The sequence below is a fragment of the Bos taurus genome, chromosome 7 (genome assembly GCF_002263795.3).
Source record: "Bos taurus isolate L1 Dominette 01449 registration number 42190680 breed Hereford chromosome 7, ARS-UCD2.0, whole genome shotgun sequence".
NCBI lineage: Eukaryota > Metazoa > Chordata > Mammalia > Artiodactyla > Bovidae > Bos > Bos taurus.
The window spans coordinates 77,163,531-77,235,619 of NC_037334.1; positions in this window are offsets into that span (position 1 = coordinate 77,163,531).

Below are 72,089 nucleotides of genomic sequence, written 5' to 3' on the forward strand. Positions count from 1 at the left end.
ATGGATACTTGATATCACCATTAACTCAATCATCAGCTAAAGTACCCTTTCCAAATAATGATATTGGTGGATTGAATCTTTGTGCAACTTTATTTTCCAGAACTAAGCAAGTGCATGGTGAATTTATTTGATATGTTTGCTGCTTACTGCATGAGATGAGATGTATTCTAGTAATGCCAAAGGGAGGGATTGAATCATTTATTAAGTACAGTCTTGGACAGGTGTCTCAAATGTCAGTTCTAGGATTTAATCTAAACTAATCTTCAGAAAAGTTAGATTTAATGGAAATAAAAACCCAGAGGAATTCAAAGTGCAGGGAGCTGGATGCTTAAATCGCAGACACCTCTGTTTATAGCAATCTTTTAAATAAACCCTTTTATTTTGCTGTTATCCTTCTGTGTTCTGAGGTAGAAAGGGTTTGGAAAACTATATGGCTCATGGGTAGGCAGGATTTATACAAATCAAGTTGTTTACTCTTTATTTCTAACCCTGGCATACAGTCCGTTATTTGCAAATAAAGCCACAAAGTTAAATCTGAGTTCAGCCCACAGAGCTTTTGGCTTCTATAGGTGTCCCTGCAGAGTTATTACATATAGAGTGTACTTAAAATCTGCTACCCTAGGTCATATTTCCTGATCACAAAATATGATGACAGAAGATGGCTTGAAATTGATAAGGAAAACCCCCCGCCACATATCATATCTAAATATTGACAGGTCAAAAGGAATGTGGGTTATCCATCACAGAATGCAATTTGTAAAGTATATTGGCAAGGCTAAATCTGAAACTAAGCCCTTGCATCTGTCCCCACTTCAAGGCACTGTATCTTCTTTGCATGTGAGCTAAGTCACTTCAGTTGTGTCTGACTGCTTGCAATCCTATGTATTGTAGCCTGCCAGGCTCCTGTGTCCATGGGATTCTCCAGCAAGAATCCTGGGGTGAGTTTCTGTGCCTTCTTGTAGGGGGTCTTCCTAACCCAGGGATTGGACCTGTGTCTCTCTGTCTCCTGCATTGGCAGGCAGGTTCTTTACCACTAGCACCATCCTACCAAATAACAAAATATTTTTAATTGCAATTATACACACACACACACACACACACACACATACATATATATATATATATACACACACACACTTTACATAGCATGCAAAAAAAGAAAGTGTTAGTTGCTCAGTTTCTGACTCTATGTAACCCCACAGACTCCTCTGTCCATGGGATTTCCCAGGCAAGTCTGAGCCACTGGGGAAGTCCCATAAAGTTTAAAATCTTGGCTTTCAACAGCACAGAATTAAATTGAAAATTGTACAAACAGATGCTAGAAAAGTAGAAATAATTCATGATATATTTTGTGAATATATTAATCTAAATTAATTTCCCAGTGATGGTGGTATTTGGGAGCTCTTGCTGGCAGTTTTATAACACAGGAAATATCTTATGGAATATTTGCTTTTTAATATTAAAGAGAAAAGGGCTGGCACAAAAACAATTGCTAATGACCTGTTCAGTGATATAAAATCTAAAGACCACTTAAAGCAGTTAATAACTGCCAAGAAATTTAAGTAGAAGAAAGCATTGCTGAAGTTGTAAAGTAAATAAAGAACGCAGTTCAAATAAGGGAAATGAGTTAAGGAGAAAGACATGAAGTAAATCAGTGAAGTCTATGAAGTTACCAGGGAGTTTCCTAGGCTCTGCAGACATTAACAAAGACTTTTCTTTCTTTCCTTGCTCTCTTCTTTTTTCCTCTTCCTCCCTCTCTCCTTCTTCGTCCTTCCTTCCCTACTTTTCTTTTTTTCTTTCATTTCACTCTTTTTTTCTCATATAGACACTCTGATAAAATATTGTGTCTTGTGGAATTGAAGTTAATGAACTTTTTCTACAAATAGCCAGATAGTAAATATTTTCAACTTTGCAAAGATGATAATCTTGGCTGTGACTCTTCATCTCTGCTTTTGTATTCTGAAAGCAGCCATATATGATTGATAGTAAACAAATGGGTTTGGCTATGTTTCAATAAAACTTTATTTGCAAAACCAGCAGCAGGTGAGATTTGACCAGAGGGGTTTTTTTTTGCCAATCCTTGTTTTAAAAAGTGATCTTTTATAGACAGTCTCCAATACTACGTTTTCCATGAAAAACAGAAGAATGGGTAATATTTTCTGGTATAATACTCAAAGAATGGACCTATTTATTATTGCTTATCATGACTGTTTAAATATGAAATGGAATTAATTATTAATGAATATTTAGTATCTTCTAAATATTTGCAGTTTTCTTGCATGTGATATCATCTAATACTGAGGACAGTAAAATGATCCTCGTTTTTGAGAAATGCAGCAATGTTAAGAAATTTGGATGACTGTCTGTCAGTTCTAAGTGTCACTTTTGGAATTTAAGCTTCCCTGATAGCTCCGTTGGTAAAGAATCCACCTGCAATGCAGGGAACCCTGCTTTGATTCCTGAGTCAGGAAGATACCCTAGAGAAGGGATAGCCTATCACACCAGTATTCTTGAGCTTCCCTTGTGGTTCAGTGGGCAAAGAACCTGCCTGCAATGCAGGAGACCTGGGTTTGATTTTGGGGTTGGGAAGATCCCCTGGAGAAGGGAAAGGCTATCCACTCCAGTACTCTGGCTTGGAGAATTCCTGGGTCCTAGACAGTTGAACAAGACTGACTGACTTTCACTTTGGAATTTAAAGACTTTTCCAAAACTTATATCAATACATGCTTATGTGTAAAAAATGTCTACACATTTTTTGTGATAAAAAATTGAGTATATCTCAAAGACCTCATAACAGTAAGAATATAAATAACCTGCCGTAAAATATACTGTGAGAATTGTTAAATCTTGATCTCAAGCATTCTGTGATATTCCACTTCAAGAAGGATTTGTTAGTTTCTAAGTAGGTCCTTCTTCCTTCAAAACACCCTAGAATTCGAGTATGAAAATATCTAGCTCCAGGAATATTTGGCAAAGTGCTAGTGTTGGGGTTTTAGAAATGATCAGAGAAGTAATGACACTGAAACATGGTGGGTGACAGTCAAGGATGCTGAATTTCCGGCATTATGAATGACGGTCCCCTGCAGTGAAGAATCGTCATACCCATAGCGCCAGCAGTTTACCACGCACATGCGCATTACAACACAAAAAAGCAAAAACAGAAGTATTGGCCTGGGGCTGATCTTATTGACTACCTAACCAGTAGCCACTTCTTGCGTCTTCCTTGCTAATGTAACCTTTATTTTTATTTAGGTAGCATTTAGAAGCCAGTGAGCCTCTGGGAATGCTGACCCCTCCCCAGCTACAAAGGATGAACCGTGTTTTAAATCCAGTCACAGTAACATTCATTCCACTCTGCCAGTGATGGATTTAGTCAGGGGCATCCAACTCCGTTGGAGAAGGCAATGGCACCCCACTCCAGTACTCTTGCCTGGAAAATCCCATGGACGGAGGAGCCTGGTAGGCTGCAGTCCATGGGGTCGCTAAAAGTCGGACACTACTGACGACTTCACTTTCACTTTTCACTTTCATGCATTGGAGAAGGAAATGGCAACCCACTCCAGTGTTCTTGCCTGGAGAATCCCAGGGACGGGGGAGCCTGGTGGGCTGCCGTCTGTGGGGTCGCACAGAGTCGGACATGACTGAAGCAACTTAGCAGCATCCGACTCCGTCCTTGCCTAATAGCTGTAAGAGAAAGCCTACTGAACAGCTCCTTGGAAAGTTTTCCCTCCATGATAAAAAGAGAAAGTTGAACAGAGAAACATCTTCTGTCACCCCTTTCCTTTAGATTCTGATGTTATCATGTGAGAATTTCATGCTTGAACGTGTTGCTTATATTTCTCAACTCTGACCAAAAAACCAAGAGAATCCCAGAGAAATCAAACCAGTGTCTGACATTACTGAGGCCCTCAATTAATCTGAAGGCTGCCAATCTTAGAGATTCTGTTATACGAGACTATCCTTAGAATGTAGCTCATTTTTAGTTAAGCATTCTTTCAGTTTCATCCAAAATCATCCCAATTGCTGCATGGAAAATATGATTTTCCTTTGCCCAGGAGGTCTATACACAGAGCAGAGCCCAGATATAGACTTTTCACCATTGGCTAAAATAAATTTGAGTAGGACTTGAAAGACATTCTAATCCCCCACATCCAAGCTCAAATACAAAGCAAAATTTATATCTGTCACTGCAAATTTTGGAAATAAATTATTTATTTTCTTGATAAAGTGATTCAATATCTTTATGACTAGGAAAACATAATGTACAAAATAGATGACATGACTTATTTTAGAAAGCAAAGTCTCAGTTTAGAAAGTAATGTTCTAATGTAAAGAATATTGCATCCTTTCCAGGCAAGTTAGTAAAAAGTTAGTAAAATGAAACGCAACTCTGAAGGAATAGAGTATAAAATGATAAATTTTCTTCCTAAAACTTTTTAAACTTTTACTAAAATAGTTAAAATTAACAAAAATATAATTTTATAGTTAACAATTATCTGGAAATAAAATAATAAGTAATTGGAAAGCTTCTAAATTTTAGTGCATGGAACCATGTTGGGGGAAGCAGATAGGATAGAGAAAGGCAATACCATTTTCCATAAAAGAGATTGAAGAGGAGCTTTGATTAGAACTACAAATTACTCTCTTCCATGCATTTCCATCAAGATGAATAGTCTCTTTACATAGGATGGCATATTAATTTTTGACCTTTTTAACCCAGTGATCTCCTCTATAGATTATATTTATAGAAGAAACCTAAAAACACCTATATTAAATCTATCAACCCAATAAAAGGAAGTTACAGAAGAGTTTGAGGGGAAAAATGAATACAATTAGGTTGATTTTGGAGATTATCAAGGCCTCATCTTATTACGAAACCAAGTTTGTACCTAAATTGGAATAGTCTTCTTTTGTCCTTTTTGAGTGTCAGTCCTTTCCACGGTTATATGGCATCACATGTTTTCTTTTTGCTATTAGAGCTTTTTCAGACATGTGGATGTGGGAGGGACAATGAGCATTGGCAGCAGAACCTACATCTTGGTGACTTTTCCAGGGCCATCTGGATTCCTGCATTTTCTCTACACGTCTATTCAGAAGGAGAATTCGATAAAAAAAACAGATAAAAGGATGTAAACATGCCAGGGAAAAGGAAGCACTCTGTGTTCAACTCCCCCAGTTGAGCTGCTTCCTGATTAAAATACTAACACACAGCAACTGGCCTGTAAAGTCCATGCTGAGGCCTGAGAGAGTTTGGCACGATCAAATAAGTGCATCATTTCTGCCTCTTTCTGTCAGCAGTAACTGAGCAATCCAGCCTGGTGATTGGAAGAGCACATTTTCTTTGTCCTGCACATGCTGTATTTATCCTTCACAAATATCCACAAAACTCAGCAGGGATTTGGCTGAGAGTGTAGGATCACTCCTTGCAGAAAACCTGGTAATAAATCTGGGAGGCTTTGTACAAGATCTGAAAGCTGCCTTCAGAATTTGCCGGAGGAGGTGTGTATAGCCAGGAGTAAGGAGATTATGTAAACTACAGAGGAGAGCTGGGGAGCTTGGTGAGGAGAGGCCCAAGTCAGAATGCCCTCTGAATATTCTCTCAGCAAGAGGGAGTTAGAGGTTCAGACTATGGTCTGGGAATATAAACTTTTCCTTCCACTCCTGGGAATTAAATAGGACACTTGCATGCTCTGTTTTCCTTTTAATATGTAGACATTTAAAAGAAAGTTTCCATCTGTATCTTGGACAACATACTTTAAAGATCCATTTCAATTTTGTTCTGTCACCTTAAGAATTGTTCCATGGTACTTATTTCCAGTGTTCTCTAAATTAGTCTTTTTTTCCCCCTCAACAATTTGGAAAATGTGCTTTGGAAATGGGTTCTGGAAATGAGATTTCAGTGTGCTCAGAGGAATGCTTTCCTTTGCGTTCACCTGGAAGCTTATTTTAAAATGTTAGAATCTGGCCACCACCCACTCCCTGCCATGAACAGAGAATTTGAATCCTCTGGTGTGGGGTCCTGAAACCTGCTCTTTTAACAGATTCGCCAATGACTCTGATACACACTAACGCTAGGACACCACTGTTTTAGAAAGCTATAAGAGGATAGTTTGAGAAAAAGAAAACAAGGCGACAAGCCGCGAAAATATACAAACCAGGTGAATACTTTTTTCCACCCATTGTTTTGGCATAACGTGAACATCACTATATACATACCATGTTTGCCTTAGAATGACACTTTACCCATAATATATATTCATGAGGATTTTTCTTAACAAACATCAATTTCATAACTAGGAATGAAAACTTTCTAAATCTAATTTGACAAAGTCTGGAAAATAGAACATGAAATCTCATAGGGAACAACTTTCTGTGTAACCTTACAAAGAGAATCATTGTTTTCTATTTACTTTTCTTTTTATGGAACGCCTCTTCTAATATTGCATTCTTGTAAAGCATAGATCAAGAAACTGCACTGTGCCCTTAGGGAGAGAAGGAAGCTAGGCCTAGATGTTCTCAAATAAAATATATTAATATAATGATTATAAAGGTGCTTTGATGAGGAGAAATACATCAGGGAATATTTGGCTGGTAGGCCTCAATAACTTCTATTAAGTTATTTGAAGGAATATTTACCAGTAACTATAATGTTTACTTTTAAACTAGTATTTCTCTCCATGGATTTTCCACAAACTGTATCAATTTCATCAGACTTTTTAATCTCTTCTCATGAAACATACGTTTTCAGCTATAATAACCATAGAAGTGAATACAAGAGTCACAGCAAGATTGAGATTTTGGCAAATTTGAAAACATTTTTCCACTTCAATGCTAGCATAAAAATAAATAGATTCCCACTATGGGTATGGGCCTCAGTCTACCAGAAATGAGGCTTCTGCTAACGTTCCATTATTCATTGGCTGATTGAATTGAAAACCAAGATCTCTCTTTTGGAGAGTCTCAATTGTAGCAATGTTTCAGTATAAAATGCTATGGGAAATGTATTATTAGATTAATTAGATAATTAGAAAAATTCACAGCTGCACCCTTTGACAGTACATTTAGTGTCTCTGTGTTAATGAGGCAGACCATAAACTCTCCAAAAATTAAATTTACAGAAACATTTGTTTATCTGATATTTATTGTGAAAGCTGATTTTAAAAAGGCTTTGTATTCTAAGAAACTAGACTCTTGTGGATGGTAATCAAGGGCCTGTTTTTATAGTCTTGATTTTGTATTTTTTATTCATAATCATACACAAAAATGTATTGTATATTTGTACTTTTATATGCATATCTTTAGTTCAGTTGTAAGATATTTATTACTGGTTTTCATAATTGAACCACTAATGAGGTAGTAGAATTGTAGCCTTGTGTCTCCATCAGGCAAAACACAAATCAAAAATCTTGTTACTCTCAAAGGCAGTTGTTATTTCATTTTTTTTTATTTTTTTCATTATTAGGGCATACAAGATTATTTTCTAAGAGATTAGATATTATTTTCAGCCATTTGAATATTCTTTCAAATATCTTCCTAATAAGGAAGGGAATATTTTCTCCTGTTGTGAAAAAGCACAGCTGTGAGATTTTCTAATTGCTCAATTAATCTAATGATACACTTTTCCTATCATTATCAAACTAATATGTTTCAGCACCCAAGCTGTATTCTTTACTGGAGCTGTCTTGTTTGTTTTTGATAGTATTGACTTCTGAAATTATGTACATGCTTATTACAATTTAGTAATATAAGCTCCATACTTTATAGTATAAATGGATTGGTTTTTGAATCTGGAAAAATGTTACTTTATGCAAAATATCTCAACTAACAATAACTTCAGCATTTTCACCTTTGTTTGAATTTCAGCTACAACTTTCTTGGAATTACCTATTATCTAAATTAAATATATATATATATAAAAGAAATGTTACCACCATAATAGTGAGCAATAAGCAAAAGAATAAATGGGCATAGGAAACCTTTCTTCTAATTTAAAGAATTATTATAAAGTATATTTATTTTCTAGTGTAAAATAATTTACATCAGAAAACAAATTGCTCTATGTTGTTATAATTGATTTTCATACATTTTCTTTTTATGATATTTTAGAGGAAATAGCACATGAGCTTCCCTATCAGGTTAATAAAACTTCAGAAATGGAACTGTTTCATGAATACCTTTTAATATTATTATGTGTTTTTCCTGTTTCAAGTGCTAGGTTTGGTGAGATGCTTGCTTCTTTGCTCTTGCTCAGAGAGTGTTTGTCCACATGATCCTTACAGTCTCTATTCTTCTTACTGATTTCCATTTTCACCTTAAACACCTTAATTAAGCTCCTGCTGTAGTTCAGGGACACTGTAGGGCCTTTTGCAGGCGTTGTCTCCTTGAACTCTCTGGTTGACCCTTTAGCATTGTTGTCTTTCACAGGGAAGAGAACTAAGACTTGGAATAAGGAACTTGAAAGGAGAAAGAATTAGTAAATTATGAGACCAAGATGCCAACCTAATCTTGTTTCAGAGCCCATGTAGTTTATCTCTATGTTATAATGCCAAGTGCAATATTGAATTTATTACCTACAGTGTTGAATTTCTCACTGATTCAACCTGCTCTAAAATGAACCACACATCTCTGGCTCTCAGTCTTAGAGAACTCTAAGCCTTATTAAAGTGACATTTTTGATCAGCTTGTTGATTTCTCTTTGAAATTTGTTCAGAGTTCCTCTCTTGTCCCATCATGTCATTACAAGTTGGTAAGTTTGATCTTTGTTCTAGTTATAAAGATGAATCTGTGAACAGTTCTCCTCATAAGAACCCATGCATTTCCTCTATCCCCTACATTAATAAGTAGTAAATAAGCTTCTATATACCATGCTTGACTTCTGAAACTGGAGGCTTGGGCATACAAGAAAAGTACTTAGACTTGGCATGCCATTTTAGTGGCACACTGGTCAATATTAAATATACAAAACAAAACAACTAATTTAAAAATAAATATACTACACATTTTGTCCATTATTAAAAAAAATTGAAGATAAAAAAAAACTTTTAAAGTCCCTTTCTGAAAAATAATATATAAAATGCCTTTCTACTAGTTTCCTTTACTATTAGAATTAGTAATTAACCAATTGAGCTTTTGCCATTATTTTCTGCTTTTCTTTAATATTGAAAGTAATATCTATAAGATGAAAAGTTTACTGGAAATATTAATTCTTTAAACCATTTTACAATTTATACATTTATATGCTTCTCATTATTTTCATTATTTCTATTTTGATCCCCATAATATACTTAGAAGTGTAAGCAACAGTGTTCACATTAAAACAAAAAAATTCATAGCTTGAATCCCTGCTTCATGTGCAAGTATCAGGAACAGAAAGAGTATCCTATTGAACAATGTATCAGCTGTAGTTTTAGAAGTCATAATCAGACTGCAGTGCATTTCATGGCCATTTTTAATATTGTTCTTGATAGGATAATACAGCTTCAGTCTCTGATCCCAAATGTCAAATAAAAAACCTATTTTTCTGTATTAGAATCATTGTTTGAAAAGAGAAATCAAAGCTAACTCAGCCAAGAAAATGTAAAACTAAGTGCTTTTGCATGACACACAGGAGCATTTTTTTTTTAAGTAAATTTTATTCCTTCAACCACTTTGGGTGACATGATAGTTAAAAGCCCATCAACCTGAACTTGAAGTTCTGTCTTGACCACTGTCAGTAGTTTGAGGAGGATATTATTCACATGCAATTCAAGACCTAAGCATGTTTTTATTACCACTGCCAACAAAGTCATAAATAACAAATGTCATGTGTCAAATTCCTGGTTTATATTCAGAAGAATACCAATAGGCCAAAAAAAAAAAAAAAGAATAAAAATGCAATCTAACTTAGTTGATTTCAAAGTCTTAGACTTGTCCTGACTATTAGTAACCCATCAACCTGGAGAAACCTGGAGTAGCCAATCTCTCTGGAGAAACAAAATTTTGCTTTGTCTCAATTTCCCAACTGAAACATGAAGGCTTTTGGCCAAATAATATTTCAAGATTCTCAGGCTTTAAAATCCTATTATTTCCTACTTGAAGCTTTAGCCATTGTATGTGAAAACTACTTTAAAAATTACCTATGTGCTCCAAAATGATAATTTTTTTTTCTAAACACAGACAGTAGACATGGCCCATGAAAAGTTGTCTTTCTTCACATTTTTTTACTAAAAGAAATATTATCTTGAAAAGTACTCCTCTGCATTCTGTATATTTGCTTTGTAGCTGATGTTCTTGCTCTTATTCAGCTAAGTAAACAAACATTCCAATGGGGTTAAGGATTAATGGTAAGGAATTGCATGACTGTACAGCGTGCAACCTTGAGGGAAGAGATCAAGGGAAATGTCAGTCAAACACCTGCCCTTAGTGCAGTTGCTAATTAATTCGTGAACATTGACTCAGGTTGCAGATTTGCTAGTGTACAAGGGAATCAAGTCCCATCCTATAAATACTGCCTTGATTTAATGAGGCTTTAATAGGATTAAATGGTTTTAACTTTATGACTCCATGTTTTTGATTATATGGTTGTGTAGTGCTTTTTGATATGGAGAGATGTGGATTTCACTGAGTTTCAACAGTAGACTCTAAATAAAAGGTGAGGGGAGAATGTGTTATTAACTCAAAAACTTAATTTTCTGGAATCTTAAAATAATATGAAAGATTAAATTGGTCTCAGGCTACCTAGAAGTAAACATGATACATTACTCAGATTCCTCATCTAAAGTAATTTTCATTTAGTTAAATAGACTGCTTTTTATTACTCTGAATTAGAGCTATTTTGCCATATTGAAGTCTCAAATATATGCAGAGCTTGACTTTAAATCATTTTTTAAATTATATTTCACTATCTTTCATATTTGAAGATGATATACTGATGGTAACTTGTTATTCTATAAATCTTTCAGTATAAAATAAGAATATCTTTGTGAATTTGTAATTGGTTGCTGTGGGTTTCTATTATTAAAATTTCATTTTGATTCTTAGAAAAACTGAAAAATGATTTTGTCATGCTGCCATTTTGGGTGTTAGAATGATATTGCCAAATAATCAAACCAGTGAAGTTTCAAGACTCAGCTCAGCCTATTATAATTATTAATACTATTACTATTATCATAATTATTATTTGTCATATTATTCTCCAGTGTAAATCAAGTTAAACCTGTTGTGTTTAAGATAAAGACTAAAAGTATTCATTGTGACTTATGTTATCGATCCAGCCCATCTTTACAGACCACGCCATTTTAGACACTATCGTGCATGTGTGTTTAGTCACTCAGTCATGTCTGACTCTGTGACTCCATGGACTGTAGTCTGCTGGCCTCCTCTGTTCATTGAATTCTCCAGGCAAGAATACTAGAGTAGGTAGCCATTGTATTCTCCAGGGGATCTTCCCGACCTAGGGATAGAACCTGGGCGTCCTGAATTGCTGGAGGCAGATTCTTTACCATCTGAGCCACCAGGGAAGTCCTTTGCTGCTGCTGCTGCTGCTGCTGCTGCTGGTAAGTCACTTCAGTCGTGCCCGACTCTGTGCGACCCCAGACTTGGCAGCCCACCAGGCTCCACCGTCCCTGGGATTCTCCAGGCAAGAACACTGGAATGGGTTGCCATTTCCTTCTCCAGTGTATGAAAGTGAAAAGTGAAAGTGAAGTCGCTCAGTCGTGTCCGACCCTCAGGGACCCCATGGACTGCAGCCTACCAGGCTCCTCTGTCCATGGGATTTTCTAGGCAAGAGTACTGGAGTGGCTTGTCATTGCCTTCTCCAGAAGTCCTTTAGACGCTACTATTACCTCAGTAAAGAAAGTGGTCCACATCCTTGATCTTAATGATAAAGCTTATAGTGTAATAAGGAAGACAGACAATAAATTAGTAAACCAAGATAGATATAGACAGGCATAGGTATCATGAAGGAACTATTAACGCAGCTATTTCAGAAAGAGTGAGGAAAGCAGAGGGCGATCCATGTAGAGCTGGTGGCCAGAAAATGCCATTTTGACCAGAGAACTGACAGCAGTAAGAAGACACAGCCTTGTAGGTTCTAGAAGTAGAATAATCCCAGCCATGGAGAACAGCTAGTACAGTAGGCTCCAAGGAAGGAACAGGCTTGACAAATTTTAGGGATGGATTGGAACAGGGTCAGGTAGGAGGAGAGAAGCACCATAAGAAATCATGGGTACATTCTGTTAGGTTTCCAGTGAATTGAGATGGAATTGCCTCCGACTATCCAGTTTCCTGGCCCTGTTTTCAGTTCCTGAAGTCCATCTTGTAACCCTCAGCCCCAAAAGCATAAAGCTTGTTTATTTTCACTATGATCATTGTATCCCCGGCTTCTAGCAGAATGGCCACAGTAAGTGTTTAATAAATACTTTTTACATGAACAAAAGAAATGTTTAACTAATTTGTATTGTTTAATGAGAATAGAGGAGTGTTCTCAATCATGCTTCTACCCTCTAACTCCTTGGGATAGGAGGTTTTAATTAGTTCCCAAATATTACACCCAATCTCTTGCCCGCTTTTCACTAAAGGGCTTGAAAAAGCAGTGTATTTACCTTGCCAGCTTTTCCTGCAGCTGAGGATGATCACGGGAGCCAGTTCTGAACAACAAAGACCAGAAACCAAGAAAGTGATACATTCCTTCTCTCTGAAAGGGGAGATAAATATTTTACTGCCTTACCTACCCTTGCTTTCTGTCTTTGGACATGACTGTGAGAATAGCGCACCTGCATTTTCAAATGACTGATCATTGAGATCTTTTTTTCAAACTTACTGCCCAATAATGTTTCATCACCTCATCCTTCTGTACATATGTCTTCAAGGACATTTCCTATTCTCAGAGAGAAATCAGTTCTGACATCAACCTGGAACAATAAAAGAGGTTCCTCTTATAAATATTGTCATTTGGTTCAATATCAAACACTGTATCTACAGATGGTGAGCTTATTACACAGTATCTTTCCTGATGCTGGCCGTGTATGCTTTCAATCATTTCACTTCTTGACTTCTTTTCCCAACTTTCTTACTCCGTATAGCTTTTTCATGAACAACAAAGGGGTTTAAATCTGTTGCAGATCTTTTCTTGCTGCATATTAGATAATTAATTAGATAACTAATTTATTGTATATTCTGTGCAAAACAACTTCCTCTTGAATAAGGAAAGGCCTTCATATTTTTAGCTTTTCCCAAATAAGAGAAGATATATGTAATTTTTATAATTTTCTCTAGCATTTTTATAGTAGCTTTTTAAACGGAATTTGGCTATTTGTATTTGAATATATACTGTAATAGCCTAGAATGTCAGTGTGATGTGGAAAAAAAAAAATTGGCTTGAGTTGCCTGTTTACAGAGCTTTAAAAAACTTTTCCATGCCCATCAGAGTCACTGATTTTTTGTTTATCTGAAACATAACTCAGAGGATTAATATTTTTTCTACTTGACTATATCTTCTCCAATTCCCTGCCAATTCAAAGCCTTGTCCTATTGTCATTAATTACCATTTATAATAGTTATGTTTATCAATAGTATAGTTAAAGAATCACTTTATATTATTTGTTGAAGTATAATTGACTTAGTATATTAGCTTTAGGTGTATAACATAGTAATTCAATGTTTATATAGAATATATTCCATACAAAGTTATCATAAAGTATTGACTATATTCCCTGTTCTGTACATTATATCCTTGTAACTTATTTATTTTATACCTAGAAATTTTCCCCTCTTAATTCCCTCTACCTATCTTGTTTCTCTGTTCACCCCTGTCCCCACTTGTAACAACTAGATTATTTTCTATCCATAAATCTGCTTGTTTTGTTATATCTGCTCATTTATTTCTTAGAGTGTATGTGTAAGTGAAATCATATACTGCCTTATTTCTCTAAGCATAATACCCTCCATGTTCATTCATGTTGTTTCAAATAGCAAAATTTCATTCTTTTCTATGACTGACTAATATTCCACTGTAGATATATATACCACATCTTTGAAACTTATGATCTTTGGCTTTTGAGTTATGTCCCCTAAATTTTATCCACTTGTAGGATGGTGTTAGTCATTTCTATGTTTCTTCCGTGAATCATAGAAATTGTGTGTGTGTGTGTGTGTGTGTTCTTATTGACGTGCTTACTACACTGTCTTGTTCTTAATTATTTCCATTTGTCTCCTTCACAAGAGCATGAACTCCTTGAGGGTAAAGATTTCATTCTATGCATCACAGTGTCTTTAATTCATAGAATCGAGTGCTGAGCAAGAAAATAAAAAATATTTTATAAATCGTGATTTGATAAAGGAGTGGGTGAATGAATTAATATTTAAGTATTACTCCCTACATCTCATACATAGAGTGACTGTATTTCTGCATAGCTGGAGGTTCAAGTCTCTGAAAAATCACTGACAAACTATGTCCTCTGGCATAGTTTATGACAATTTTTAATGTGATTTAGCAGCTTTGTAACTCAGTTTCCACATGAAAAATAACAGATATCCTTTCTTATTAAAATCAAATTGAATTTCTGTGATACAATATTCTTATGCAAACCAGAATGTAAATGAGGAGTTCCAGCCTTATGTGGCCACAAATGGTGTTGATGGATATGAGACAAATTCCAGGGTTTTTTTTTTTTTTTTTTAAGAAGGATCTCTATCATACCAGATTTTCCTTGGCAAATTCACAAAATAAAGATTTTGACTAAACTTTAGAAATCATAATTACAGTACATTTTTTCCCTTTTCTATCCATTTCTCTCTTCTCAGTTGTGTTGGGTAGAAAATACAGATGATTTATTAGAATTAAAACCTAGAGAGACTATTTCCTAGCAAACCATTTCTTGGTAAGTGTTTTAAAAGAAAAACCTAATAGGAAAGTTACCAAGTAGAGAAGCTGAAAACAGAAGAGATCAGGGAGAGTTCTCAGGCACTATCAGATCCTCCACTTTAAGGCACATCCTTTCCCCTCCCTTTGAATTGAGCAAAGAAGATATAGACTAAAGCCTATCTTTTACTCTTTTTCAATTACATATTATCAGATAGAGTAGCCTGTATTTATAGAGGGACATGAATTCACAGGCTAAAATAACCAGATACCTAGGAAGTGCAAAGAGTATTAAAAAAAAAAAAAAGATATCAGAGTGAACAATATCAGAGTAATCATTAAAACAGGTGACTGAGAATTTAATATCATATAATGAAAACAAAGATTATAAGGTTAGATAATAGTGATATGAATTGAGAACAATAAGTCATGAAGGAATCAGTAATAAGTGAACACAATTGATGAGCTATATAGCTAGAAGGATAAAGCTGAAAAATGAATTATTGTGTTGAAAGATCAAATTGAGGAACATTTCTGGAAGGCAACAGTTAAGAATAAAGAGATTATTTTGAAATCAGCAGAAATATTGTCCATATAAATAAGATAATTCTTCAATTTGCGACCCCATGGACTGTAGCTTGCCAGGCTCTTCTGTCCATGGGATTTTTCAGGCAAGATTACTGGAGTGAATTGCCATGCCCTGCTGCAGGGGATCTTCCTGAATCCAGGGATCAACCCCACGTCTCCTGTGTCTTCTGCATTGCAGGTGGATTCTATTCTGCTGAGCAACAGGGAAGCCCTGAGTATTAAAGAGGATGAAATTATAAAACAAAAATAGATCTAACAACATATTATCTACAAAGACATATTTAAAACAAAAAGGCCAAGAAAGAGAAACATATACTTACTATATGCATGTGGAAAACAGTAATAAACAACTAACATGATGAAATATAATCTGAGAAAAATAACTCAAAATATCAGAGAAGGGTATAATATTGTTAAAAAGACTAAAAGTATAAAATGCTATAATCATTGTAAACTTGTATGCACCCATCAAAATCACCTCAAAATATAAAAAGCTTTAACTGTCATAACTGAAGAGAGGGATAGATAAACCTACAATTCTAGCTCAAGATTTTAACACATTATTCACAGAAAGTAACGCTCAAACAGACAGAAATAAGTAGGTATTGAAGGCCTTAACAGTAGAATTCAAATAGTTATTTTAAAGATCTTAAATGAACTATGAGTGTGTGCATGTATATGTGTTTGTGTATGAGACAGACAGACATCTATATCAAAATGCAAATAAAATTATTTTTGAACAAACATGCAACATTTACAAAGTAGACCATATGTTTGACTCAAAATATTACCTAATAAAGAGGATTTAATGCAATATTAGAGCCATTTTGGAGTCTATATCATTTTAAGGCTGCATGGCATATTCTTTTTTTATACAGCAAAGTTATCTTACTATACAGTGATAGGGGAGATTAAGCTGCCTAAAAAGGAAGTGAAGTTAATGAAAAAGTGTTTACCATCCTACAATCCTACATACAAATGTGTAGCTGCTTTGTATAGTTCTTCAATCTTATTTGATAATGGTATTGCTTTACTAATAGTTTTAATTTATGAATCATTTGTTACATGGCAGAGAAAGAAATGACAACCCACTCCAATATTCTTGCCTAAAGAATCCCGTGGATGGGGGAGCCTGGTGGGCTGCTGTCCATGGGGTCGTACAGAGTCAGACATGACTGAAGTGACTTAGCATGCATGCATGCATTGGAGAAGGAAATGGCAACCCACTCCAGTATTCTTGCCTGGAGAATCCCAGGGACGGGGGAGCCTGGTGGGCTGCCGTCTATGGGGTCGCACAGAGTCGAACACGACTGAAGAGACTTAGCAGCAGCAGATATAGTGTTAACAGTTATATTTTCAATACCTCAACAAAAGCTTCATGAAATAGGTGATAGTATGCAAATTTAATGAATGAAGAAACTGGGGCCTAAATGAATTAAGTAACTTTCAGCAACTGAACAGTGAGAATGTGTACTAGAACAATTTGGTTTCAGATGCTGAGACTTCCCCAGAGAAAAGTATTACTTGATAACAGGGCTAGCTAGGTCCATAAGAATCATCCAGTAAATGCATGTTAGATTGAATTAAATTCTCTTCACTGTAATGAAATTCTGACCACAAAAATAGAGGCGGATATTAATACCACTTTGGGTACCTAGTTGATACAAAATAACTTAAAATAGAGCAAAATAAATCTCATGCCAGCCAGCATGCAACTGTGTGCAGAACCACAGTCACAGCAATGAGCCCCACGCATCCTTGCAATGCACTGTTTCATGAGTCCATGTGATAATTACAACCATAAGGTCTGAGTAAATCAATTTCTTAACATAGTAATGGCATTGCAAGTACAGTAATGGTAACATTAATAATGATAATCATAATCCCGTGAAAGTTTGGAAACATGAAGTCTCCTGAAGACTATGCAGCTATTTGCTAAATAACTTTTTTAAAGGGGAAGTAATTTACTTTTACTGGACTTGACCCAACAAAATATTAATATCTTTACATCATTTTTATCTTGCTAATAATGGAGTTCAGAATTTTTAGCATATTCTTGCTAGGCAATGCTCCAAATCTTGCCCTCTAGTTGGTATTACAGTATCAGTAATTGGTGTCTCATGTTAACATTTATTTAAATCTGCTGATTTAACATTTAAAAATTCTGAGGTTAATGGATCTGTGAATACAGATCCATTAACCTCAATAAAAACAAATGGAACCTCTTGTGAACTAAAATCAGTTCAGATCATGGATTTGCTTTCTCTAATACTCACAACATTTAGATGGTCCTGATAAAAATGTCAGGTCATAAAGAGGTCTACTAATGTAGTAATATTCAAGGTGATTTTCAGTCTTTTTCCATTGTTATTGTCCTATGCAACAGAAGCACATCTTTCCCATAAAATATAGTTTGTATATACAATATTTTCCGCATATACATTTGTTGAAGCTTATGGATTCTCTTCAGTTGCCTTCTCTCAAATTTCCGTGACTTAGTAGAGTCCATCGTGTTTCCTAGGTACTTGTCATAGATCCGTAAGTCTTAGGGACTTCAAAACTGCTTCTCTCTTTCGATAAAATATAATAAAGTAATAAGACAAAAATTTGCATGTTATAGAAACTACTGGACTCTAACAAATATTAAGGGTGGGAGGAAATACAGTAAAACAATATTTCCTGTTGTTGTTCAGTCAAAGTCGCGTTTGAATCTTTGTAACTTTATGGACTGTGCCGCACGCCAGGCTTCCCTGTCCTGCACTATCTCCTGAAGTTTGCTCAAATTCATGTCCACTGAGTCAGTGATGCTATTTAGCCATCTCATCCCCTTCTGCCCTCTCTTGCTTTTGCCTTCAATCTTTTCTTTCCTAGCAATGTGAGTATGGGCAAGTCACTGGAACTCAGTAAGTTTAAATTGCTTCATAGTAATATTCAAGCATAGGAAAGCTTTTATGTGTTTTCTTTCTTTCTTTTTTATTTGTCTTTTGAGTGTTTAAAATAGCTTTTCTTTCTAAATCAGGTGTAATATACTGAATAATTCACATACAATAAATGTACAATTCAAATGAAAATTGGAACATTTTAAACTAACCTAATCATTTTCCCAGTGAATATTCCACACTATAATGGAAACTATTATTTTGACTTCTACAATGACTGAATGCAATCATTCAGAATGCAGTGTTTTGTATATAGCTTCCTTTAATCATTGCCATGTCTGTGAGATTTATGATACTAAGTGTGCCAACATTTGGTTATTTTTATTGCTATGCAATAGTATGTTGTATGAATATACCAAATTTTCAGTTCAGTTCAGTTCAGTTGCTCAGAAGTGTCCAACTATTTGCGACCCCAAAACTGGAGCACGCCAGGCCTCCCTGTCCATCATCAACTCCCAGAGTTCACCCAAACCCATGTCCATCGAGTTTGTGATACCATCCAGCAATCTCATCCTCTGTCGTCCCCTTCTCCTCCCGCCTTCAATCTTTCCCAGCATCAGGGTCTTTTCCAAAGAGTCAGTTCTTCGCATGAGGTGGCCAAAGTATTGGAGTTTCAGCTTCAACATCAGTCCTTCCAATGAACACCCAGGACTGATCTTCTTTAGGATGGACTGGTTGGCTCTCCTTGTAGCCCAAGGGACTCTCAAGAGTCTTGTCCAACACCACAGTTCAAAAGCATCAATTCTTTGGTGCTTAGCTTTCTTTATAGTCCAACTCTCACAACCATACATGACTACTGGAAAAACCATAGCGTTGACTAGACGGACCTTTGTTGGCAAAGTAATGTCTCTGCCTTTTTTTTTTTTTTTTAAACTTTAAAATATTGTATTAGTTTTGCCAAATATTGAAATGAATCCGCCACTGGTATACATGTATTCCCCATCCTGAACCCTTCTCCCTCCTCCCTCCCCATACCATCCCTCTGGGTCTTCCCAGTGCACCACCCCCAAGCATCCAGTATCGTGCATTGAACCTGGACTGGCGACTCGTTTCATACATGATATTATACATGTTTCAGTGCCATTCTCCCAAATCTTCCCACCCTCTCCCTCTCCCACAGAGTCCATAAGACTGTTCTATACATCAGTGTCTCTTTTGCTGTCTCAAACACAGGGTTATTGTTACCATCTTTCTAAATTCCATATATATGTGTTAGTATACTGTATTGGTGTTTTTCTTTCTGGCTTACTTCACTCTGTATAATAGGCTCCAGTTTCATCCACCTCATTAGAACTGATTCAAATGAATTCTTTTTAATGGCTGAGTAATACTCCATTGTGTATATGTACCACAGCTTTCTTATCCATTCATCTGCTGATGGACATCTAGGTTGCTTCCATGTCCTGGCTATTATAAACAGTGCTGCGATTTTTTCTCTGCTTTTGAATATGCTGTTTAGGCTGGTCATAACTTTCCTTCCAAGGAGTAAGCGTCTTTTAATTTCATGGCTGCAATCACCATCTGCAGTGATTTTGGAGCCCAGAAAAATAAAGTCTGACACTGTTTCCACTGTTTCCCCATCTATTTCTCATGAAGTGATGGGACCGGATGCCATGATCTTAGTTTTCTGAATGTTGAGCTTTAAGCCAACTTTTTCACTCTCCTCTTTCACTTTCACCAAGAGGCTTTTTAGTTCCCCTTCACTTTCTACCATAAGGATGGTGTCATCTGCGTATCTGAGGTTATTGATATTTCTCCCTCCAATCTTGATTCCAGCTTGTGCTTCCTCCAGCCCAGTGTTTCTCATGATGTACTCTGCATATAAGTTAAATAAGCAGAGTGACAATATACAGCCTTGATGTAGTCTGTTTCCTATTTGGAGCCAGTCTGTTGTTCCATGTCCAGTTCTAACTGTTGCTTCCTGACCTACATACAGATTTCTCAAGAGGCAAGTCAGGTGATCTGGTATTCCCATCTCTTTCAGAATTTTCCACAGTTTATTGTGATCCACATAGGCAAAAGCTTTGGCATAGTCAATAAAGCAGAAATAGACGTTTTTCTGAAATCTCTTGCTTTTTTGATGATCCAGCGGATGTTGGCAATTTGATCTCTGGTTCCTCTGCATTTTCTAAAACCAGCTTGACCATCTGAAAGTCACAGTTCATGTATTGCTGAAGCCTGGCTTGGAGAATTTTAAGCATTACTAGTGTGTGAGATGAGTGCAATTGTGAGGTAGTTTGAGCATTCTTTGGCATTGCCTTTCTTTGGGATTGGAATTAAAACTGACCTTTTCCGGTCCACTGCTGAGTTTTCCAAATGTGCTGGCATATTGAGTGCAGCACTTTCACAGCATCATCTTTCAGGATTTCAAATAGCTCAACTGATATTCCATCACCTCCACTAGCTTTGTTCATAGTGATGCTTTCTAAGGCCCACTTGACTTCACACTTCAGGATGTTTGGCTCTAGGTGAGTGACCACACCATCATGATTATTTGGGTCGTGAAGATCTTTTTTGTACAGTTCTTCTGTGTATTCTTGCCACCTCTTAATATATTTTGCTTCTGTTAAGTCCCTACAATTTCTGTCCTTTACTATGCTCATCTTTGCATGAAATGTTCCCTTGGTATCTCTAATTTTCTTAAAGAGATCTCTAGTTTTTCCCATTCTATTCCTTTTCTCTATTTCTTTGAACACTGAGAAAGGCTTTCTTATTTCTCCTTGCTATTCTTTGGAGCTCTGCATTCAAATGGGTATATCTTTCCTTTTCTCCTTTGCTTTTTGCTTCCCTTCTTTTTACAGCTATTTGTAAGGCCTCCTCAGATAGCCATTTTGCTTTTTTGCATTTCTTTTTCTTGGGGATGGTCTTGATTCCTGTCTCCTGTACAATGTCACGGACCTCCATCCATAGTTCATCAGGCATTCTGTCTATCAGATCTAGTCCCTTAAATCTATTTATCACTTCCACTGTAGTCATAAGGGATTTGATTTAGGTTATGCCTGTATGGTCTAGTGGTTTTCTCCACTCTCGTCAATTTCAGTCTGAATTTGGCAATAAGGAGTTCACGAACCAAGCCACAGTCAGCTCCTGGTCTTGTTTTTGCTGACTGTATAGAGCCTCTCCATCTTTGGCTGCAAAGAATATAATCAATCTGATTTCTGTGTCGACCATATGGTGATGTCCATGTGTAGAGTCTTCTCTTGTGTTGTTGGAAGAGGGTGTTTGCTATGACAGCGTGTTCTCTTGGCAGAACTCTACTAGCCTTTTCCCTGTTTTATTCTGTACTCCAAGGCCAAATTTGCCTGTTATAGTTATCCGTATTCTCCTGTTTTATGTGGGCTATTTCTAACTTTTGACTATTATGAAGAGTGTCTTTTTCAACTAAAAACTTCCCGTGATTGTGGTTTTAAAGAGAAACAGAAGACTTTGCTGAATAATCATCATACTTTAAAAGGTATTTTAGTTATCTATAGCTATTTAGCAACCACTTCAGAACAATTATAGCTTGAAACATCATTTTTTTTTAATTTATAAGAGCTATTTGGGTCAGCATTGCATCGTGACTAGAATGGCAGTTCTTTTGTTCCACAGGGTGATGACTGAGGTTACTCATAAAGCTGATTTTACCTAATAGTCGAACTGGGTTGAAAGAGCCAAGAAGGTTGCCTAAAGTGAAGTCACTCAGTTGTGTCCAACTCTGTGACCCCATGGACTGTAGCCTACCAGGCTCCCCTGTCCATGGAATTTTCCAGGCAAGAGTACTGGAGTGGGTTGCCATTTCCTTCTTCAAGATATCTTCCGGACCCAGGGATCGAACCTGGGTCTCCCGCATTGCAGGCAGACACTCGATCATTAGAACCACCAGAAAAACCCAACACCTCATTTGCCTAACACATCAAGTCTAACACCTCATTTGTCCTGTAGGTGGCTTTTTCACAAAGTTAGCTTGTAATTTCTCACAGAATTGTGGACTCAGGGTTATTGCTTCTAAAGAGTGAAAATGGAAGGTCAAGGTATTTGGTCTATGTTAGTTCGATTCCCCATGAAGCCACGTTTGCTACATCTGGTTGATTAAGGGGAGTCCTGGAATCAGCATAGATTCAAGAAAGGGGAGATGGGGTCTACTTTCAGATGAAAGTGTGTACACACATTCAGAGATGGAAGAGGATGATGGTTGCCATCCTTGGGGACTACATATTACAAAGAAAATTTGCATTTTTATAATTACAGCTCTGCAATGTATATAATATTTGCTGGCTCCGCTAGATTATATTCAAATTCTAAGTATATAAGGTGCTATCATTAGCCCTTTATCATTGCAGTTTCCCTACTTTGGATGGTTTCTTCTTCTTTTCCTTCTTCTCATCTTTAACAAGAATACCTCCTAGTAATGCTGTAGGACTTACTCCAGGAAATGCCTCTTTTCTCATAAGACTATTTAGGTGCCCTTATTTATGCTCTAATACCAAAGCATGCTTAGTTTTATCATAACATTTATTGTGATTTCATTAAACTCTAAGCTCCCTGGGACCAGAATTGTCTTGTTCCTTGTTGTAACTGCAAGGCTTTATACTGTGCTGATCACAGAGTCCATTCACAGTGAATATTTGTTGAATAAATCCTCTGCCATCAAATATATTTGAATAATTGGACATACAAGTGAGAAGAATGTATCCATTTTATATAAAGTAATGATGGCAGCACCTAATACTGAGTATATACTAACTCTCCACTAGGTCATATTGTATGCTAATTTTATATACATGATGTGAATTCATCCACATAAAGCCATCATTATCCTCATTTTAGATATGATAAAACTAAAGTTTACAGAGGTGAAATCCTTGCCCAGTGTGCCTCACGTTTTAAGTGATAAAGTCTAAATATAAACTTGATCCTTCTTGACATTGAGGCTCTGCATTAATAGATTACTCTGCCTACAGAGAAACAGTTGTTCACATTTTTATTTCTAGCTTATTTTAAAATAATTCTGTAAGTCTCAGAAGGCTCTATTACCAGATTTGGACTATGGATAAATAATATTTATATCATAATCACTTTATGTAGAGGATTTAATACATAGCTACCATATGTCTGAAGCCTGAGCACCAATTATTCATTCATTTAGACTGTTGAAGAATACATTTTGTCCTGGTACATTTATGTAGATTGCTACAAAGTCATAGGAGGCAATATTTATCCTAAATGAGATCATGTCACTTTATCATTCAAAATCCTCTAAAGGAATTACTTAGAATTATACCTAAACTCCAAATCCTGGCACAGAAATACCACAACACTCTGCAAAACGTGTCAGATTCATTTCTACCACAGAGGTTTTGTCCTTGGTGTTACTGCTGCCTGAACTCTGTTCTCCTGTACCTTATAATCACTTATCCCATCCTTGTGATGTATACTTACATGCCAGTTTCTCAGAGTAGACTTTCCTGGTTTCTCCATTTAAAACAGTCTGCTTGTCAGGCTTCCTCCTCTTTGCCAAGATCAAAGAATATCTGATACTGATTCCTTATTCAAAACTACAATATATGTTTCTTTGCCTAATATGTCATCTCTCTCTTCTTCACTATAGCATCATCATCATGAGGACAAGTAAATGTTTTTGGTTTTTATCATGTATCTAGAAATAGATCAAGTCCTAACACTCAGGAGATGGTTATTCAATTGTAGTTGAATGCATGAATGAGTAGATGGTCATACTTTCTGAGAAAATCCCCACCCTGTGACCCACTGCTCAAGCCCCCTCTTTTGTTTAGTTGCTGCACCACATTATACTTCCCCAGTACCTTGAGTTTATTTTTATTGTTGCCCTTGCCAAAGGGCTTCCCTGGTGGTTCAGATGGTAAAGGGTCTGCCTGCAGTGTGGGAGACTTGGGTTTGATCCCTGGATCAGGAAGATCCCCTGAATAGTATCAGTGTCGCTTTACTAGTCTATCTCTTCTAGAAGACTGAGACAGTTTGTGTCTTACTCAGTCTATCCCAGTATTTCACACATTGCGTGATATATTGTAGGTACTCAACAAATGTTTGTTGCATGAGCATAGAATAACCTCTCCCTCCATTGAAGAAGAAGTTATACCGTTTAGTTTAATCTACTGTTGACACAATACAATAGCTTAACATCAAATTGGCATTTTAATTATAAAATACACTATAATTACCGAGAAGATTGTATGTTAGGAAGATTGGCTGAAAATGACACTGTATCTTGAATCTGTGTAATTTAATGAGCAAGATATGTTACTCTAATTAAATTTCTAAAGAGTTTCTACTATTTTAGTGCCTTGTTTATAATTCAGAGGAAATATAGCCTTCGCATTGGAAATCCATTTGCTAGGCAAGTCCCCACACAAGCACTCAAAGTAATTCTCAGCTCAACTGACATTTCTTGGTTGACCTTAGAAGGTCAGTTAAACATTTTCAGTTTAAATGACCCAATCTGTAAAATGGAGGTGATGTGTGTGATGAGTCAATGGGATGAATAATGGTGGTTTTTTGAGAGTAAAATGTCCTGAGTAGTATTGTAGTATCTACACACTTAAGGGACTTTGGCTGTCCTTTTCATCATTACTTCACATGTGACAAATGGATGAAAGAAATCAGACGTTCATATGCCCCTTCCAGCCTCCAGGCAAAATAAATCAGCTCTTGAGGAAAAGGCAGAAATATTTAAATGTTGAAATCTATCTACCTTTCCTTTGACCCAGTTTTGTCTCCTTCAATGAAAAGATGAACATAAAGACTGATACACAGCCCCATTCTGCCCCATTAGCAGATTTTACAGTGCTCCTCTTTGTGTAGATTTTTTAAATTTTCCTTTCTAATTTTCCCCCTCAAAGGAACTAATTTGTCAGTGTCAGAATCCTATGGATTCAGTTTTCTTTTCTACCTCCCATAAAATCACTGGTCAATTTATTAGTATCTTTTTTCTGTATTTAGTTTTTTAAACTGGAAAATAAGAATTTAATATGGAAACAAAAGTTAATAAGAATAGTCTGAGACTTTGTACAAAATTTTATATATATATATATATATATATGTAAGAGATTAAAAAAATAGTAAACCTGAATATTTTATACATAACACTAAATCAAACTGCTAAAGATTCATGATGGCATTTGATGATTGAAATTATACATGATAGTACATTCCCAGAAAAGGTTTCCTGTACCAGTAAGGCAGTTGCTCATGGTAAACACTAAATTGGTTTCCAGAAGCTTGAAATATTTGACTATAATCAGGCTTTCAGACCTGTTCCAGAAAATCAGATGAACATCAGAAGCTGACTCATAAACACCTTTAATTACTATGAAAATAGTTGAAGACTTCCCAATCAAAGACTATTTATTATCTTACATTGTAAGTACTATAAGGCCTATTATTATAATGTATAGTTTGGGAAATAAGGCATAGCCAAGCTTAGAAAGTAGTGAAAAAATATTTAAAGTATTTCTCTATTTAGCAAAATAGACATTGTCAGTTTTCTGGTGCTGTGAGTTTGTTTCAACTCTACTAAGCATCAGCTAGATTGGATTCTCATGTTGGAGACTAGAATGCATCACTGTGTGAATTGAAATGCATTACTCTGTGAATTGGAATGAATTAGGCACACTCTATTGCACTTCTCTCCTGTCATATTTCTGCTGTTCTAAAAATGATTTCTATAGGAGTTCACTATCAGATCCAGGACAACACTTTATAAACAAAATTTAATGGAAGCTTTCATCTGTTAAATTTTATTACAACTCACATTAGCTCTTTTTTACACTATAAACACGTTTATTCTGTAAGTTACACTTGTATCGTCCACAACTGTTGAGGCAATGCAATAGCTTAAGCATTAATACCTCCAGTAGGAAGGAATTGAAAACTTGTCTTTTTTTTTTTTTTTTAATATTAGCTACTAGTCACCTCAAAGTCTTTAAAAATTAAAATCAAGCTAAAGCATATTTTTTAAAAGTGATATTTGATTACATTTTAGAGAAGTTTCAGTTTTATCAGGATAATAATAGAAAGCACCATAGGACCAATAGTGAAGCTTATTATTTTTAATTAGAATTTAAATATTTGGGTTTGGGGACCGAGAGATGGTTAAATGAAGTGATTAAATGATTTTTAAAAACTAATATATTTCCATAATTAGGCATAATTTCTTATACCAGAATGGCTCTATTAGATCTATATACGCCCTTAATAATTCACCCTTAACTTTGATGAGTTGACTGAAATGCTACCTCACTTGGTAGCATTTAAAATTTTGTGTGGGGGATATGTCAAGGGAAGTCAGAGTATCAGAATCATGATTCCCTTTGTTCTCATTCTGTGAAGGTGGAATTTACATGCAGACACAACATGAGTCTGATTCCAGACCTTTATGTTTTATGTGTTCATGTGAAATTTTGCTTTAAACTTCATGATCTAAGAGAACGGCATCCTGTGTGAATGTGTGTGAATCTCTGGATATAGGTGTGCATTAAAAACAAAGGTATTTCATTTGACGGCACATCCTAGCACATACTAATATTAGCTTTGGTTTTCTTGGTGATTTTTCCCAGAGCTCCATACTGTTTTTACACCCATGGATTTTTCATTTTGCTCAAATAAGTCATTGATCCCTAAGTTCAATTCTTTTCCCAATTACTACATCATGCCGGATGTCACGTCTTAACAGAGGGAGGCCTCTGTGCTGCTGCTTAAAATCATTGCTTGACAACAACTCATTTAACACATAATTCAAAAAATACACAAAGTACCCAGAAAAGTTGACAGTATACCTGTTTGAAGATAAGAATAATGCATCATTAATATGCTAGCCTTTTGTTCGAACACGTAATCCCATTTTAAAGATGAGAAAGCTATAGCTAATTTGAATATTTTTGCTCTCTATATGAAAATCACATTAGCAATATATTACAATCTTATTTGTAGAAATGAGTAGATATAGAAATATTTATATTAATGAAGCATTCAGTAAGGCTGAATTGAGAAATACACTATTTCATATCTTGCTTCTTAATGTGTATGTGCTTATTAACAGAATTCTTGCCTGCACTCTATTTTTAATGTTAAGTTGGTGAAGTCACATGTATATTATAATTCAAGCTATATTTAGGAGACCATATATTTATCTTGTTTTGTGGATAAAATGCTATTCTTGATCCCTAATCTAAGTTTGTCTACCATAAAAACTCTAAATTAATGAGATCTGCCTTTTGATGTTTTTCTGAAAATGGCTGCCCCTAGTAAAAATAATGAAATCATTTACGTCTACGTTTCTAAGTTTTAGTCTAGCTCTGACACTTATCTGCTCTATTACCTCCAATAAATTATTTAAATTTTCTGGACTCTTGTTTTCTTAATTTAAATACTGAGATGGTAATAATCATATATATTTTTGTGGCTACTGCATAAGTTAATATAATATAAAATAGTGATCATACTGTCAGGAACTCAGCAGGTACTGATCACATCTCTATTCATTTCCTCCTTTCAGTCCTTTTTATGCTATTTCTGGGATTCATTTGTCTCATTATCCTCTCTAACCACTTAGGCTAGTTTGTAGTAGTACCTCTGGGCTGCACTAATGATACAGTGATGTGTTCATAGTGATTATTGCTTGACCCTGCCCACTATTTTATCCCATTTGCTCCTTATGACTGCTCAGTGGAAAATATCTTTCAGGTACAAGAAAACCTCTAGCTTTCTAAGCAACTACTTTATTCTCATTGGATGGACTGTATTCAATTTTATAACAGAAGATCATAAATTCACTCCTGTTCTGCCAACACTTAAACTCACACTACTTTTGTGACATATTTTGATATATAAAGTATATGTTAATTTAACCTCAGCTTCATCAGATACACATCCTTCTTTAACCTTCTTAATCCTCAGCTGTATTATTTTTTTGTGTGCATCTATACAGAACATCTTCAAAATGTTTATATTAAGTAACAAAACTACATGTAAATGCACATGTATGCACACAGTTAAGATTTAAGTCATGACATATCATTTTGCTTTTTTATTGAAAGCGTGTTCAAGATACTATGGGAACAGGATTGGAAAAAGAAGAGGTGTGTTTAGAGAAGCTGGAAGACTGCAAAGAGAGGATAATTTGCTTTATCTTGCACAAATAACAGAGTGGAAAGATGAGAAAAATAATATCCACCCTTAAAAAATGTAAAAACAAAACAAAAACAGCAAAGAGTGTAAAAGAACACACATAATTGAAGAAAGGAGCCAAATGTGTGTGGCTGTCACAGTGGTGGTTATATCATTGGTGGTTATTCACGAAAACCATGAGTTTTAGTAACTTCTGCGTATTTGCAAGAGAGCAATTTGAAAATCACCATGTCTTTAACATATCAAATACATTAAAATCTTAATCTTCGCAGATAAATAAATGTGAATACTTAGAGCACAAATGGCAATCCATTAAATTTATTTTACTTGATTTACTCTAATACGGCCTACTTACTGATTTGAAGATTATGTACAAATTACTGCAATTATGTCCAAACTATGTTCAAATAAAAAACTAAAGGATAATGGTTGTTTATTTCTCACCATCAATATTCGTCTCTTTCAGAGTTTGCTATCATAATAGGAAAGTAAAGGTTTATCTTACTCTGCATTTGCAAAATATTTTTTACATTTGCCAATTGCATACTAATAATAACAAATACCAAGATTTCAATATTATAATGTACTGTTCAATAGGCCTGGTACATATTGTACAGGGAATCTGATCCTCCCTTACTTAAGCCATAATAAACAAAATGGAACTTTTATTAGTTAGAAGAGAAAGCATATTTTAGGTATCCCAAAAGAGAAGACCTCTCTTTTACTCTAGTAGGAAAGAAAGGACAGATGGTCACAAATTTTTGAATGCTTCAGTGTAAAATTTCAGACAGCTTTACAGTATTTTCCATTGTAAGCATTCAGGAGTCTCTCTTTCTTCTTCCTTGCTTCCTTCTCTCTCTCCATCTTTGTCTGTCTGACTCCCACTTTCTCTCATTAATTTTATAAAGAATCAGTTATAATAACATTTGATGAGATGTCATATAGTTGGATGGATCAGTCAATGCTTTATTAGGAAAGTGTAAGTCCCCCTCCCCACAAATGACAGGACTGTCTGACAACACAGGGGATTCATGAAAGGGTCTTTCACTTAATCAATTTTGGTACAATTGCAATATCCACATCTCAGAAAGCCAGTGGACATTTTGTGGTCATCACAGGTCAGGTATCCTATAAGATATAGTGTCCTTTTTGCATAGGTATAGAGAATCTCACGGAGAAGGCAACAGCACCCCACTCCAGTGCTCTTGCCTGGAAGGTCCCATGGACGGGGAAGCCTGGTAGGCTGCAGTCCATGGGGACGCTAAGAGTTGGGCACAACTGAGCGACTTCACTTTCACTTTTCACCTTCATGCATTGGAGAAGGAAATGGCAACTCACTCCAGTGTTCTTGCCTGAAGAATCCCAGGGATGGAGGAGCCTGGTGGGCTGCCATCTATGGGGTCGCATAGAGTCAGACACGACTGAAGAGACTTAGCAGCAGCAGCAGAAAATCTCAGGTCCCACTTTTACCTGAGAGATCTCCAGCTTATTAACCATAACACTTCTGAAAACAGTGGGCATAAGCAGTTGCACCTTACATGTGGATATGAATCCACACCACATGTAAGTCAACAAACAAAAAACTCTTATTTAATTATAAAAGAAAATAAAACAAATTTGAAAATACAAAAAAGCAAGTATGCATTAAACTTCATGTTTAACTTCAAGTATATTTTCTTATATACTTGAGACCATGGGACTTCTCAAGTGCCTCAGTGGTAAAGAATCTGTTTGCCAATGCAGGTGACACAGGAGATTCAGGTTTGATTGCTGAGTTGGGAAGATCCCCTGGAGACACAAGTGAAAACCCATTCCAGTATTCTTGCCTGGGAAATGCCATGACAGAGGAACCTGGTGGGCTACAGTCCATGGGGTCATGAGAGTTGGACACGATTGAGCAAGTGAGCATACATGCACACATCCTTGAGATCATACTGCTTATATAACTTTGTATCCTACTGTAGTGAAATCACTAAACCAAACCTTGTTGTTGAAGTTATGTTCTGCTTATGAGAAGGTTTCAAAACAGTTCCTCATGTAGCTGACATGCTTCATGAACCCCAGATCCAACTTCATTCTTAACAATACATGAGAAGACGAATATCAGGTCATGTTTGTGTTTGGTCGTATGTAACGGTAAAACCGCTTTGTTCAATTTAGGAGACCCATTTGCCTTAGGTCTGATATTTCTACTACCCTTGCAGGAGGCTCAAGCAGTCTACAAAATCAGGCCATTAGAGTTTGATGGTTACAGGATTTTTCATTAGTGTAGGATGATCTAGCATTAAAAAAAAAAAAATACCAAGCCTTTTTCTAGAGCAAGGATTGACATGATTCTCTGAAAAGACACAGCTAGTACATATCTGTGGATTTATGGGCCAAAAGGCAACATTAAGGCTAGCAGGTAGCCTTTTCACAAATTTGTATTGATGGTGTTCCAAAATGTGACAACTGAATATAACATCATGTAATACAAGTCTACTAAAGAGAAGACTAACACTGGGCATAATTGTAGTTCAGAGTTAGTGTTACTCATCATCATAGTAGAAATGTGGCCTCATTCTCCCACGAAGTTCCTCTTGCTTCTCTGAAACACAGTAATCTTCCTGGATCTCAGCAAAGTGTCTTATGTACATTACTCTTTGGGTGCTTTTATATTAACCTCATGGTGCTGAAAAACTTTGCATGAGGAACCGGGTTAAATCGACAGGCTCTGGAGTGAGACTGTGGGCTGGGATTCCGGCTGAACTACTCACTAGCTGTGTAGTCTGATTTCTTACTCACCCTATCTAGAAGGTTTTGTTCCTTGTCTATAAAATGGATATCAATAGCTGTCAAAATTGTATTAAAATGAAATAAGTGTACTAGGGAAATAATTAGAATTGTACATGAGATCTTATATAAAATATTGGATCTAAGTGTTTCGCTTTTGATTTTCTTCAACCATTTAAAAAAATTTAAGCTATTCTTAGATTGTGGGCCATATCCTCCCCATCCCCCAAAACAGCCTATAGGTCATCACTTTTATTCTTCCTCTACCTGTAGGAACTGCTGGCTGCTTCTAAGCCACAGGCTAGGAACAGAGAATTGTTCTCTGAAGGGAGCTGTCTTAGCAAGGTCACACTCTGTCCCCAAGGCAGCCTGTGTCCAGTGACTAATCAAGGTAGGGTTACGATGGCTCTGTTGTAAGAACAGAGGACAGCTGCAGGACAGCTCTGACAGGCCATCTCAGCTTCTGAGCTCCTCATGGGATCCTCTGAGATCTGTCTTGTAACCTTAATGCCATGTAACTTTCCCTCTGCCGAGTCCTGCTTCCCCACCTTTCATAGGTGTTCGTGAGATGACTCAAAACATTTCAGTTCCCCAACCTCAAAATCAAAAGATTTCAGTTCCCCAACTTCAAACTCTGTTTTAAATCATTTCTATTGTCTGCCCCCAGTGTAGATTGATTTTATACAGCTTACTTAATGTCCATCCCCTTAAGCTGCTCATTATTTTTTAACAGACATACCTGATTTTTAGTAGCTTCATAAAATGGTCCTTACACAGTATTCCGAGATAGAATGTATTGCGGGGGCATGGAGTATTCCCATATCATTCTCATGTTCCAGTGTGATTCTGTGATTTTCCTAGAAATGAAGTTGAGTGAAACATAAGATGCAAAAATATCTAAGGACCAAGTTTTACTGATCGATATTCTGTGTGACACAGGCCTTCAAACTGCAACAAACTGCTTTCTCTTTATCGTGGTTGTTTTATTCTAATCCCCACCTACCAACTTCCAATCTTGCCTCTGACTTCAAAGTCTGAGAAAAGGCTCAATTGAAGGAGATATTTGCATCTAATTATATAAATACAAATAAAAATTGCAAAGTTATACCTTCTTCAGTTTAATGCAATAACAATGCTACTGAGCTAATGAGTAAAGTGGAGTGTAAACAGTGCTGTGATAGATTACAATTGTAAAAGATTTAAACTAGTCAGGTTGGCAACCTTATATGATTATAATGAAATGCTGGCATATAGCAGAACTTTCAGACTTCCATCAGTCCCCTTAGCTAATGGAAGACAAATAGAAAATAATTTCTCTGAAAATGTAATTTTTAGGGTTAAGTGAGACTTCCTCTTTCAACATGGATCAGATAGCTTTAGAACACATTTCCAAAAAAATGCTACTTTACCGAATGAAATGTGAATGGATAAAAAATTTTTATTTCCAGAATTAGATAGAGGCTTGTACAATAACTAGATTCAAACAGGGGTCAAAGAAATGCATGATTAATGGATCCACATCAGTCTGCATATTAAGCTTTACATCTTTATTTTTTTGCCCCATATCATAAAGTTAACATCAAAGGAGTACTTTCTCCTTCAGAGATGATGGTTAAAGAGAACTACCTGAGCCATTGCTTGGATATAGTGTGAAGAATCAGTCTTCTGGAATGAAGAATGGAGTTTAATTTTATGTCACCAAGAGGGTCATTTTTTTCCTACAGAAGGTAATTGCCCAAGTTTCCAGGGGTTTCTTTATCTTAGATAACCTGTAGGTTGAGGTTCACATCCTAATATAGAGCAAGACTTTAGTAATGATTGCATCAGTCGCAACCTTGTTTAAGGTACATGATTTCATTCACTCAGTAGCACCTGGGAACTTGTTAGAAATGCAGATTCTCAGGGCCTACCCTCCATGTACTGAATCCAAAACTAGGGGCAGAACCTAGTTCTCTGGATTTTAACAAGTCCTCCATAAGTATGACAATGAAAATGAGTACCAGTAATGAGAGGAAAAGTGAAATGAAAGGAAACAAAATAAAATGGATTCAAATTGCATGATAGAAAATATGTTGCTAAATATAGCTATAAAGGAATGATCACAGACCTTAAAAGTTGTGGTATCAGACTTTTTTTTTTTTAAGATTAGGCTTATCAGGAAGCCATTCTCTCCATTAAAAAGATAGGCTTCTATGAAAACTCTGCCCATCTTGTCAACAAGAGGCACACTGTAGAAATGCAACATAGTGGAAGCTACCCCTAAGCAGAAGTGAGAGTGAAAAAAATGCAACGCTTAAATTGATAAGGAGGAAATACTTTTGGTTTCAGGAAATTTAGTTCTTGAGATGTTTAGAGCCCAAGCATATTAGATAATTAAAGATTGAACAATGAGTTGAAGTCACAGTCTTTGAAAAGAAAGATAGAAAAAAAAAAAACAGTAAAAGTTTTAACTTAAAAATAAAAAGTACCCCTTTTATAGATTTCAGGGCACAAAGGGGAAAATCTGGGGCAGAGGCACATTAATACATATACACATGTTGTTGTTCTGTTGTGACCCCTGGGATTGCAGCACGCCCAGCGTCACTGTCCTTCACTATCTCCTGGGGTTTTTTATATTCATGTCCGTTGAGTCAGGGATGCCATTGTCTCTTGCTATAAGTATAATTAAGTTTGTTAGCCGAGTAAACACAATGTCAGTGGTATTCCAGAATGACAATTAGGTATTACCAACTAATACTTTTGTGACATTTTTAATATGCCTGATTTGAGTAATTTATTCTGATATTGTTCAGATCAGATCAGTCGCTCAGTCGTGTCCGACTTTTTGCGACCCCATGAATCGCAGCACGCCGGGCCTCCCTGTCCATCACCAACTCCCGGAGTTCACTCAGACTCATGTCCATCGAGTCAGTGATGCCATCCAGCCATCTCATCCTCTGTTGTCCCCTTCTCCTCCTGCCCCCAATCCCTCCCAGCATCAGAGTCTTTTCCAATGAGTCAACTCTTCGCATGAGGTGACCAAAGTACTGGAGTTTCAGCTTTAGCATCTTTCCTTCCAAAGAAATCCCAGGGCTGATCTCCTTCAGAATGGACTGGTTGGATCTCCTTGCAGTCCAAGGGACTCTCAAGAGTCTTCTCCAACACCACAGTTCAAAAGCATCAATTCTTCGGTGCTCAGCCTTCTTCACAGTCCAACTCTCACATCCATACATGACCACAGGTAAAACCATAGCCTTGACTAGACGAACCTTTGTTGGCAAAGTAATGTCTCTGCTTTTGAACATGCTATCTAGGTTGGTCATAACTTTCCTTCCAAGGAGTAAGTGTCTTTTAATTTCATGGCTGCAGTCACCATCTGCAGTGATTTTGGAGCCCAGAAAAATAAAGTCTGACACTGTTTCCATTGTTTCCCCATCTATTTCCCATGAAGTGATGGGACCGGATGCCATGATCTTAGTTTTCTGAATGTTGAGCTTTAAGCCAACTCTTTCACTCTCCACTTTCACCTTCATCAAGAGGCTCTTCAGTTCCTCTTCACTTTCTGCCATAAGGGTGGTGTCATCTGCATATCTGAGGTTATTGATATTTTTCCCGGCAATCTTGATTCCAGCTTGTGTTTCTTCCAGCCTAGCGTTTCTCATGATGTACTCTGCATATAAGTTAAATAAACAGGGTGACAATATACAGCCTTGATGTACTCCTTTTCCTATTTGGAACCAGTCTGTTGTTCCATGTCCAGTTTAACTGTTGCTTCCTGACCTGCATACAAATTTATCAAGAGGCAGATCAGGTGGTCTGGTTTTCCCATCTCTTTCAGAATTTTCCACAGTTTATTGTGATCCACACAGTCAAAGGCTTTGGCATAGTCAATAAAGCAGAAATAGATGTTTTTCTGGAACTCTCTTGCTTTTTCAATGATCCAGCAGATGTTGGCAATTTGATCTCTGGTTCCTTTGCCTTTTCTAAAACCAGCTTGAACATCAGGAAGTTCACAGTTCACATATTGCTGAAGCCTGGCTTGGAGAATTTTAAGCATTACTTTACTAGCGTGTGAGATGAGTGCAATTGTGCGGGGCATTGCCTTTCTTTGGGATTGGAATGAAAACTGACCTTTTCCAGTCCTGTGGCCACTGCTGAGTTTTCCAAATTTGCTGGCATATTGAGTGCAGCACTTTCACAGCATCATCTTTCAGGATTTGGAATAGCTCAACTGGAATTCCATCACCTCCACTAGCATTGTTCGTAGTGATGCTTTCTAAGGCCCACTTGACTTCACATTCCAGGATGTCTGGCTCTAGGTCAGTGATCACACCATCGTGATTATCTGGGTCATGAAGATCTTTTTTGTACAGTTCTTCTGTGTATTCTTTCCATCTCTTCTTAATATCTTCTGCTTCTGTTAGGTCCATACCATTTCTGTCCTTTATCGAGCCCATCTTTGCATGAAATGTTCCTTGGTATCTCTGATTTTTTGAAGAGATCTCTAGTCTTTCCCATTCTGTTGTTTTCCTCTATTTCTTTGCATTGATCGCTGAAGAAAGCTTTCTTATCTCTTCTTGCTATTCTTTGGAACTCTGCATTCAGATGTTTATATCTTTCCTTTTCTCCTTTGCTTTTTGTTTCTCTTCTTTTCACAGCTATTTGTAAGGCCTCCCCAGACAGCCATTTTGCTTTTTTGCATTCTTTTCCATGGGGATGGGCTTGATCCCTATCTCCTGTACAATGTCATGAACCTCATTCCATAGCTCATCAGGCACTCTATCTATCAGATCTAGGCCCTTAAATCTATTTCTTACTTCCACTGTATAATCATAAGGGATTTGATTTAGGTCATACCTGAATGGTCTAGTGGTTTTCCCTACTTTCTTCAATTTAAGTCTGAATTTGGCAATAAGGAGTTCATGGTCTGAGCCACAGTTAGCTCCTGGTCTTGTTTTTGCTGACTGTATAGACCTTCTTCATCTTTGGCTGCATAAAATATAATCAATCTGATTTCGGTGTTGACCATCTGGTGATGTCCATGTATAGACTCTTCTCTTGTGTTGTTGGAAGAGCGTGTTTGTTATTACTGAGAACCATTTGTACCAGATGAATCTCAACTAAACACTTGAAGTAAATAGCCATTGGTTCAAAATTGGAATTTAGTGGGTATCCTTAATGTAAAACTGAAAAACGAGAAATTAGCTAATTAATCACATTTTTTCTCAATATGGCATTCAATAGTGTTGGATTTTTCCCACCAAATCAACATTCATTTTGGAAATTGGTAGCTGAATACTAAGTGTGGAAATATTAACAACTCTTCATTCATATCAAGACATTTATATATAGATGATAATTGTTAGTGCTCACTCAGTATTGGATTTTTCTCATGAATATTATTGGGTTTTTTTGTTTAGTCACTAAGTTATGTCTTACTCTTTGCGACCCCATGGATTGCAGCTCACCAGGCCTCCCTATATTCCTGCATACACTTATCCTGTTTTATTTTCTCAACATTTGTAGAAACCAGTATTTTTTCTTTCAAGTATTCATTCAATTGATACTGAGTGTCACTTATACACCAGACGCTCATTTAGGTGAGGGGGAAAATAAAAGAAACCTAAATCCTTGCCCTCATGGATATATTTGGGTTACCTTTCAGTGGGAACTAGACTCAGAGAACTTAAATAATATGCCCATGATCACATATATTGCTAGTGTCCTAAAGAAATGCTTCAAATATGTATGACATCAAAACTTGTGATTTTAACCGTAATATTATATCCAGGACTCAGAAAGGCAATACAACTCTGATCTATCCTATCTCCCTGCTCAGATAATACAAATTTCTATTGCTAATCAAAATTAGAGCTATGTACCTATTTCTTCCCTCTCTCACAAATATATATATATGTATGTATTTGACGTGGGGCTAACTGAATAGAGCTGAGCATAATATAATAGCATTGAGAAGCAGAAATGACATAAACACCAATTCATAAATACATAAGAAGTAAGTAGCTTTAAAGACTATATGCTAGGATGCCCTAAGATTTAAAAAATAAAAGGAAAGTAATATACTAGACAAATCAAAATATATGCTTTGTAGCAATACAATAAGATATTCGTTCTTTGGAAAATTTTTGACATTATATAAATAGTTTATAGTATCTAGTTATTTTCAGATATTCATGAATGAATTAACAGTAAGGAAAGAGCTTATGAAGCTACATAAAATGTATCTTCTCTTCTTCAGACCCACCTATTATCTTAAATGCCTTTTAGGATGAGGAATCAGCAAAATATGATATTGTGCTTATTCTTATGTCTAATTTCAAAGCAAACATTACATATAACAAGCATTCTGGTGATAAATTTTTAGTTGAAAGAGCATTCTTTTGGCATTGGGCAAGTTGTTTATAATTTTCAATTCAATGAACATGCTGGGTTGCAGTATTTCATGTAAAGAGAATAATAGATTATAAGCCTAACTATTACCATTTCATATTTTATGGTCTCCCCAGCATACGCAGAGGCTCATTTTTCAGCATGACCTCCAGTGAGCACACATAAGTAAACAGAATCTTACATTTGCTTAGGAAAAAAGAGCAAAAATGTTTTGAATTAAACCTTATTCAGCCAAATTGGTTGGAAATGGAAATGTGACAAGCTCTCAAGTGAACATGAAGAAACACCATGGAATTACTGTTACCCTTGACCCATGTCAATGAGCTCATACTATATAATTGTGTTTGGATATATTTAGTTGCTTACAGGTGACAGTAACTCACCATTGATCAGAGATTGAGAAGGAGAAAAAAGAAAAAACACACTTACTCTTATTTAACTCAGCTTACAAAAGGAACAGTATTAATTCAAAATAGTAGCATGGCGACTAGTATGTTTTCTTTGTTTTTAGTAGAAGTTTATAAATATTCTAAATATCAAATGTGCTTTGTCAAGGCCAACACAGTGTCATACATTCAAGTGAAAAGTCGCAAATAGAAATCTGATTAGCTATACAATTGTTATGTAGACAAAGTAGAAAAATACTAGATTGGAGTTTGTCACTATCTTGCAGAAAGTTTGGTAGAGTGTATACTATAACATTTGGAGAATCAAAGGATGGCTACTTTTATTTAAAAGCAACTATAGATATTAACTTCCACTTCTAGCTTTGGCAAAATAATTTATTCAAAAATCAGCCTTATTGCCTTTAAAAAATAAAAGTATAAAACTGACCAAAATTACTTTTTTAGACAATAGACTTTTAACAGCACATGAATCTGATACTTGAGAGAAGATCTTCCTGACCCAGGGATCGAACCCAGGTCTCCTGCATTGCAGGCAGATTCTTTACCTTTTGAGCCACCAGGGAAGCCCAAAGAATAGAGGTGAACCCCATAACTGCCTGGGACTTCTGCCAGACATCACTTTTTCAGACTATGAAAGGAAGAGGAGAGGGCAATTAAAATTAAGTCCAGTGGTCTCCCTAAGCTGAAGATAAAGGATCACCTAGAATTTGTAGAACAAGATGTCAGAGAGAAGCGATCTATCCAGGAAGAACCTTCTGAATTCTACATACGGATCCCTTTGAGTCTTTGGCTGAATACAAAGATGTGCATGTTTAACAGGTCACTCTGTGTGGCTGGTAGAAGAGCATCAGTGAAAGGATTATTATGCAGGAAGGGAACAATCACCAGAAATCTGGGAGCTTGAACAAGGCTGGGAGATATTTATCTTCTAAATAGCTAAATGGAGGAAGTTCACTGAACACCATAGATATTCAGTAGAGACCCCCAAGAAATATGCCTTGGGAGTAGCTCTAATTTAACATTAGAGTAAAAAGATACTCTAGACCCTTTCTAATGAATCTGAAAATGAGTCTTGAAAGTATTAAGCTTATACTTAAGTAAATTAATAGCCTACTAGAAAAAGAATTCCTCCATTATGGAATACAATAAAAGTCTAGCAATCAACAAGATAACTTTCAGGCAAAAATCACAAGAAAAATGAAGCGTATAACCAAGATAAAAATCAGTCAATAGAACCAGGCCAGAAATAATATAAATGATAGAATTAGCAGATGAGAAATTTAAAGCAGCTACTACCTTGAATATGTTCAACGATTTAAGAGAAATTAAAATGTAATGGGGATATAGTAAGGTATCTCAATAGAGAAATGGAAACCAAACTGAGGAAATAGAACTGGTAATTAATAAATCTCACTAGGAACATTTCAGGTTGAGATGACTTCCCTGATTAATTTCATTAAAGCTTTAAAGGAAAAATATAATAATAACAATACTATACAACCTCTGTCATAAACTAGAATAATATGGAATACACCTGAATTAATTTTACAAAAATAGTATATCTGAGTAAAACCAGCAAAGAAATCACTGAATAGAGATCAGTATTGTTTATGAACAGAGATGCAAAAGCCTCTAACAAAATTCTAGCAAATGGACTCCAGAAATATGGGGACATGCATATAATAAAAATATATCATGAAATGGGAGTTATTCAAAGAATGTTGGTTAACGTACAAAGAACACAGAAACAGAATAAAATTTAAAAAAATACTATAGTCATCTCAAGTAGATGCAGAAAAATAACAATGTATTTTAATGCCACTTCATTATAAATGTTTTGATTATTTAGAAGGAGACTTCTTCAAGCTGAAAAAAAATGTATCTATAAAAAAGTTAGAGTTAACATGGTTTAATGTTGGTTCATTAACATAAGACCTTTCACATAAGATAATGAACAAGTCAAATATATAATATCATTTTTATGTGCAATTTGCTAGTGTCCTCAACCAGTGCAATAATGAAAGAAAAATAAATTAGAAGTATAAATAATGGGAAAGCAAGGTTACAGGACCCAAGATCAACAGACACAAATTGACTACATTTCCATATAAAAGCAATGAAAAACTGGGACATGAAAAAAATTCCATTTACAAAAGTAGGAAGAATAAAATATGTACAAATGAATCTAAGAAAAGCTATAGAAGATCACCATATGAAAACAATAAATATCACTGAAAGAAAGTAATGAGTACCTTAATCAGGGTATTCAATACATTTATGGCTAGGAATGTTAAATACTGAATAAATGTTATTTTCCCCAAATGATCTATAAATTCAGTAAAATCTCAATCACAGTTCCAGAGGAGCATGTTTTGAGTACAAATTTACAAACTGATCTTAACATTTGTATAGAAATTAAAAGAGTAAAGCATGACAAAGCAAATTTTAAAAAGAAGGACAAAGTTGAACTTATACTTTGTTATTTCAAGATACATTGTCAAACTGGTAATCAAGACTGTGGTAATGGTGTATAGTAAAATTAAGAGCCCAGAAATAGATCCACCCTTCTATTATCAACTGATAAACCAAAGTAATCCAATGAAGAAAGACAGGATTTTTCAACAAATGGAGCTCAAACAACTGGTTATATATTTAGGGGCAACGAGATAAAAGTAAACTTTGACCCTTGCTTCATTCCATATACTATAATTAATTCAAGAAACACCATAATCCTAAGTGTAAAAATTAAATGTTTTCATATGGCTTTTTCCAAAATAATGTATGAGAATATCATCATCACCTGGAATAGACAAATTGATTCCTTACACAAAACCCAGTAACAATCATAAAAGTTTGTAAAAATATAAATCATAAATACATAAAAATTTGCTCATTAGAAAAAAATCCCTAAGAAAATGGATAGGCAAGTTGCATTATGAGAGAAAATATCTGATATATATATATATAAAACGAGCAAAACATTTATAAACAAACAACTTTATGGAGATGCAGATATAGAGGATGGACTTGACACAGTGGGTAAAGGAAAGTGTGGGATGAATAGAGAAAGTAGCATAAAGATATATATACTACCATGTGTAAAATATATACCTAGAAGACATGGCTTCATAAAAGAGGGAGCCCGGCCCAGACTCTGTGATGACTTAGCATGGTGGGATAGGGGAGAGGAGCGAGGATTAAGAAGGAGGTGGTATGTGTGTGCGTGTGTGTGTGTAAGTGTATACAAAATACTATTTTTATACATATATATAAACATTATATGAGCCCACGCAAAGATGGGCTCAATAAAGGACAGAAATGATATGTACCTAACAGAAGCAGAAGATATTAAAAAGAGGTGGCAAGAATACACAGAAAAACTGTACAAAAAAGATCTTCACGACCCAGATAATCACGATGGTGTGATCACTCACCTAGAGCCAGATATCCTGGAATGTGAAATCAAGTGGGCATTAGGAAGCATCACTACAAACAAGGCTGTCAGAGGTGATGGAATTCCAGCTGAGTTATTTCAAATCCTAAAAGATAATGCTGTGAAAGTGCTGCACTCAATATGCCAGCAAATGTGGAAAACGCAGCAGTGGCCACAAGACTGGAAAAGGTTAGTTATCATTCTAATCCCAAAGAAAGGCAATGCCAAAGAATGTTCAAACTACTGCACAATTGCACTCGTCTCACACACTAGTAAAGTAATGTTCAACATTCTCCAAGCCAGGCTTCAACAATACGTGAACCATAAACTTCCAGATGTCAAGCTGGATTTAGAAAAGGCAGAGGAACCAGAGTTCAAACTGCCAACATCTGTTGGATCATCGAAAAAGCATGAGAGTTCTAGAAAGGCACCTATTTCTGCCTTATTGACTATGCCAAAGCCTTTTACTGTGTGGATCACAACAAACTGTGGAAAATTCTGAATGTGATGGAAATACCAGACCACCTGACCTGCCTCTTGAGAAATCTGTATACAGGTCAAGAAGTAACAGTTAGAACTGGACATGGAACAACAGACTGGTTCCAAACAGGAAAAGAAGTACATCAAGGTTGTATATTGTCACCCTGCTTATTTAACTTCTATGCAGAGTACATCATGAAAAACGATAGACTGGATGAAGCATAAGCTGGAATCAAGATTGACAGGAGAAATATCAATAACCTCAGATATGCAGATGGCACCACACTTATGGCAGAAAGTGAAGAAGAACTAAAGAGCCTCTTGATGAAAGTAAAAGAGGAGAGTGAAAAAGTTGGCTTAAAGCTCAACATTCAGAAAACTAAGATCATGGCAAATACATGGGAAACAGTGAAAACAGTGTCAGACTATTTTTGGAGGCTCCAAAATCACTGCAGATGGTGACTGCAGCCATGAAATTAAAACACGCTTACTCCTTGGAAGTAAAGTTATGACCAACCTAGACAGTATATTAAAAAGCAGAGACATCACTTTGCCAACAAAGGTCCATCTAGTCAAGGCTATGGTTTTTCCAGTAGTCATGACTTCCCTGGTGACTCAGATGGGGTAAAGCATCTGCCTACAATGCGGGAAACCCAGTTTCGATCCCTGGGTTGGGAAGATCCTCTGAAGAAGGAAGTGGCAACTCACTCCAGTACTCTTGCCTGGAAAATCCCATGGACAGAGAAGCATGGTAGGCTACAGTCTATGGGGTCACAAAGAGTTGCACACAACTGAGTGACTTCACTTTCACTTTTTACTTTCATGTATGGATGTGAGAGTTGGACTATAAAAAAGCGGAAGAATTGATGCTTTTGAACTGTGGTGTTGGAGAAGACTCTTGAGAGTCCGTTGGACTGCAAGAAGATCCAACCAGTCCATCCAAAAGGATGCTAGATCATGTTCTTTTCCTCTGTCTTAAAAGCAGCCCATGTTCCCTTTCTCTAACTCCATTTCTTTTGTCACATTTCCCTCTCTGACCCCAGCTAGGAATGGCTCTCTACATTTCAGGAATTGTGTCATTAGACAGGACTCATCCAGATAATCCAAGGTAATTTTCATTTCCCCTTGCACACATGCATCTTTATACACAATCAGATTCAAAGTAGCTTCTCTTCAGCTTTCAGGAACTCCTTGCCTGAAAAGCTCTCTTCTCTTTCAGACCCTGTCACATCTGCAAAATCCCTTTCACCATGTAAAGTAACATATTCACAGGTTCCTTGGGCCTGGGCATCTGTGAAGATCCATTTTTCTGGTTTTCTTCACGTTTACTTCTAAATATTTATTAGCTAGAAAACAGGTATAAAATTATATGTATAAAATACATATAAAATAAGAAATCTTATTCAAACTGGGCAAATACTAGAAGCAACCCAAATGTCACTCTAACAAACTGTGCTTTTTTTCTATACAGTGTAATGCACTCAGCATTAAAAAGGAATGTGTGCAATATTGAGGAATCTCAAAAACATGCTGAGTACAAAAAATAGAAAGCAAAATGATACATACTGTACCATTCCGTTTATACTAACTTCAAATACAGGTGATAAAAATCATAGCAGTGGTTTTATAGATATATATGTGTATACATATATATATATATAATATATGTGTGTGTGTGTGTGTGTGTGTGTGTGTGTGTGTATAATGAGGCTGGTAAATAAATGAAGTAGTTAAATAATGGATGATAAAATATTATATAAAAAAATGAGTGAATGCCATTGGATGGTGATTTTTACTGTTTATAATTGTAAAGGCATGATCTCAAATGCATTGGTATTATAGGCAGTGGCATTATAAAGCAGTTTCTTAAACTGGGTCTGTTGATACATTCTGGGGGTGATGGAAAGGTTAGCGTTCTGTAATTTTTTAATGTTAATGAAGGAAAGTTTTTCAGTAAAAGCCCATAGGTGTAAAACACTTTCACTGCATTTTAGCTTCCAAAATCAGTGGACTCTGTTATGGATCTGAGATTTATTTTCTTTAAAAATAGTGTGTGTGTTTGTATGTGTGTGTGACTCAAATTTGAGAAAAATCTTATTTGTATCTATCTATAAATTATAAAGGCAGTATATTTAAAATTGAATTTCTTATAGTATTGTATACCCCTTTTAAAAACACTGATTATACTTATTGTAAAGTATCACTTGGTCAGTGTTCATGTTTCCCCATTGAAATGTAAGCTCCTTGGGGACAGTATAATTTCTGACTTAGCCATGGCTATACCCTGTACATAGAATATTGCTTGATACATAATCAGAATTTAAAGTACTTGATGAATTCAGGAGTGCCCAATAATAAAAAATTATTTCCACCTCAAGTTAAGCAAAACAAACATTCCCCCATTAAATATGGAAGCGCTTTTTATTGTTTTTCTTTGCCTCTTCAAGCATCTCAGAGCATCCTCAAGCCCTTTTTTTTTTTTTTTGCTGGCAATTTTTAATAGGCTCATTGTTCTGTGCAATGTGCCAGGTCAAGTCAAAATTAATTTCACATTTGAATTTAATGAGTCTACATGTTTTTCTGATGTGAGGAGGGTTAATCTAAAACCTTGGCAAGTTTTTGTAATTTAGTCATTTAGAAATCTATTCAAAGGGTATGTCTTTAGAATAGAGACACTGGATTTCAGAGATATGAGATTTAATAATTCATCAGAAGATAGAAAGTGATTTGGTCAAGAATTCAGGTCTCTTGTTATTCATTACTTTTTCTGTCAGTGGAAAATTGTTGCAATGGCCGCTCTCCTCTAACTTTATCTATTATGACTAAAGATTTAACTTGTTTTTACTTTTGCTTCAATAAGAGGAAGTTTTGCATTTTTCTCAATCAATATTATTGATAATTTGGTTTCCCTTTTATAAAAAATAATCTCTAGTTAGTTTATAAAGACCTTCTAGTGTAACTATATATGTAATCAGGTATGTGAGATACTCTAAATAACCAGTTGAATAAAAACTTTTATATTATATAATGCAAAACTTGTCAGCTGAAATATTTAATTAAATGGCTGACCAGTTATTACTGCAAACTTGAGTAATATTTTTATTTTTGGAAAAATGGATACTATTTCTATTTCTAAAATAAATAATTTTACTTTAACTTTGTGTTACATGTGCACACCCAGAACCCACTATGGTACACAGGCATGCATGTTTACATATAGGTACTGACAACTTTTGCTAATTAAGTACAAAGAGTACCAGAAGAAGCTCAGTTAAAATAATCTGCTTAAAACTAAAATCTCATAGTAGAGAATGAAAGCAAGATTGATTGGAACATTAAGAACTGTACAAGTATTTTTTCATATTAAAAAATTAGATTCTAAATAAATTGTACAAAATAAATAATGAAGTGCTAATTTTAATATGCAATATATCAAATTAAATGATACATATATATATACATATACATCAATTTACTTTTTATTTAACTTTTGAAGTAAGATTTTCATGAGACTCAAGATAACAAAAATATTCAAGGGCTTTATTAATGTTTTTTTAATAAAGCGCCCATTAATATTTTGATACCTAAATCTTTCCTTTTAAAACACACACCAATTTTTCTTCTTTAAGCATAATTTATTTTCTTTGATAACTATTTGTACATCTGTCAACTCTGTAGTTGCAGCATTTTCTTTTTCTTTTAATCATATCTAACATTTATTGAATTCCTACTATGTGTCAGACCCTGTTCTAAATGCATTACTTGCTTTATCTCATCTCATCCTCACAACATCACTATGTAATAGAAAATATTGTTTGCTCATTTCAGAGGCTCCAAACTAGAGAACAGAGAGATTTCAACCTGCCCAAAGCCTTGGAATTAATACATAGCAGAGCAAAAATCTGAACCCAATCAGTGTCCAAAATTCACATACTTTGACCAAAGGAACCCACTTCTAGAATAAGCTTTTCTTACAAAACTAAATTTGTATGTAGAGCATACACTGTCAATACCTTTGTGGAATCATTTAGGATTCTTTCACTTGCTTTTGTATCTTGTAGTAGCATTTTAGTTGACTAATGTGAGAAAGTTTGCTTGAGTGGATATAAATAGTTTACTAGTGAATATTTTTATTTAAGAAAAAGTTTGCTTTTCTTCCAAACATATAAATATAGAAACTCTGATAATCCATATTTCGTAACAAGATCTGGCTTTGCCCACCTAGGGATATGTGTTATCTGTAAAGGATGATCCTATTTTGACACACAAGGGCATACAAAGATGGCACAGTTGAGACTAGTATCTGAATATTCTCTCCTTCAGCAGTTTGTGAGTTGCTTACAATTTTCAGAAAGAGAAGGAAACTTATCTTCTCTGCCCTTGCTCTACTCTTCACATTCTGTAAGTTCCCACTGAAGATTTTTGAACAAAAGACTAAGGTTAGATTTGGTTTGCTGATGATTTTCAATTTCAACAGAACTTTTTTTTTTTTCAGACAAAAGTCTCTGTAGGCTGTAACTTTTTATGTCTCTAATTTAAAGCAACTTAAATGAAATTTGACCCCGTAAAGTTTATGCCATATGTTTGCTGACAGGTGGCGCTAGTGGTAAAGAAGCCACCTGTTATTACTGGAGACACAAAAGATGTGGGTTCGATCTCTAGGTCGGGAAGATCCCCTGGAGTAGGAAATGGCAACCGATTTCAGTATTATTGCCTGGAAAATCCCACAAACAGAGGAACCTGGCGGGCTACAGTCCATGCGGTCGCAAAGAGTCGGACAGACACGGCTGAGGGACTAACAGTGCTAGTACTAAGAATCTTAACACTGATTTTTCTAGTATCCTTCCTCATTCAGTTACTAAACATCTGGATCTTCTGGGTTTCCTAAAAGTCTACAGAGACTACTTTTCCTAAGTTACTGACAAATATTTTTTGTAAAACGGGAGATACATGTTTTAACCATCAGTGTTCAGATTTCTTCAATTTAAATTCAGGACACTCAGAATATGTTGAATGTCAGGAAATAATCATGCTTCATAACTTTTAGTTTTCCTCCTCTAATTGTCGGTTATTGTAGAAACATCTCTGCATCATTGTAGAAACATAACGATCAAAAGGAACTCTAATCCTGGAGAGAATAGTAGCTTTGTATTTTCTGTCTTGGACCAGTTGCATCCATGCTTTGATCTTTGCTGATTTATAAAACTGCTCTAATCCTACCTGTGATTCATTGTCTCTTTCTTTTCCAAAGGCAAGAAGACTTTATGTTGCTTTCTTTAAAGTCAAACTGCTGACTTTCAGCTGTCTAGAACAAATCTAATTTCAAGAAAATATATTAGGAAATACTAAGTAATGAACTTTTTCAAATTGTAAGATTGCCTCTACAAGAGTATATACCTACAGTGTCCTTAATTAATTTTTTTCTACTAAAACTGAATAAGAATCTTAAAGTTATAATTTTCCTTCTTACTGTGCGAATAACAGTGAATTCTCAGCACTTTCGGTCACATGGCTCTTTGCTCCATGTAAACAGTCACTGGTAGAACGCTCCTCTAATTTTACTATTTGGAAATCGTATGTAGACAGTTACAATCCAATGCAGCAATGCATCTTACACCTGTCATCAGGCAGGGCCATGAGCTCAAAGAGGGTGATCTCTATCATATATGCACTTCTACTTCATCAAATGATTTCTTACACTTCTTTTCCTTTATTTTTTTCTAATTCCCCATTTCCTAAAACATCATGGATTATTTTAGGGGAGGAATTACATCACCCCATTCTCCTAATCTTCCCATTTTCTTCTCTGGCTGGGATTATAATACATGAGGTTTACACTTGAAATTTATCAATGTTTATAGCTTAAAATTTCACATATAAATCAAATTGTTTTAAAAAGTAACTTCTTACATAAACAGAATGAGTGTATTTCATAAATCTGCTAAAGTCACCTTTAGCAAAAATTTCAAAAATAGTTTTAATGTGATGGTTCAAAGTCTTCCCATTTATGTGTGCTTAAAGTACTTCTTTCTCCTGTGACAATAATGTTTACATTTATTTTGAGCCTCTTTATAATAATAAATAAAGCTAAAATGATGTTTATTATATAAGACCAGCAACTGAACTTAGAGGCTTTTGGTAAGGTAGATTTAAGTATTTTACGAGAGCTTTTAGAAGTAAGAATAAGGACTATCATCTTTACGTGCATCAGTTTATGATTTGGAAGTGCAGGGAACCTGGGCTCTAGGATCAATAACATACCATAGACTCTTAAGGACATACTCATCCCTAAATGCCTCTGCATTTTTAGGAAGAAATATGTTTACTACTGGTCCTTTGATCTTTCTCTGAATTGAAGTTTTCTTATCACACACAGGCAGCATTCAAATCCATGAATGTCTAAGTACCATCTATAGTCAACGATGTTTTGAAAAACTCCCCATGGAATATTTCTCTTTCAAACACTCTCTGCATCATGCTTACTAAGTTTCATCACACCCAACAAGATTTCTTTGTGAATTTCCTCAGGAAACCCACTGAGATTCTAAATAGAGTGAACCACTGGTTAACTGAAAAATTCAATTAATCAGCATTGTTTTCTTTTTCTTCCTGAGCTCCAGTTGAAGGATAAAGAATTTAATATCAATAACAATACAAACAACAAAAGAATTATATTGTAAGTGAATAAAATTTCTTCTACAATGTGACTAGGATCAGTCAAGATTAATTCTGATCTCTGGTGAACCAATCTTTAGCTCTGAGGTCACTCATGAATCATGAGAATATGAATTAGGTCTTCTACAATGTGATATCCAAGGTATACATGGACAAACACATCTAAGATATATTTCACCCTCTGGAAGGAGAAGACAAAAAAAATAAACATTTCATGACACACTAAATAGGAAATATTATGAAGTCTGTACTCTGATTGTTTCACACTTTTGCTTAACCAAATCATTGTGTCCATTATCTTCAGAATCTTCTGGGAAATATGACCAGCTCTTTGCGTTTCCTGACTCTGATAACATGTTACCAGCAAGAGTAGGCTGGTAACATGAGAGTAGGCATATAGAGCCTGAAGCCTTTGGCGTAAGTGCATAAGTCAGGAGGAGACTCAGGCCAAGCTGGACAGTCAGCCTCTGTCTCAGGCTGGCTGGTGGTACACGGCCAGAACCAAGGACACGTTTTCAGTAGGTGTGAGGATGCTGTGGTGGGGACAGACGGAAGCACGCCATTCAGGAACGCCCATGTGACCCCATGAGTGAGAGTAAGAGGTCGGCAGGCTTGGTATCCCAGGGCTCTGTCATTTCCTGATCTAGGCTTTCCTAGCTCTACCTTCTGCTCTTGAATTGTATCATGTGCACCTTGATACTTGAACATGATAAACCAGGACTGGTAAACTTCAGCTATCTGAAGCCAGAAAAATCTTAACTTTTACACACTAAGTAGCAGTTAAGTCTCTATTACCTGCTGTACTAGAAACACTTTTTTTAAAATGAGAAGATAGTGTTATTTACAAATATCATTATGATGCACTTCATATATGAAGCAAACTGCTTGCATGATCAAATTCTCATGACTTTAAAGTGTGTCCTGTTATTATCCCCCCTCTTTGACAAGAGATGAAACTGAGGCACAAACAGGTTAAGACTATTATGGGAGTGGTTGTGATGAAATGGGAGTTGGAATGCATGCAATTTTGTAGAGGGCTCATATCTTAAACCCCAATTCAGTTTGGAAAATAAGACAGTAATGACAGAGTTTATGCCCAGTACATGGTGCTGGTGGTGGTTTATTCGCTAAGTGTGTCTGACTCTTGCAACCCTGTGGACTCTAGCCCACCAGGCTCCTCCCTCCATGGGATTTCCTAGGCAAGAATACTAGAGTGAATTTCCATTTCCTTCTCTAGGGGATCTTGCCAACACAGGGATGAAACCCACGTCTCCAGATTCTTTACCAGCTTAGCCACCAGGGAAGCCCCCATCCAGTACATGGTATCAGGGATTAAAACAACATGTAAATGTGACAATAAAAGGATTTGTGTTTATATGTGCTCTTGTTCATGTGTATATGTGTGTTTTTATATCTTTATGTATGTGGAGACTCATTCATCCAAATGGTATCAGGCTATTGGCTGCAAGTGAAAAATTTTATGTGAAATTATTATGAAAAAATTCACATAACTTTTTTTCTTGCTATGTTTTCTTGGAATACCTTCATTTGTTACAGCTCTAAGTAAAAAATGTGAGATTGTACAATGGGCATAATTGGGCCGTCAGTGCCTACTGTTGATTTGCAGGCTCATGCAGACCTCTCTGAACCAAATCCCCAATTTGGACTGCTGCCTTCTGTAAGCAGTCATCACCTTTGCATAATCTCTCCACTCAGAGCTCTATCCAGGCGAACCAGGTGAGACAGGGTGAATTTAAAAGGCCACCATAAACTGAGCCATGAATTACCAGCAGATCTGGTGGTTCAAGAATAATTTCCTCTTCAGCTCGAAATGTAAGTATGGCTCACTGAGAAGCCGTATTACCTCCTGATTCCAAGGATGTCTTGTCAAAGCAGGGCTCATGGTGTGTAAAGTTTGTAAAGTGCATTTGTTATAGCTTGCTGGTCTGACTATTAAAGTGAAACACTACACACCGTTAAACCTTCAAACTAGCACTGCAAAAATACTTATCAAAAATACAACCTCTGGGAGATTTGTTTACTCTAGAAATATGCTGTCTTTGCAGTTAGTTTTTGCTTAATGAGAAGGCAATGCAGGGTTTGTCCTTTTCAATGGAGGGCAAAAAGCCAAAGACAGGGAATTGTCCTTAAAGTGACATGGCCATATCCAATTCCTAGGCAGGGTTCAGAAATCTTTCTGAAGACACTTAAGTTCTGAAATGAAGTTCCACATTTGAAAATTATTCTTTTGCCTCCAAATTTTTTACAGCAAGTCACTGATACATTTATGACCATTGAAAATATGAGCCTGAAAATAAGCCCCTCCACAAGTAATACTGGTTTTTGAAAGCACAAAGCTATGTATTCCTTTGCATTTGAGATAATCTAAAATTACCAAGCACTTAAGGGATGTTAATGGGTTGAGTCAGCACTGTTTAAAAACACAGTAGAGGTTTTTTTAAAAAAAAATTTTAAAAGCAGAGCTGTCACCAGTTACTAGAAGATTCTGTCTTCTTTCGCAAAGCCCTTTTGGTTTGCACCTTGAGTATGGCATTTACTTGGAGAATATGTGACCTGCCTTATCAAACAATACAGGGTAGAATAAAGGTGGAGGAAAAAAAGGTAGTAAGTAAACCTTCAGGGGAATTTTCCTGCTTTTTCCATTTAATTTTTCATTTGGATTGTAAGTGGCATGTCAGAGAGAAGGCAGTCTCCTGGGTTGCTTAGGATCCTTGGCTGGCTTAATCATGAGCATGGCCTATGTAGAAGTAAGCATTAAGAGAATTAGTGATTGCATCGAAGAGAATTAGTGATTGCATCAACAAGAAGGGAAGGATGATCAATTATTCACCACCTGCCACCAAACATAAGAAGTATGACCACGGCTTGTCTCTCTCCTCACCTGGAAGCAAACAAACAAATGTGTGGCTCTTTCCACAAATTCTGTGCCATTCAGAGAAATATTCTTTACAAGCAGTTCTCATTTTTATCGATATGACTTTTTAACTCAGCTCAGTTCAGTTCAGTTGCTCAGCTGTGTCTGAGTCTTTGTGACCCCATGGATTGCAGCAGCCAGTCTTTCTTGTCCATCACCAACTCCCAGAGCTTGTTCAAACTCATGTCCATCAAGTCAGTGATGCCATCCAATCATGTATCTCTCTGTTGTCACCTTTTCGTCCTGCCTTCAGTCTTTCCCAGCATAAGGGTCTTTTCTAATGAGTCAACTCTTCACATCAGGTGGCCAAAGTACTGGAACTCCAGCTTCAGCATCAACCCTTCCAATGAATATTCAGGACTGATTTTCTTTAAGATTGACTGGTTGGATCTCCTTGCAGTCCAAAGGACTCTCAAGAGTATTCTCCAACACGACAGTTCAAAAGCATCAATTCTTTGCTGCTCAGCTTTCTATATGGTCCAACTGTCACATCCATATATGACTAATGGAAAAACCATAACTTTGACTAGATGGACCTTTGTTGGCAAAGTATGTCTCTGCTTTGTAATATGCTGTCCAGTTTTGTCATAGCTTTTCTTCCAAGGATCAAGTGTCTTAATTTCATGGCTGTAGTTACCAACTGCCATGACTTTGGAGCCCAAAAAATAAACTCTGTAACTGTTTCCATTGTTTCCCCATCTGTTTGATATGAAGTGATGGTACCAGATGCCATGATCTTTGTTTTTTGAATGTTCTAAGCCAACTTTTTCACGCTCCTCTTTCAACTTTCATTAAGAGGCTCTTTAATTCCTCTTCACTCCCTGCCATAAGGGTGGTGTTATTTGCATATCTGAGGTTATTGATATTTCTCCTGGCAATCTTGATTCCAGCTTGTGTTTCACCGACTCTGGCATTTCTCATAATGTACTGGTGTGTATAAGTTAAATAAACAGGTTAACAGGATACAGCCTTGATGCAATTCTTTCCCAATTAGGAACCAGTCTGTTTTTCTATGTCCAGTTCTAACTGCTGCTTCTTGAGCTGCACACAGATTTATTGGGAGGCAGGTAAGGTGGTCTGGTATTCCCATCTCTTTCAGAATTTTCCACAGTTTGTTGTGATCCAGACCAGTCAAAAGTTTTAACATAATCAATGAAGCAGAAGTAGACGTTTTTATGGAACTCTCTTGCTTTTTCCTATGATCCAACAGGTGTTAGCGACTTGATCTCTGGTTCTTCTGTCTTTTCTAAATCCAGCTTGAACATCTGAAGGTTCTCAGTTTACATACTGTTGAAGCCTAGCTTTGAGAATTTTGAGCATTACTTTGCTGGTGTGTGAGATGAGTATATTTGTGCGGTAGATTGAACATTCTGTGGCAGTGCCTTTCTTTGGGATTGGAATGAAAACTGACTTTTCTAGTCCTCTGGGCACTGCTGAGTTTTTCAAATTTGCTGGCATATGGAGTACAGCACTTTCACAGCCTCATCTTTTAGGATTTAAAATAGCTCAGCTGGAATTCCATCACCTCTGCCAGCTTTGTTCATAGTGATACTTCCTAAGGCCCACCTGACCTCTCACTCCAGGATATCTAGCTCTAGGAGAGTGATCACATCATTGTGGTTATCTGGGTCTGAAGATCTTTTTTGTATAGTTCTTCTGGGTATTCTTGCCACCTCTTCTTAATCTCTTCTGCTTGTTTTAGGTCCATACCATTTCTGTCCTTTATTGTGCCCACTTTGCTTGAAATGTTCCCTTGGCATCTCTAATTTTCATCAAGAGATCAGTCTAGAGCATATTACCGTTTCCAACTAGTTAATTTTCTTGGGTGAAACATCAGTAGAATTAAATTTTTATTAAAATAATAGCAGCCTAACATTAAGAAAGGAAAAAGAGGTAATGGGAGCCCAGAGGAGAGAGAGAGAGGAGAAAAGAGGAAACACACAGCACAGAAGAGGAAGGAAGATAGAAAGACCACAGGGGTTAATGTTGTTGAGGCCTCAGAATCCAGGAGATGAGAGTTGTTAAAATATAATTAGGAAAACCTAGGACCTGGTTTTTCACCTCTTTCATCCTAGGAACAATGTGTGTCACTCATCCTTGGCTGACCTAGCCCATGGATACTCTCCTTTTGCTACATAATTGCCCTGTGGCTTCGTCCCCAAAATCTTGCTCTCAGTTCTCTTCTTTGGAAAACAATAGTGCAGGGGTCAGATAACAACAGATACTAATGAGGATCTAACATGTGCCAGGAGGAGAAAGGGACGACAGAGGATGAGATGGCTGGATGGCATCACCGACTCGATGTACATGAGTTTGCGTGAACTGCGGGAGTTGGTGATGGACAGGGAGGCCTGGCATGCTGCGATTCATGGGGTCGCAAAGAGTCAGACACGACTGAGCGACTGAACTGAACTAAACTGAATATGCGCTAGGCACTGTGGTGAACAAGAAATTGTGGGCCCTGACCTCATATAGCTTAGAGAATAATGAGGAAGTCGGGGGTCATAGGCAAATACAACCATTCCCACTCAGACTCTGTCCTAACAAAACCTAACTTTTGGCTTCTAGCCTATAATTCCCAAATCTTCTTGCTATGATTTTTATATGTATAAGCTTTTGGTACTGGACCACTAAGTTTCTTTATGCGTGTATAGTGAAAATAGAAAAAAAGAATGGCTTTTCATCACTGTGTTGAAGAAAATGCATATGGGCATGCATGTGTCTTTGCATCTCCTTCACCACTGCATAATTTTATATTGTATGTTTTGTATGAGTGTAGTTAACACAGATTCTGATTGTCCATATAAATATCACTACACTTACTAGTAGATTCATCCAAATCAGATAAAGCCAGCAGGATTGTGTGTGATAACAAAAATCACTTAATTAAAGAAAATTTATATACATTTATATATATATATTTTCTTATATTCTAAATGGTAGAGGTTACTTGGGCCAGAGGTGATATAAACACATGTTCCTATAAATATATGTTTATGTTTTATTCAGTAAACCCAAAATATGGTTCTAGCATAAGGGAGCAAAAATAAGTACAGACTTGTAACCTCTACTTATGGAGTTTACAGTCTAGTAGAAGAGACAGAATAATACACAAACCAAGAACATATTAGGAAATACTCAGTAGTGTAAAACAAAGGAATCTAAACTAAAATGGATTTTGGGGAAGAAGTCTTGAAGACTTCTCTAGAAGAGATGACCAGAGTTGAAATCTAGACGACGACTCAAAAGCTGAGGTTGAAGCAACTGTTGTGAAAGAGGGTGTGACTTTTTCTAGGAACTCACCCAGTGTGTCTGGAGGGCAGAAAATGTAACAGAAAGATCAGAAAGAGACTGTGTGCAACCTGGTTCCTTGAATACATGGTATGGCAATGACCATCTATCAAAGCAAACCAAACAGCATTTCCGTGATTCAGTCCTAACCACAATAATTTACGTATAAAGGAGTGGAATGCAATACAAATAACAGGGAAAACAGTTTCCACATTTCTTTCAGTCACTTTGTCCTGAGGTTCTTTATTAAGTCAGCACATGTTGGCCTTAGGTGTCCAGGTCAAAGTGGGCTTCTTTTGACTCTGACTTCTCACAGGTGTCCTTTGCTACTTCCTATTTCCTCTTATGCTCAAATGGAAACTGAGATTAAGGAGAAAGAAAAATCATCTTCAGTTTCATTTGCATTATTAATGCCTTATATCACAAAAATGGTATTTATGTTGAATTCTAAAAATTGTTGCTTGGGACTGGCATGGAGCATTATGTTTTGCTAGGGTCATTGCAAATGTTTGTGCAAATTGTACAGGGGCCATCTTATGTAACGGATCTTTTAAACAATCTTCGGTCACCAATTTCCATGCCCTAAACTTGCCTGCTCTTACTATCTTAACTGGATGTAGGCATTTGAATTTCATCAGGGTCCTCAGTGCCAGTCATATAAAAATATATTTATGTGAAACCATTAATCTTAATACACCGCCATTTCCACCGCCTCCTATGATGTGCATTCACAGCTCAGCTTTCCATTCTAAAACACATGTTGTAATATAAGTCCCAAATATGTTAAAATGAGCCAAGATTTTATTGAGCACATACTCAGTGTGGATACTACCTTACCCGTTTATTTATTCATTTTATATCTCCTAAATGTCTTCTATAAGGTAATAGAAGTCCCAGGGATACAATGATGACAAAACTAACTTGGGTCCCACATTTATTGAAATTATATTCAGTAGCATAACATTGTTCTGAGAATCAGTTGAGGCAGTACGTGTGAAAGAACTTTGAAAATGACAAATACACATGCATTAATCATTTTATTCTTCACTCTCATGGTGAAGCAATTCATAAGAGTTTCAGGGCAACAATGCTAACATCAATAAAACACAAAAAATAAATTTACCAGAAAAGATAGAGGAGCCAGGTGGTGTACTTCATACTCTAGTCCACAAATGTAGTAAGATTGCAAAGTAGACATTTCAAGTGCTATGGAACAGAGAGCTTTCTTGGAGGAGATAAAACCTGAGCTGACAGACTGAGGGACTGACAGAGAAATATCTCTGCCCCTCTGACCTTTGGAATGTTTCATGAATAAGAATATCCATAGTAACTCGGTGCATTGTTTTGATACATTTAACATAGAGATCCCATCGTATCACTGCCATTACAACTGAAAGGACTGGATCTAATTACTTTTCCTCTAAAAGCATGGCTCTGAAGCAGATTTAGAGATTTCACTGCTCCTTAAAATGAAATGGAAAAGAAACCGATGGTTTTACAAAAGAGAAAGAACGGCGATTTATTTCTTCTACTGAAAATGCAGCAGATACCCTGTTGTTGCCTCTGCCTCTGTTGAATTATAGTGTGGTCAGCTGGAATTGATATTCAGGTCAAAGTCATTCTTTGAAACTGGTAATTCTTTGTGGATATAATCTGTTCCTTATATGTTACTTTAAGACATTTTAAAAGGAACTTCACAGGTTCCCAGGAAACTTTTACCCATTTCAACTCTCATGAAAAAGTAGCATAAAAAACAAAACGATTAGTGAAATGGGTGACAAAATGCTTCGTATTTGTTGAAATAAAAAGCAGTGTGTGCTCCATTAAAAAATGCATAAGAAAGAAAAAAACACCTCCAACTGGGATTCTGACTCAATATTTTCTTATCTCCATGTGGGCTCTTTAATACAAGATACTAATCTTAGAGTAAATATGGATGTCTCTTGGAAACGAAAGGCTTTGAAGAAAAATGTGAAAATATATGTTAAGGGTATGTATGTTAGAACAGTTTTGATTTAGAATCTTTTTTGTATAACCATAATAGTTACAAAAATCTAACTGCCTATTAAGTTTATTTTGTTTCCATATTTAACCCCAATTACCCTGTGCTGGGGAATTCTTTAAAAATGTAATTCCCTCTCTCACTTTTTTTTCCTGCTTCTGCAAGCCTTTTCTCCTCATGTAAATTGCAGCAGGTGCACAAAATTGAAGACATCACAATTAAATGTAATCAAATATTTTAGGCACTAATGAACAGCTCCAGGAAAACAAGTCAAAAGAAAAAAAAAAAGCCTTTAAGTGAGTGGATTTTCAAACACCCAAGGCACCATAGGACCAATTAAGAGAGTCAGATACCAGGACACATACTGACATTAATTATCTTTGAGTTCAGGGAAATAAAAAATAAAAGCAACAATTATCATAATAAATCTCCACACAGTGCTTGTAAGTTGTGCTAATCTACAACACACCTGGGTTTCAGATATTTAAGGTGAATACTCAATCAGTTGGTAACGACCTCACAGAGGGGCTCATGGGACATTTTTTGCTTCCTGTGATCTGCCAATCAGACGGAGGGGCTAAAATGATGTCCAACAGCTATGTCTGCTTTATTTTGCATCACTCACATGAGTTGCAGACAGAAGCACTGCATAATTTATTCAATAAAGTAAGTCACAAAGCCAGTATTCTCTTTAGGGGATGTTTATTTTAAAAGAAGGAAAAGTCAAGAATAGATACTCAAGGTAAAAATTTGAATCATTGGAGTCTCAAAGTCCCAGGACATCTCTGTAAATTTATTCTCCCTGAAGCCAGAAAGAATCTTACTAAAGAGAACAAATATTTCAGTCTGGGAATAAGGGCTTTCATTTTTAAAATGCACAGGAGGGGGCAGGAAAAGAAAGTTAAGTGCTGTAAGCTATTAGGAATAGAAAGAAAGAAAGAAAAAAAAGCCTTGTTATTAAAATTGATCTAAATTTGACTGATCATTTGAACAATATAATATTTTAACAACAAAAAAGAGTATATTAAATAGAATGTTGCTAGTTTTCTATAATCAAGGGTGAGATTAACATAAATATCAAATATTAGAAAGAACTATACAAATGTTTTTTAGGTTAAATGCCCTTAATATGGTCCTAGTATAAATTTAAAATTACCGACTCACCTTTCTAAATTTTGGCATAATAATTTAATGCATTAATATGTGTCAGTATATTACTAGATGATAAAAGAGGAGGCTTTTTTTTTTTTCTTTCGGTCTTCTTGTCCTCTTTATTCCTGTACCATGGAGATTACTCCCTTCTTAAAGAAAGACATATTTAAGTATGATTAATATTTTTCTACATCTGGTTCAATATATGGGACTGTGCTGCTTATGCTGTAAATATAATTTTGATTTATTTTGTCTATTTAATCAGTTGAGGACTGTAATGATCTATATGGCAATTTCTTAAGTATAAAAAATATATTAGGTGGTATGTGATATTCATATGTATATGTTTTTGGTGTGTATAATTTTTGAATAAGTTTCTAATGTAGTAGAAAAAAGAGAACACACATGTAAGTGTACTGAGGATTTTAAAAATCATTTTGCTTGTTAGATCCACTATTTCAGTAGAACTAAACTGAAATTGGAGAGAACAAAGTGTGCAGTTCTTTTCACAATATTGCTTATTAATTCATTAGTCCTGATACAGAGTGGAAATTCATTTTTAAATTATATACTTGTCAAGTTTTTATTTCTTGACAAATATATCTTCAGATTAAAGAGCAAGCATTTAGTGGCAAAATATGAATTATTTTTATTGTACATCTGTATTTAAGTATGTAAAATATCATATGTTCAAATGTTTAGTCCACCATTATTTTTAAAGAATTTGATGCCTTTGGTTCTGAAAGTTTTTTAGTGTTTTACCAATATTAAAAAGCATATAAAACTGACAGATTATATGACATCAAAATTTAAAATGTACTTATAATAAAATATATGATAGAAAAGATATAACAGACAATAAGTTGGAGAAAAATATTTACCACACATATAGGGAAGATTTAATAACCTTAGTAAGTAAATTACAAACCATAAAGAATATTTTTAAATGTCCAATTATAAAACTTATAAGTAATTTAAATTTCCTATAAGAGAGAATATTTAAATTAGAATAAATGTGCAAAATGGTGGGAAAATTTACTAGCCATTTAGGAAATGCAAACTTAAAAAATGACATTTTTCAAAGATCAGCCTATAAAAATTAAGTCAACTGATAGTACTTAATAATTAGTCACCATTGTAAATAATAAATGAGTAAATATAAATTATGTTTATTAAAGGTTTTCATTTACAATATTTTTATTAATAGGAAATTAGAGTCAGTGCATAGGTCCATCATTTATAGATTGAATAAATAAACTGTGATGAATTTATAATCTATTTATATTAGTTATTAAAAATTAGAATTTTAAGCTTACTAACATGAAGGAATTCTATACATATATTTAAGTGAAAGTTGCAGGGATTTAAATATTTCATAGTATTATTAATTATCCAATATATTTAAAGCAGAGTGAACATATGTGTATGTGTATATATATACATTTATGTATATATATACATATGAATACATTCATTATGTATAATAAACTGTTATGGCAGAGTGGCTGTATCTAGGAGCAAGGCTTAAAGGCCCTGTATTCCCTGTATATACGTCTGTATTTTTCAAATGATTTTAAAAATCAGAAAACTGTCCAAATAAATACTGACATTTCTATATTGTCTATGTATTCTCAGGTTGTTTTTTTTTCACAATGTTCATATCATTAGAGACTTAAATCTTTCTGTTTTTCTGTTTTATCTTAATTTTTCCTGTTATAACTAGTACTGTGATTAGGTTTATGCAAAATTAATTTTTAAATTTGGTATTACTCTTTTAGAAGAGAGATTCTGAACTGGAATAACTGAGTCAAAGGAAAGAAAATATTTGGGAGTTATTTATATTAGTTAAGAAATTACTTTTCCAAACTCTACTGGTAGTATATATTTACATTACAGTATTATAAAGAGAGTAGCCAAGCTCTTATTTGCTATTACCCATCAATATTCAGAGAGAGAAAGACCAACATTTGTATATCTTTAATGCATTTTATATACCAAAGAACACAGAACAAGAAAGCAGAATACTTTTATTCAGCTCTGCAGCTGAGCTGCAATATGATCTGTGTACAACTTGTTTTTTCAAAAAAATGTTTAGACTGGAGTAAAAAATACCACAGGTCATTTCCAAATGAAAATTCTATGGTTGGAAATAAACTGCATTCTTTTTTTCTCCCATCATTCTCTCAAACCAGCAGTTAAGATATGTTTTGCTGGCAAAAACATTACTTTTATAAATGAGCAAACACTGAGATGGCAATCAGAAGTTTCCCCTTAAATCCAAACTTAGAACTTCTAGAGTACCCTGGATATTTGGCCCCATTGGAGAGGGAGAGGAGCATCAGCGGGCCTGTGTAATAGACAGGGCCAGACTGATGCTCTCCAGTTAGCCACGCACTCCGTGTTGCTTTGCCTGATACTGACTAGAGGAGTTCATGCCATTTCAGTTGCGTTTGAATGCTTGTTTTTGTTTGGTAGGGAAATATTACTTACACTATTTGGCCTCACCCATTTGTGTGCTTTGCAAGTATTTGTTTACATCCCAGATCTGCTCTTCTCACCCTGCTTTAGTTTCAAGAACTCAGTAAAAGGATTCAGACGCATACACTGAACTTTAATCTGCCCTGGTATATTATGATCTAATGTCCAAGTTTTCTGACTAGACTTAATGTTTAACTTTTAATTTTAATGCTCTCCCTTATAAATTCATAGTCCTGGAACATCTCAATATCTGTATGGCCTTGACATTTTGGACCTGTGATTTTCCCTATGAATGTATATTTTTCCTTGTTAAACGATGTGACAGTGTTCACTTCTGTGATGCTAGAGTCTTTTAATTGCTTACTCTATAATATACGTGACCCCTGAAGGTACTACTTTCATTATCCAGTTTAAGAAATTCATCTAAATTGCAATTTTATTAGTAAGGTTTTTCTCCTTATTAAGAATACTTAGAGACTAATTTGTAATTGAATAAAGTTGAAAATCTGAATAAGTGAGAAAGCATATGGTAAACTTTAAAAAATAATCATTCAATATATTTAATAGAATGCTGCTACATTTTTCTTAATAAATGTAAAAGAATGTTGGGACATCTCACATCATTAAAGTCACGTGTGCCTATTAAACCTTTGCATTTAATTGAGATTTAAAACCATCGAGCAATTGTAAATTTTAAGAGTCTGGAAAGGAGTTTTCTTTCTTTTTTTTTTTTTTAACAATTAACCATGCATTTTCTTTCAAGCAAAAAACCATTAATTTTTTTTTAAACGACTTTTTACTTTGCTTTTTTGTTTTAATTTTACCCTCCAGTGGGCCAAGTCCTACAATCAGTGCTAGGAGGGGAAGAGGAATGAGGATTAAAAAGAAAGGATTAGAGGGAGGTATGTGGAGAAAGAGAGGATGAATGGTGTGTTTCCCTTGAATATTTTATTTTCTTAATTGAAAAAAAAATGCTTAGGACCTGGGGATACCAGCCACTAATTGTTTTCCTTTGTTTTTCTTTTTTTGTATGTACAAAGCAGATCAATGAATCTGTTTGTTTACTCCTAAAATTATCCTGTTATGTGAAGGGATAACCAAAGGAGAATATACAAATAGATTTATTTCTTCACCTTCCATTCCTTTATACAAATGTCAGTATGAAGGAAACTATATGAAATATCACAATCAGTGGTATAAACTATGAAAAAAAAGTCCCAGTTTTTTCAATTAAGAAAGGATGGATTAAATTTGTAAAGTTCTTTAGGCATATAAAATTATCAGTATGTAATTTGTTTATACGAAATGAAGTATGTCTACCCTGATTTCTTTTTTCTCTTTCCTCCTTCTCACTTGGCTCTGTGTACTGAGAAAGAAAATGTTATTTATCCCAAAATATCAATGCCAGGATCCTGGCAGACTGAGGGGTTTTCCCAGAAGACTTATTATGATGGTCTGTTGTTAGACTTATTATTGCAACAATTAGTCCAATAATTTTTAAACCAAAAGAAAAATTGAAGAAAATATATCTTTTAACTTCCTATTTTGTCTCTTTATATATCTTGTATATAAGTGGTTATGTATGGAATTTCCAGTGATTATTTTTTAAATTCTGGATTTTGTATTTAAATATCATGAAAAAATTATTGAAATACATACTTTGATGGATACATGTAGATGCATATCTTGACTTTCCATGAAGAGCTCTTTACCTCCTTAACTTTTAAACTCATCTTTGCTACTTAAACAAATTTGATAATGTGGTCAAGCTACTCAAATTCATGTCACTGCTAAAATTTAAATTAAAAAGATGATCCCTTAGTTATTAGCCCCTGTTCTTAGCTAAAAATAAATTCTTCTCCATACAATGAGAATTTTAAAAAGAACAGCTGGATCCATTCCTCTGATTACTTATTTTAAAAAGTGACTTTCTTCTTCAATTTTCTTTAAAAACTACATTTAGCAAAGAGCATGTCATGAGGTAAACCTGTGTGAGAATTGTTCTTAATATTTTGATTAAAACCTACATGTTGCATTTATACACAAGTGAAATATTAAAAAGCTAGGTTTAATTTGTAAGGAAAACAACAGCTAATATGTAGGGTTTAGAGATTACTTGCTTATTTTATCGTTATTATATTATTTGAATATTTTAGGAAGCTCCCTCTGAAATGTCACTCTTTCTACTATAAATTTTTTGAAAATGTATCACTTATTGGCCTTATAACTGGAAAGAAATTGAGGACATGACTTGTAGTACACAGATCATTTCAGTGCAGACAGTCTTAGTTACAACTAAATATTTTGTACAAGTAGCTTTATTCCCTCATTGAGTATTTGTCTTTCTCCTGTAATACAACTAAGAACTTAACAGGCAAAGCTTGCCCTCCTGCACCTTATTTTAAATCTGGGGCTGGGACTAGGGGAACTCACAAAATAAAAGCATAGAAATAATCATTGCAGATTGTCATAACTGTTATGAAGGAAATAAATATGATTCTGTGATTAAGGGTAGAAGCAGAGGGTTTATTTAAAGGGGGTAAGGAGGCCTAAGAAAATAGTGAAAATACTGTTTAAGCTAAGCTGAGCCATGAATGGTATTGAACACCCAGATGTGGAAAAAGTCTTTGTATCAAAAGTGTCAGTGTCCTAATTTGGGGGGGGGAAAAAAATTGGCTATGTTGAAAAGGACATTTGTTGAAGTCACATGGCAGACAATGTGCACAAATTTATTCAATTTGGATAAAGGGTACAGGGCCAGATTTTGCAGAGCTTTCTAGACCTCAGTTAGCAGTTTTACTTTTAATTATTGATTAATACATTTGTATGGTATGCAGAAGGGAAAACATATTACATGAAAGATGGCAGGAGTGGAAAGATGTTTAGAACAAAAAAATGTTACTCTAGCTTACATAGTGTAAAAAAAAAATCACTGAGTAAAACCTCATTGTTTTATCTAGTTATTGCCAGAGATTTTTATGTTTAAAAATAATCTGTAAAGTTGAAAATACAATCTAGATTTCTTTCAGTGTTTTTAAGATTGGCTACACACAGTCATCGGACACCCAATAAAAATTCACCTTCATTAAAAGAGCACAGGAAATACACCATTCAGCTTAGAAACACAGTGGGTTTCACCATCATGCTTCAATGTAAAAGTAAGTTTTACATTTTGAGCACTTTGAAAGTGCTGAAAAAGGAAATGTTTGTATAAAGTGTAAGCATCTGGAGTGTAATTTATCAACAATACTGTAATACCTTCATAAAAGAAAAAAAAGCATAAAATTCTACCATAAATAATTTAAAAGTTATTTCTGTCAAATAAATCATGAAAACACTTATAATGACAAATTTCATACAGCCTGAGTTTCTTCTTTTGCTTATGGAGCTGCCTTTTGAATTCATACTTCTATATAAAAGACTGTTTTGTATCACTTACATCTGTTCTTTAAATAATGAGGGTAATTTATTGCCATACTTTGTCAGGGTGAACCTTTTATATCTTTACAGGGAGCTACTTTTGATATTTTTGTACTTATTGTGGATTCTTTATAATATAATCAATCTCTGAAGTTTAATTCTTTATGTTTATCCAGATGCTAAAAAATTTAAAAATACTTTTAGTGAATTTTTATTTAAAATAAATACAATTAGTGATGCCATTTTCTCCAAATGTGTCATAGTAATTTTAGATTGAAAGCATGTGGGTGTATATGTGCTGAGCTAAATTTATTATTTACAACAGCCGTTTAGAAATAAAAGCATATAGTACTGTGTAGCAATGGGAACATCCAAGTATACAGGTTGAATTTTCTTTGTCATGTGTCTAGAATAGTAGAAGTAAATTATATTAAAAATAAGATAGTTGAGAGATAATATATATAGTTGGAAGATTTTTAAATCCCTTTGATATGACAGCAGGATTTTAAGAATCTTTCTTATCAATTGAAGAAAAGTAGAAAAACATATCTCTTAACTACATATATATTTGCTGATGTTGCGTTAAAATATATATATTCACTCACTTCACAGTCTTATTTTAGGCCATCTGTCCATTTCTAACCTGTGTTTATATCTCATTGAAAGAACTAGGTCAATAAATACAATACACATTTCTTTTTTCAACAAAAAACTTTTTATTTTATTATTTTTTTTATGGTTTACTTTTTTTTAAATTTTATTTTATTTTTAAACTTTACAATATTGTATTAGTTTTGCCAAATATCAAAATGAATCCGCCACAGGTATACCCGTGTTCCCCATCCTGAACCCTCCTCCCTCCTCCCTCCCCTACCATCCCTCTGGGTCGTCCCAGTGCACCAGCCCCAAGCATCCAGTATTGTGCATCGAACCTGGACTGGCGACTCGTTTCATACATGATATTATACGTGTTTCAATGCTATTCTCCCAAATCTCCCCACCCTCTCCCTCTCCCACAGAGTCCATAAGATTGATCTATACATCGGTGTCTCTTTTGCTGTCTCGTACACAGGGTTATTGTTACCATCTTTCTAAATTCCATATATATGCATTAGTATACTGTATTGGTGTTTTTCTTTCTGGCTTACTTCACTCTGTATAATAGGTTCCAGTTTCATCCATCTCATTAGAACTGATTCAAGGTGAAAGGCAGCCTTCAGAATGGGAGAAAATAATAGCAAATGAAGCAACAGACAAACAACGAATCTCAAAAATATACAAGCAACTCCTACAGCTCAACTCCAGAAAAATAAATGACCCAATCAAAAAATGGGCCAAAGAACTAAATAGACATTTCTCCAAAGAAGACATACAGATGGCTAACAAACACATGAAAGGATGCTCAACATCACTCATTATCAGAGAAATGCAAATCAAAACCACTATGAGGTACCATTTCACGCCAGTCAGAATGGCTGCAATCCATAAGTCTACAAGCAATAAATGCTGGAGAGGGTGTGGAGAAAAGGGAACTCTCTTACACTGTTGGTGGGAATGCAAACTAGTACAGCCACTATGGAGAACAGTGTGGAGATTCCTTAAAAAACTGGAAATAGAACTGCCTTATGATCCAGCAATCCCACTGCTGGGCATACACACTGAGGAAACCAGAATTGAAAGAGACACGTGTACCCCAATGTTCATCGCAGCACTGTTTATAATAGCCAGGACATGGAAGCAACCTAGTTGCCCATCAGCAGATGAATGGATAAGAAAGCTGTGGTACATATATACAATGGAATATTACTCAACCATTAAAAAGAATACATTTGAATCAGTTCTAATGAGGTGGATGAAACTGGAGCCTATTATACAGAGTGAAGTAAGTCAAAAAACTTTTTAAAATCATACTGCATATTTTTTTCTTTGGGCTTTCCCTGGTGGCTCAGACAGTAAAGAATGAGGAAGACCTGGGTTTGATCCTTGGGTTGGGAAGACCCCCTGGAGAAGGGTATGGCAGTAAAGGTTTGCAAAATGCTTATCTTAATCTAGTTTTTAAATTTGACCACAGTGAGTATCTACTCTTAAATAAATTATGGCTTTCAAAACACTCCTAGTTTGAATTATAATTTTTAAAGGAAAAAAATGAGTCTGTTATGTGTATTATAAAGGCACTATAAAATGCAGTTATGTGTTTTATGCTAAATTGTTTCTTATTTTGAATAAACAAAGGAATGCCTAGAATAAGAAGATTGAAAAGAAAATTCGGACATTGTTATTCTATCCTAGATTGTTGGAGGAAATTTTTCTGGTTGATAATGAGGCTTGATACATTTCCTTAGATCATCATAATCATTACTATAGTAATTAGGCAAGCAAATTAATTTGAATTATGTTTTTTAAATATAAATTTATTTCTTTTAATTGGAGGTTAATTACTTTACAATATTGTATTGGTTTTGCCATACATCAACATGAATCCGAATCCTGAATCCCCCTCTCTCCACCCTCTCCATACCATCCCTCTGGGTGGTCCTAGTACACCAGCCCCAAGCAACCAGTATCATGCATCAAACTTGGACTGGCGATTCATTTCGTATATGATATTATACAAGTTTCAATGCCATTCTCCCAAATCACCCCCCCCCTCTGTCTCTCCCACAGAGTCCAAAAGACTGTTCTATACATCTGGGTCTCTTTTGCTGTCTCACATGTAGGGTCATCATTACCATCTTTCTAAATTCCATATATATGTGTTAGTATACTGTATTGGTGTTTTTTCTTTCTGGCTTACTTCACTCTGTATAATAGGCTTCAGTTTCATTCACCTCATTAGAACTGATTCAAATGTATTGTCTTTAATGGCTGAGTAATATTCCATTGTGCATAGGACCACAGCTTTCTTATCCATTCATCTGCTGATGGACATCTAGGGGGCTTCCATGTCCTGGCTATTATAAACAGTGCTGCGATGAACATTGGGGTATACGTGTTTCTTTCAATTCTGGTTTCCTCGGTGTGTATGCCCAGCAGTGGGATTGCTGGGTCATAAGGCAGTTCTGTTTCCAGGTTTTTAAGGAATCTCCACACTGTTCTCCATAGTGGCTGTACTAGTTTGCATTCCCACCAACAGTGTAAGAGGGTTCCCTTTTCTCCACACCCTTTCCAGCATTTATTGCTTGTAGACTTTGTAGAAATTATGTTTTCATTTCTATTTCTGATGAAATTTTCTTTATTTATTGGGTCTTAACTATATGTATTTATTCTCAGGACTAAGAATGAAATAATGGCATTGTTTCACCCTCAAGAAAACATCAGTTTATTTTCCTTCAGCTCAATTAAAATATAATCAATATCACATTTTCTCTAAGAAAATGTAGAAGTACTGCTTGTATTAGTTATCAATTATTATGTGCCAGATTATTTGAAAATTTAGGGCTTTAAATAATAAACATCTTAATAAGAAGAAAAGTAGACCTGATTTTTTAAGTTGGGAAAATATTTGAATAGTCACATGTCTAGAGAAGATATATATGCAAGTGGCTAATAAATACAGTAAGACCAACATAATTAGTCATTATGGAAATGTACCACCTCACACTCACTAGGATGACAAGTTTCAAAAGGCAGATATGTTTTGGCAAGGATGTGGAAAAATGTGAACCATCACACACTGCTGGTGGGAATCTGAATTGGAGCAGCCACTTTGGAAAACAGACTGGCAGTTCCTCAAAAATTTAAGCAGGGAGTTATTTGATCCACAATTGTATTCCTAGGCACATATTCAAAAGAAAGGAAAAAGCATATGTCCACCAAAATATGACCACTCAAAACGTATAAACGAATGATCAAAGCAGCATTATTTATAATAGCCAAAAAATGGAAAAAATGGAAATATCTGTCAACAGATGAAAAGATACCCATCAGTCCAGTTCAGTTGCTCAGTCGTGTCCTTCTCTCTGCGACCCCATGGACTGCACCATGCCAGGCCTCCCTGTCTATTCACCAACTCCCAGAGTTTACTCAAACTTGTGCCCATTGAGTCAGTGATGCCATCCAACCATCTCATCCTCTGTTGTCCCCTTCTCCCACCTTCAATCTTTGCCAGCATCAGGGTCTTTTCAAATAAGGCAGTTCTTCACATCAGTTGGCCAAAGTATTGGAGTTTCAGCTTCAGCATCTGTCCTTCCAATGAATATTCAGGACTGATTTCCTTTAGGATTGACTGGTTGATTCTCCTTGCAGTCCAAGGGACTCTCAAGAGTCTCCTCCAACACTACAGTTCAAACATATCAATTCTTTGGTGCTCAGCTTTCTTTACAGACCAACTTTCACATCCACACATGACTACTGGAAAAACTATAGCTATGACTATATGGGCTTTTTTGGCAAAGTAATATCTCTGCTTTTTAATATGCTGTCTGGGTTGGTCATAACTTTTCTTCCAAGGAGCAAGCATCTTTTAATTTCATGGCCGCAGTCACCATCTACAGTGATTTTGGAGCCCAAGAAAATAAAGTCTGGCACTGCTTCCACTGTTTTCTCATCTATTTTGCCATGAAGTGATAGGACCAGGTGCCATGATCTTAGTTTTCTAAATGTTGAGTTTTAAGCCAACATTTCCACTCTCCTCTTTCACTTTCATCAAGATGCTCTTTAATTCTTCTTAGCTTTCTGGCATAAGATTGGGGTCATCTGCCTATCTGAGGTTATTTAGCTTATTTAACTTATATGCTTATTTAACTTACATGCAGAGTACATCATGGTAAATGCTGGACTGGATGAAGCACAATAACCTCAAAGATACCCATACAATGGAATATGATTTGGTTAAATGAAAAAGAATGGAAAAATACATGCTACATGGATGACACTCAAAAACACTAATTTAAATAAAGTTTGGCCAATCACAAAAACAGCACAAACTGTATTCCATTTATTCTGAATGACCATAATAGGCAAATGTATAGAGATGGAAGTAAATCAGCTGTTGTGTAGGATTGAGGAGCGGGATGTAATAAATGATGGAAGGGTGGGGTAGGGAGATAATCAGGGTAACAAGTAACTGATATTGGATAAATATTTACTTTTATGATAATGAAAATGCTCTAAATTACATTATGAAAAGAGTCATCAGTTCAGTTCAGTCACTCAGTCGTGTCCGACTCTTTGCGACCCCATGAATCACAGCACGCCAGGCCTCCCTGTCCATCACCAACTCCCGGAGTTCACTCAGATTCACGTCCATCGAGTCAGTGATGCCATCCAGCCATCTTATCCTCTGTCATCCCCTTCTCCTCCTGCCCCCAGTCCCTTGCAGCATCAGAGTCTTTTCCAATGAGTCAACTCTTCTCATGAGGTGGCCAAAGTACTGGAGTTTCAGCTTTAGCATCATTCCTTCCAAAGAAATCCCAGGGCTGATCTCCTTCAGAATGGACTGGTTGGATCTCCTTGCAGTCCAAGGGACTCTCAAGAGTCTTCTCCAACACCACAGTTCAAAAGCATCATGCTTTGGCACTCAGCTTTCTTCACAGTCCAACTCTCACATCCATACATGACCACAGGAAAAACCATAGCCTTGACTAGACGGACCTTTGTTGGCAAAGGACCTTTGTTGGCAAACGTCTCTGCTTTTGAATATGCTATCTAGGTTGGTCATAACTTTCCTTCCAAGCAGTAAGCATCTTTTAATTTCATGGCTGCAGTCACCATCTGCAGTGATTTTGGAGCCCCGAAAAATAAAGTCTGACACTGTTTCCACTGTTTCCCCATCTATTTCCCATGAAGTGATGGGACCAGATGCCATGATCTTTGTTTTCTGAATATTGAGCTTTAAGCCAACTTTTTCACTCTCCACTTTCACTTTCATCAAGAGGCTTTTGAGTTCCTCTTCACTTTCTGCCATAAGGGTGGTGTCATCTGCATAGCTAAGGTTATTGATATTTCTCCTGGCAATCTTGATTCCAGCTTGTGTTTCTTCCAGCCCAGCGTTTCTTATGATGTACTCTGCATATAAGTTAAATAAGCAGGGTGACAATACACAGCCTTGATGTACTCCTTTTCCTATTTGGAACCAGTCTGTTGTTCCATGTACAGTTCTAACTGTTGCTTCCTGACCTGCACACAAATTTCTCAAGAGGCAGGTTAGGTGGTCTGGTATTCCCATGTCTTTCAGAATTTTCCACATTTTATCATTATACACACAGTCAAAGGCTTTGGCATAGTCAGTATAGAACTATTTAATTGAACACTTCAAAGTGGTGAACTTTATGATATGTAATTTATATCTCAATAGACATTTTACAATAGAAACAACAAGCAATTATTTTCTTATGATTCTCATGCTTATGGAATTTAAGTGCAACCTAGCTGGTCCTGACATAGTGTCTTTTGTGATACTGCAATCAAAATGTCATCTGAGACAACAGTAACTTAAAGCCTTATCAGGCTAGAAGGTACATTTCCAATGTTGCTGTCTCATAAGGCTGTTAGCAGGAGGCATCAGTTCCTTACTTTGTGTCTCTACATTGGGCAGCTCAAGAATCTTCAGAATATGGCAGATGGCTTCCCCAAAGCAAATGATACAAAAGAGGAAGGCAAGAACCACAATGTCTCCTTATGAACTAGCTTCAGGTGCCATACATTGTCACTTCTACAAAGTGTAAAGAAAACGGAACACTCCTATACTGCAGTGGGAATGTAAATTGGTCCTACCACTATGGAAAACAGTATGGAGATTCCTTAAAAAACTGAAAATGGAGTTACCATATAATTCAGTAATCCCATTCCTGGGCATATATCCAGAAAAGACAAAAATTCTACTTCCAAAAGATACATACACACTAATGTTTATAGGAGCACTATTCACCAAGACATGGAAGCAAATTATATCCATCAACAAATGAATGGATATATAAGAAAATATGATGTGGTATATAAAGTGAAGTCGCTCAGTCATGTCCAGCTCTTTGCTGGACGATACAGTTCATGGACGATACAGTGTCTGGAATTCTCCAGGCCAGAATACTGGAGTGGGTAGCCTTTCCCTTCTCCAGGGGATCTTTCCAACCCAGGGATCGAACCTAGGTCTCCTGCATTGCAGGCGGATTCTTTACCAGCTGAGCCACAAGGGAAGCCCTACATGGTATGAAAAAAATAATATGAATCAACTGTTTACAAAACAGAAAAACAATGCACAGACATAGGAAACAAGCTTAAGGTTACCATTTGCCCAAGGGGAAAGGAGAAAGGGAGCAATAAATTAGGAGTGTGGATTTAATAGATACTCACAAATATATTCAGAATAGATAAACAACAGAGATTTACTGTATAGCACAAAGAATTATATCTCTTGTAATAACCTATAATGGGGAAGAATCTGAAGCTGTACACTGGAAAATAACACAATATGTAGATCATCTACAGTTAAATAAAAATTTTAAAAGAATGGTATTAATGATATTGAATTATGTAGATACCACTCCATAGTTTTCAGTTATAGTTGTCCCTTCTATATATTAATGATATAAATCAGTATGCTTTATGTAAATGAATAATTATTAAGAGCTAAACTAAATGAAATCTAGATCCTTCAGTATTAGAATACATGAAGGTTGCTTTGGAAAGGACCAGAGCTGGAAACAAAGGGATAATATTATGTAAGGGTTATGATGGAGCTGCTCAATATTTGAAATGATACTACTCAGAAGTCTTAAAGCTATATTTATTGCTATCAATAATATTAGTAAGATAAATAGTTGCAAGTCAAAGAAAGACATATTTTGCTTGAATATCATTACAAAAATAGAAAACCAACAACTTTCTATGAGTTATTTAATAAGATGCCAAGCATCTTTCTCATCAGTGAATTTATTCAAACAGAAACTGAATGTCATCTGCCAGGATAGCTGTGTAAGACATCTCTGTATTAGTGCAGGAGGTTGGAAAAGATGACATTGTATAGCCTTTCCAGCTGTTAGTAAACAACCTACATTTACTGACTGTCTATAATTTGCAATGTTTTACAGTAGGTTGAGAGAGGCAGAGATAAAGGCCACAAGTCCATAAGAAGCTTCAGTCTAGATATTAAGCGAGATCATTCAGTAAAATTCTAAAATTATAGAGTGATACAAAAATGCTAGGAGA